The 69265-nt window shown below is 52.8% G+C and overlaps 1 protein-coding gene and 1 long non-coding RNA gene across 4 annotated transcripts; one reads left to right on the forward strand and one right to left on the reverse strand.

Annotated features, from left to right (window-relative positions):
• Positions 1–16801: 16801 nt before the first annotated feature.
• On the reverse strand, positions 16802–19302 carry LOC140660096 (uncharacterized). Its single transcript, XR_012045333.1, has 3 exons — positions 19095–19302; positions 18323–18390; positions 16802–17404 (listed from the first exon to the last, which is right to left on the reverse strand). It is a non-coding gene; the product is annotated as an uncharacterized lncRNA (long non-coding RNA).
• A 67-nt stretch (positions 19303–19369) lies between these two features.
• Positions 19370–33430, forward strand: TBX3 (T-box transcription factor 3). 3 transcript variants are annotated; one of them, XM_072880570.1, is made up of 9 exons: positions 19370–19889; positions 20475–20919; positions 22884–23055; positions 24314–24460; positions 26675–26751; positions 28069–28226; positions 29673–30376; positions 31193–31588; positions 32774–33430. In XM_072880570.1, the coding sequence occupies exons 2-9, from the start codon at positions 20525–20527 to the stop codon at positions 32885–32887; spliced, it is 2163 nt and encodes a 720-aa protein (XP_072736671.1). In that variant the 5' UTR covers positions 19370–19889; positions 20475–20524; the 3' UTR covers positions 32888–33430. The 3 variants fall into 3 exon arrangements, with proteins under 3 accessions (XP_072736671.1, XP_072736669.1, XP_072736670.1); XM_072880568.1 differs by having other exon boundaries at positions 19375–19889; positions 22788–23055; XM_072880569.1 differs by having other exon boundaries at positions 19381–19889; positions 22788–23055; positions 31193–33430.
• The last annotated feature ends 35835 nt before the right edge of the window (positions 33431–69265 follow it).

A 69265-nucleotide genomic window follows, 5' to 3' on the forward strand; every position in this document is an offset into this window, starting at 1 on the left:
GCCAAGCTCTGCTCATTTCCCTAAGCTGAATTTTTGGCTTCTTTCCTTGAAAAACATCTTCTTGGAGAGAGAGAGAGAGAAAGGAGGTCAGCTGTGTCAGAGGATGTTTTGCCTGTCTCCCTTAGGACTCGGTTATGGATTTAACACGAGATTTCCTTAAAGCCCTGGGAAAAAAGCAGGCTTCAAATTGTAGGTCAAAGCTGTGATTCACCCCTTCGTTTCTGCTTTGCTTTGGGAGGGAGGGGAAGTAATTTCGGTCAGTTCTGCCCTGTGCAGGGGCATCTCCACGCCGTGCTGGCTCCGACCGGGACATGGGATGTGGGAAGGAGGTGGGAGCAGGACTCTCCTCTCTGCGCTGCTGTCTCTCATCCCTCTTGCCCTTGGTGAAGAGGGAGATGTTGCCCTCAGAGGCTGGTTTTCATCCCCTGTGCTGTGCCTGGCATTGGAGATAGACTAGAGAGGAGAACATAGGGTGTCTGATATCGTCACTCTTTCCTGCGCAAAGGCATAAAACATGCCTCGGGTCTTCCATTTGCTTGACTATAGGTAAAGCTACAAGACCCCTTACGGCTCATTCTGCTGAAACCTCTTTTAGAAGTGCCATTCAGGAGCTTTCTGCATCAAGGAAGATGTCAGCGTGAGATGATAAATGATGAGGTGCCTGCATTATTGCTAAAGGCCCATTAAAAATGAGACACCTTTGAATTCACAGGGTAATAACAGGCATGGGGTATGGGTTATTGGTCTCTTTTTCAGCAGAGAAATGATAAATGTTCCTGTGGAAAGAAGTGCCACACCCCCTCAAACAAGACACTCTTCCCTCTCCCATCAAAATTCCTAGGTCAAAGGAAAGGATTTGATTTCACTGTTAACACTCAGCCAGGAGAAATATGTGCTAGGTGCGAAAGCCACCTGTTCTCGGTGCAAACCTGGCAGGGGAGATGTGCAAAGAGCGAAGGCTGCAAGGCAATTTGGCTGTCACTCATCTTCTCAGGAGCTTAGGAGTGATGTGTGTGTGTGGATGTGGATGTGCAAGGCACATGCACACCTCTAGGAAAACTATCACTCGTGGTGAAAAGTGCAATCAACTTCTTTCACCGTTTTCTTTCTTTAAAAAAAAAGTCAAGAGTTGCCTCACTGTAAAAAAAAAGGGAACTAAAAAATCTTGGGTCAATATTTTTTTGCCCATCTCCTTGCAAGGGGCTGAGTGTGGCCCTTGGAAATCCCACTGCTGATGACTTTGCTCAATGCTAATCTCCAGGTCTTTTGATCTTTATACATTTAGGGCTTGACCTGAAGTCTGGAGAAATTAATGGGAGCCTTTTTCTCTCTCAGTGGGTATTCACTTAGGGACTGATTAATTGATTTTTAGGTTTGTTGACTGTGCCTATATCATGGACTCAAAGTACACCATGAAAGTTTAATGAAATATTAAAATAGGATATTTGTTGACAAGAGTGACCCTGTGTGTCATGCAAGAAAAACTGCACGTTCGGAAGTGTCTTCTGAATGTCCTTAACTTCCTCCAAATCTGATGTTTCCCAGCCATGTGCTCCATCTTCAGGACTTCTTTGGCTGGACAAACTATCTGATCGTGGCAGGTCTTGAGTAGGCTTAGAAAATGTCTGAGGTTTCTGAGAACATCCTTTTCCATGCCTGGAAATTATGTCTAGGCTGAACACATCCAGACTTCCCAGACATAGTCATTGAATATATGCAGATAGGCTGTGTCTCGGAGAGGTGCAGCAAACCCAGCACTTTGGGATGCCTTGGATGTGCTGTGTGTGCTCTGCAGAAGGGGAGCAGTAGTAGGAAGGAAATCCAGCGTGTTTGGGACCTGACAGGACAGCAGGGCAGAACATGTATGCGTTCCCATCTGGGAAATCCTTGATGGAGAAAAAGTGGATCTCCACCAGGAGGGAACCCCATCCAGGCTTTGGTAAATGGAGGTGAGAAGTGGGTTGTCTTGCTAAGGGCCTCTCACTGAGCAAAGCCTGCTGTCAGCGCTCTCCCCTTCGCAACCTCCTCCTGGTATAAACTCCAGCACCTCCAGTGATCCCAGCGTACAGGAGGGGAAGTGGTTTCTCTGAGAGGCAAGGTCCAGATCATTTAAAGCAATGAGGACGAGACCTTGAACTTGACTTTGAGGTTGATCCGAGATCATCGAACGCAGGTATAATGCACCCTCTGTCTGAAATTCTGGCTGCCAATGGCTGAGTAAGTATCTCCATGGAGAGATGCACTGCGGTGCCTAACCCTGCGTGGTCATGCACCTGGATTGATGCCTCCCTTTAAATGTCACCCCATCAACTCCAGAGTGGCTGAAAAAGAGACAACTCAAAATAGTATTGTATTCCATCTGCTTCCCCCTGCCAATCCCAAAGAGCATCTCTGCCTCTTCCCTGAAAGGCGTTTACTCTACAGAGCAGTCATATGCAAATTGTTGAGCTGAAGTATTCACGCTGCAGATGATAAACCAGCCACATTTCTACTCTGCTGCTCTGCCGGCACTGTTATCCGGGCATTGACTCTTCCCTTGGTTTTGCTCATTGTGCCTAGCCTGCAAAAACGGTATCCAAAGAAATGTAATGGAAAAGCAAAAATCACCCCAAACCTTTTTTTTTTTTTTTTAAGTTTCCAAAGGGTATTCTTGGCCTCATCACTTCCTGCAATGTCTTCATTGGCAGAATCATCCCAGTAAGCCTCAGCCTCCGAAAGGGAATGCAGTAGGGAGAGGCACCCCTGCTCCTTCCAGGCTACACAAGGTTTAACTCCTCTCCCCATCCCCCGTACCCCTGTGTGATATCCTTGTCCGTCTTCTTCACTGGGGTGAGTTTTACCACGGGAGATATTATCTCATGATTACTACGCAGTAATGGTGTGTATCATAGGCGAAATGGTGAGTTATTAATCTTAATTATCCTAGAGAAGGTGCTCTGAAGTTGCACAGGCTATTTTTCTGGCCAGAGACTCTAAACTCAACTATTAAGAGGAAGCAAGCTGTGATATCTCTCTCCAGGCATCTGAAGAAGCCTTAAGAGATTTTCAGAAGTGCCGAACCCTTAGATGTTCCCAAAGATTTTAGAGGAATCTCGAGTGCCTGCCTCTGGCTATAACCCCAGCCCAGGGCTTAGGGCTGTCGCCATGAGCAGAGGGACCTGTTTGCGAATCCGCACGCTTGCCTCATTTGGGTCAGGTTCTCTATACTTTCCTAGCCCCAGGGAGGCAAGAGTCCTCCTGTGAGGCATTCCCAGTCTTTTCTGTTGAAACTGTTTGACTTTGTGTAATTGGGAAATCATCGCTGGAATGAGCCTAAGAATAGGTAAGGGGAGATGAGAAACCTTCTCTGGGTTTTTTGTAAGAACGGGTGACTTTGGCTCCATTGCCTCTTGCAGGAGGAGGACTGCAGCTGGAGATCCCAAGCAGAACGTGGCACCTATCGAGCTTTAGATGAAGATGCTTAGAGCAGCTTAGGACCTGGTGTTTCTTCTGTGTGCATGGTGTCCTACATCCTGTGCATTGCATGTCCGAGTGCTTTGCTGCCCAGGAGCTCTGTCCTGGGAACATGGGCACCTAACGTGGGCACATGGGATCCATCAGGAGACCTCAGTTACACGCTGCCATGTCGTGTGGCTTTTATATTTGGCTCTTTTGAATATAACTTAAGGCACCCATGCCATGCTGGAAGAGAGCATCCAAAGGTCCTGTTAAGTGGTGTGTGCATGAAGTTGGGTGATGAGATGTTGGGCTGCGTTGCTTGCTCACAAGATGTTTTTGGCTAGGGGCTACCGAAGCTCATTCCACCCCTCTCTACAGGGGGACAGGACCCTCAGCAACACCCTCCATGCTCTCAGCCTGAATGGCTGCAGCCAGCCCTTCGTCCAGGAGTGCTGAATGCGGAGCTGAGTGGTCCTGGCTCCACCAGACGCCACACTTGAGAGCTGGCTTTGAGGAGGGCTTTCAGCAGGCACTAGGAGGTGGCAACAGGCCCTTGGGTTGGGAGATGGGGAATGCAGCCTTTGTCCTCTCCACACATGAAGATGGCAGCCGGGTCCGGCCAGATTCCAGAGGCATCTGGACAGCCTCTGTCATCGAGGTGGGATGGTTGGGAGGGGACAGGACATAAGGGGGGTTATCTCCCCTCTGCCTTCTTGGCTGCGAGGGGACAGCTGAGAATTGGAAACGGCGGGAGGCTGTAGGGTGGTGGCCGCAGAGCTTGGGCACCCTGCACAACCAAGGAGGTGCCAAGAAGGGGCTCCACAGGGTCAGCTGTGATATTTGTCTTTCTAGGGCAGGGTGTGGCTGGGGGGAGCATATCAGTTGGGGCGATCTCTCTGTGCTTCATGTCGTGCCATAAGGAAAAGGGGAAAGGGAGTAAGAAGCAGGAGGGGGGAGGCGGGGGAACAGAGAAAAAAACAAGAAAAAAGCAGAGTGAACCTGCTGGCTTCCCCAGACTACGCGGCACCACTGGTCATTTCTGTAGGCTATAGGGGTTGTCAGAGTAAGCTGTAAGGACAGGTGTAAATCTGTCCTGTCATTCCACCCTTCCAGCATCTTCTCACCTGAAGGGCTCCCATTTATTGCAGAGAGCAAGCAAATAAACCCAGCCATCGCTTTGACTAGCAAAGGGCATGAAAAGACACCCCATGCCGCCGCTTAACCTCCGTCCTCTGCCTTTCCCCTCCCATGCAGGGCTTTTACAGCCAGCCTGAAAGTAACCCCCCCCAGCTGTTTGTTAAAGCAAAGCAAATAAGGGCTATTGCAGCTCAGACGAAAATCCACTTGTTTGCAGTCTGATTTTTAACTGTCATTCCCAGCAGAGAGAGGGCAGGGGGAGGGCTGGAGGCCAGCCCCAGCCCAGGGCAAGAGGGGCCATTTGTCTGCCAGGAGGAGAGGGGGGTTTGGCAGCTTCCAGGGCGCTCTGGGGCAGGCGGGGAGGGATGCTACGGGCCTTTCTGAATCAGGGGAACATCTGCGAAACGACCCCAAAATGTGTGTCGGGTGGGGACGTGACCTCTGGATGCGGTTTCCCAGCTTGGCCAGGCAAGGCAGGTCCCTTCGCCCAGCTCCCTCCTCTCCTTCTCCTCTTCCCTTTGCAAATTGCGGTGGTGATTTTTGTCCTCAAACCTGGAGCGACGCTTTTCTCTCCCTCTTTAAGAAGCCATCCCCAGCATCAGTCTCCCCATGGTTTTCATTAAGAAGGGGATGGTGTGTTTCCCATCAAGAACGACTTTAATCTTGACTGAGTTCTGAAAGCTAAAGGTTTGCAGTTTTCTTCGGCCACCTTTGATTATTACTTCTTCTTGTTTTCCAACTCAATATTATAGATCCTCCCTCCCGGCTGAAGTCTTTAATGGCCCGGTCCATCCCCACTCCCCCAAGTACCCGTTCTGTGGATGTAGCAAACTCTAATTAATTATAACTTATCTCATGACTTGTCAGCATCACATGTTTGATCCTGTTTAGAAACCATATTCCCAGGGGACGGAAAGACTCGGGAGTAGGTTGATGCTACTCAACAGTGATTTAATGGACGCATTAATGCCGAGACAGATAACTCTGTAGCCATGTTAAGTAATACATCAAGAATCTTTCCAGAGAGGCAACTTTACAGGTCACTGCAGAACTGCTAACTGATATTAACCCGCTTTGCACTGTGCTCTGCATATGGGTGCTGGGAGTTCACACACTTTCTTTTGTTTGGGTTTTTTTTCGAGCAGCCTCTTCCCATTCCCCCCTGGAAGCGACGGAGATATTAGACGCCTAATGACAATGTTTCACACGCGGGGGTGGGGTGAGGAGGACAACAGGCTTGTTAGCCGGGTTGATTTTAAGCACACCCAATTACTGGCCCGGAGGAGGCCGGGAGCAGAGGCTGCTGCCCGGCCGCGGCGATGCTCCGGGCTGTGCTGGGCTGTCGCCGGCCCCGCGGTGACCGCGGGTGGCTCCGCGCCGCTCGCACGGGAGGTGTGGGAGACGAAGGGCTGCTCCCGGGCACGGACGGGGATGCGTTTTTTGCAGAGCTTTCCCTTCCGAAAAGCCCAGCGGTTTTCGCCTTCCTCCACCCCGGGGAGAGTACCTCTCTGCCCCGGCTCCGGGCGGGATGCCCGGCGCAGCCCCTCGGGGAGCTGCCACCCCCCTTCTGTCAAGCTCCGTCTCGGGATGGGGGGATGACGGGGACTTGTCCCGGTGGCCCTGGAGGCCCGTGAGCTGGCCGGGAGGACGGTAGCAGCGCCGGGGAGCGGCTGCCCCGTCCCCGGCGGGCGGTTCGCGTCCCCGGGGCCCGTTCTTGCTCAGCCCCGGAGGAGGGGTGCGGCGTGCCCGGAGGACGGGGATCGCCCTGTGGCCCCGCCGCTAGCTGCAGCAGCGGGGCGCAGCGGCTTTTACCGGTGGGAAAGGTCCGTTTGTCCGTCCCTCGGGCTCTCCCAACCCCACGCGGGATGGTGGGGTACCTGGCACCGCGACCCTACCAGAGCCATCTCCTCCCTGCCCGCCAGAGCCTCGCTCTCCGCTGCCTCCCGCCCCCGTCCCGCTGGGTTACCGGGGCCTGGGACACGGACCGCCCCCCCGACAGATCTCCCCAGAGACCCCTCACTTCGTCCCCTCATTCGGGGGGACAGCGGGGTCCCCTCCCTACCTGGGAGCACGCAAAGCGGCTCGGGAGGGGGGGGACACCCACACCCAGCTGTGAGCTCCCGTGGGCTGAGGGCTCCCCCTCTCTGCTCCCCTCGCTCCAGCCCGCCCGGGCTCTGCGGTGGCCCCGGGCAGAACCGGGGTCCCCGGCGCGCGGCTGCCGCCCCCGGACCCCCGTGCTCGGGGCACCAGCACGGCGGGGAGCAACATTTGCCTTCAATGCCACAAGATTTCCCCCCGTAAGGACTCCTCTCCCGCGGCTGGAGGGAAGGTGCTGCGGCTCCCTCGCTCCTTCCCATCTCTTTTTCCCTCGCCCCCCTTCCTGCCAGCCGGACCCTTCAGGGCAGACGGCGGAGGGAGGGAAAGTGCCTGGGAATTCACCTTGCCGAGAGCGAAGGGAAACGCTCTTCCACTCCAGCCGGGGTGACACCCTGGCACGGCTCCGCTGGCCTGGGCCCGCGGGGCCCCGCCGCCTGCCCGCCCTGCCCGCCGGCGGGGCGGCCCGGGGAGCCCCGCTCCGGGGAGCCCCGCTCCGGGGAGCGGGGAGGCAGCGGGTGACAAGCCGTGACTTCCTTGAGGCAAGCAGGCCGGGGAGGAGCAGGAGGAGGAGGAGGAGAAACCAACCGGCGGTGCCAGGCGTTCGGCGGGGCGGGCGGGGAGCGGCGGCCGAGGCTGCTCCGCGGGTGGGCAGCGGCGGCCGCCCCGTCCAGCTCGGCGGGGAAAAGTCCCTCCAGACACGGGCCCGGCTCCTGCCCTGCCCTTTGGGGAAAGGCAGAGCCCGAGGGAGCGTGGAGACCCAGCTCTTCAAACACGAGCACGGGCGAAGCCCACGTGTCCGGCTGGGGACCCGCCGCGCTCCGAGGGGCCGCGGGCAGCCCCGGCTCGGGGGGCTCCGCCGCCGGCTCCCAGCTCCTAGAACGGTTTCGCCCACTCGGGAAGGGGGGCCGTGATTTTTTTCTCTCTCCTTCGGACCGGCGCCGGGCCGTTCGCAGGGCGGAGGGAAGGTGGTGTGGTTTGCCCAGGTTGCGAGGGGAGGATTGTGTGCCACTGTTGATTAAACGCTCTCCCCGAAAGATGGTATCCGACATGAGATAATGAGGCTCTGTGACCGGCCCCAGGTTCCCTTTAAGTTTTCCCATGGACTCGAGCTGTCGCCAGTTCACAAAACGACAGTGTAAGACAGCACCACGCTACTCAGATCCAATTTACGGCGCACAAAAGCTGATCCCCAAATCCCCACTAACAAACCGGGACCCGCAGACAATTCCGATAATGTTTAGTTTTTATTCATTTCTCGACTAATTAACTGGAATCCCACCTCCTCTCCCCCCCTCTTGACAGTGCCCAATTAATCCGCAATCAAAGGTCTGGAACCCACTGTAAACTGGTGAACCTTTGCAAAGATTTGTGTGTCTCTATATTGATCTGATTAGGACCGGGATGCTTTTTCCTCGCTATTACTGCGTGCAAAATAAAAATGTCGCGGTTTTTTTTTGTCCCCAAAGCTTTACTTTCCCCCAACTCTAATAGGATTTCTCCAAGGCGCCTTCAAACCTCCCTGGGTGTTCATGAAAAGGCTTGGGGTTTGGTTTTGTTTTTTTTTTTTTTAGCAGGGGCTCCAAAGGGAATCGAGCGAAATAAAGTTATCTGCGAGACAGGAGGGGAGCGTGTGTGCCTGTGATGGGGGGGTTAGACTAAATTGGATTCGCTGTGAAATGTCTCGTCTTGAAAAATAAACAGGAGCGGGGAGGGATAGGAGTGGGATAAAGCTTTTTTGGGGGGTAAACCTTTTGGGGAGAGAGGCTCGGGTGGTGCCAGCGCTGGGGCGGGCTGGGGAGCGCCGCTCCCCGGCGGAGCCATCCCGGCCGGCCGGGGCTGCCGCCCGCCCCGCTCCGCTCCGCCGGGGCTGGGGCTGGGGGAGCTCGTTTCGAATCTTCGGAGGGAGCGAATATAAAAGAGGAATTTATTAGCTTTCAGGCCATCAGAGGAATAAACATTGATTTTATTGACCTAATTATGGGCCAAATGACTCCTTCCATCGATCACGTAAAATACTTCATTTGGAGAAAAACAGGCGCGGGCGCCCGGAGGCGGGGAGGAGAGCTGGTGGATGTGCTGCAAAAGGGAAAGAAAAGCAAAAGCTAGAAAATGTATGGAGGGGATTTAATGCAGTTAACGTGCCCGTCGCGCTGGAGCTGAAGCCCTGTCTCCCAGACGTTACAGTGCGGATGTTTTGCAAACTAAAGCTTTTATGTCGAATTCCAATCCGGCCAGTCAATTTGGCTAAAATAGCATTAAACAAATGGACAGCGGTTTATTTATATTCCCCCCCACACTGTATTTTATAGACAGAGAAGAATTACTTGAAATGTATTTTACAAGCACAAGACAACGCGCCGTTTCAGCCCGAGAGCAGCGATTTCTTGTAATTAGAGTAGGCTCGACACTAATAAAGAAGCAAACAGGCTCCTTTCTCTGCTTGAACCCAGCTACTGTCCCCAGCGCTTTGCTGCGGGGTGGGGTTGTCGTTTCACGGCGGGGAGGGGGCACATGAGGGCACCTGCCCGGGGTCGGGGGCAGAGGGGGGCTCCGGGCCGGCCGGCTCCTTTCCTGCCCTTGCCAGGACGAGCAGGGCTCATGCAACGCGATTTTGGGTTTTGTTTGTTGTTTTGGGGTGTTTTTTTTCCCTTTGCTGGTGGGTGACAGCGAGCTCTGGCTTTGGATTTATTTGCTTGAGGGTTTTTTTTGGGGGGGGAGGTGGTCGCTGTATTTCGGGGGAGGGGGCGGTGCGGGACGAGAGGCGCTTTTGGCAGGGTGTTTGCTCCCTTCTTGTGTCACCTGCAATATTAGATCTCGTAGACATTCACCTAGCCTTAAATGTAAGGGGTGGTTGGACATATTTAGTCTAGGTGTTTGCAAGGCTCGATCTTTCCCTTCGCGGTCCCTAAACTCGGCTTCGCGCTTTCCTTGCCCCGCCGCGTTATTCTTCCCTGATGGCGAGCTTTGCAGCCCCGGGGCTGCCTCCTCCGCTGCTAACTCTGACGGCCAGACTCTCACCGCCTGGATCTGAACTTCCCCGATCCCCTTCGCCCCACCCCCCCCCCGCTTCCCCACCACCCACCCCCGGGACCGGTTACTCCGCGTGACCCGCGGTTCCCCGGCGGAGGAGGCAGGGATGCTCTCCGCCGGGGCACGCATTGTCTCCCAGCCCATAAACGCCTGGCTGTCACTTCTAATAGCTCTTTTATTGCAATTCGTTAAGGCGAGCGGTGCCACTGCTCCAGCCGCTGCCCCCCTCTGGGCGCCCCAGCCCTCCCCCAGGGCAGAGCCGGGGCTGGGGGCACCGGGCCGGGCCGAGGGAGCCGGGCCGCCCAGGTGGGCACGGCTCCGGCAGGTGAGAGCGGGCGGCCGCGGCGCCATCCCGTGGCCGGAGCCCACGGAGCGCTCCGCGGGGCGAGCCGTGTCCTCCGCGGGCCCCGGCGGCGGGGACCCCCGCGCCCTCTCCCCGCCCGCGGTGGGAGCGCGGAGCGCGCCGTCCACCCGGCGTTCGCTCCTTCCCTCCCTCCCTCCTTCCCTCTCTCCCTCCCTCCTTCCCTCTCTCTCATTAAGATAGGGCTTTATGCAGAACATCTGTAAGGGAAGGCAAAAGAAATGACAACACTTTTACACCACTTCCTACTTAACTTTTCTTTTTATGTGGCTACTCTGGATTTTCCGACGCTTTGTACTGCTCGAATCTTGTTTGGATGTTTGTACATGTAATACTCTGCCCACTTCAGCTCTTGGGACGGGCTTGGCTTGTATTTTCTTCCCCCCCCCCCACTCCCCCCCCCTCACCGGCCTGCAGACAGAGTCTTTCTCAATATGCTCTGCTCACTTTGCCGTCGGGGGAAGAGCAGCAGGATTTGTGCTGCCTCTGTAGCCTGCGCCAGGGCAGGGGCAAACGGCTACACAAGTGGCGGGCATTAATCACGCCTTGTCTTTGCAGAAGGTGAGCTCCATGCACGGTGCACCCACTTATTCGCTTTTAAAATCCCCCCTTCTCCTTCCAGCCCGTCGCCTTCCTGTCTCCACTGAGCAGCATTTTTCCCTGACCTGGGATCCGGACAATTGTCCTAATGGTATTTAAAGAAAACACGGATTAAACATTCATTAATGCTTTTCTCCCCTATTTAGACGGTAACCTCAGAAGCCAGCGTGCCCTGTGCACGAAGCGTGTGTCAAGCCTCACTCTAACGAGGAAAAAGCTATTTGGGGGGGTGGAGGGGTGGCTCCCAGGGACCCCGAAGTGATTTGGGCACCTGGGTGCACTTGAGGAACCGGAAACCACTTTCCCGGCTGAATTTAAGCTCCCAAACCCCCCAAGAACTGGTACCAAAGTGGGAAGACAGTGCCCGTGCTCGCTGGGAGCGCGTCCCCCTTCTTATCCAGAGGCTCAGGAGCGATGCCCCGGCTCCCCGAGTGTTTTGTCCTACCCCATCTCCCGTCTAACTGGAACCATTTCTTCCGCCGCCGCTTTTCCGAGACCTCCTGTGAGCGTTTTAGCCTCCCTTTAAGTCCCTGCCGTTCAAGCAGCGGCTGCAGCAACAGGTGAGCGGGGAGTTGTCGGGGGCAGGAGGTGGCGGCCGGTGGCCCCGGGGGGGGCTGCAGGCACCGAGCCGCCCGGGCGCGCATCGACCGCGGGGAAGGATGCTCCGCGCCGCCGAGCCCGGCGCCGGGGCGGCCGTGCGGGGCAGGGGCGAGCCCGGCGGCTCTCCAGCAAAACCTGATGCTAGGAAAAAAAACCCAAAACACCCCAATCTTCTCCTCTAATCCCAGCTACAGGAGGGGGGAAGCATCCGCTCCGGGAAGCGGAGCGAGAGCTGCACAAATGTTGTTTACACCTGCGAGGCGAAGCCGGCTGTATTCTGCTCCGCTCGGGTTTAATTGGAAATCTTTTCCGTCTGCCCCAACTCCCGGATCATCTGGGTTTAATAAATTTTCACAACACCCCTGCTGCTCCAGAGAAACGCTGTGGCAGAAGTCGGCTCTGCCCGTGTTTCTGAATCCCAGCAGAAGAGTAATTACCGTATGAGCAAGAGTGGCCTGGGACTTGTTTTTGGTCCAGGGGAAAGGGTGGGTGGACGGGGAGAGAGAAACCTGGCCATGAAGTGGGGGCTGTAAAGCTTATATATGTGTATACACACGTATACATATGTATAGAAAAGCAAGGAGCAAGTGCAAGATCGAAAGCAGAGCCTGTCTTTTCTGCAGTCACGTGTGCCATTAAAAGCAAATAATTCAAAGTAGTTTTAAACTATAAAAACATGGGATCTTTCCCTTTCTGTTACTTTTTTTTTTTTTTTTGGGGGGGGGGAATATACAGATCCCGTCTCCCCTTCTCAGATGACCTCGAAGGACCGGTTTTTTCACTTTCCCATGTGTGCGCGTTTGCGCTTTCCGGAAATCAATCTAAAGTTTGTTCAAAATAGTAAACTAAAATAAAACAGCGCTGCAAACCCTCCCACGCCCTAAAGACAGAGAGGAGCCCCCCCTCCCCTTTTTTTTTCTGTCTCCTTTTTTTTTTTTTTTTTTTTTTTTTTTTAATTTCCATCTTGTTGTGCTCCCCACGGAAATTATCTCCGGAGGGTTTTTGCTGGATCGCGTGTGGATGTGTGAGCGTGTAGAGGAAGGAGCTTTCTGGTGAAGCGCAGCGGGCTGCCGGCGGGCCGGGGGCTGTCGGCGGGGCTGCCCGGAGCCCCCGGGGGGGGGGGGGGTGTCTGGGCTGCCGGCTCCCCCCCCCGGCTCCGCCACCGGCTGCCCCCGGACAGCTCAGCCCCCGCGGGGAGTTGTCCCCTTGCAGCAGGGAGAGTTGGAAAGCGGTGGGGAAGGAGGAGAAGACTTTCTCCCTCCAACAAGAGCTTCTGGAGTGCCGCTCGGACGCAGCCCGCAGCCCCCTCCCCTGCACGTCGGGTGTCAGCTTTAGGCTAGCCGAAGCGGCCAAGTTCTTCAGCGAAACTTGCCGCTACCCAAAAGTTTCCGAGGGCTGAGCTGGCACGTTTCGGCTGCCTTTTGCAGCCCCGCTATGAAGGCAGGGTGGCTGAAGCCCTTCCCTCGCCCTGCGCAGGCAGATGCCAGGGGTCAAACGTACAGAGGGGCTGCAGGGGAAGACAAACCCCCTTCCCAGCCGCCCCCAAACCTCCTAACTGGGGCACTGAAAAAAAGAAAGCTCTTCCCTCCTTCCCCAGAAAATCGGTGGGGTTTTTAAACTTTCTTTGCGCTGGTGATAGTTTAGGCTCCGTTCCACGCGAGGGGGAAGGAGTGAAATGCAATTACTGGGGACACGATCACGCCGTGGGTCCCCCACCGCTGCGACCCGGAGCTCCTCCGCTGCCCAAATGCGTCGGGATCATCCACCCGTAGCAGTGGTTTTAAGTGCTGCAGCCCATGGCGAGAGGAGCTGCCGGGGAGGGAGCGGGGCCGGGCGCGGGGTCCCGGGGTCCCGCCGCCCCGCGGGGACACGGCTCTGCCCCGGCCCGGGCGCTCGGGGTCGGGGTGAAGGGCTCGGGGCTGGTAACAAACGTCGCGTACAGGCAGGAGTTGTCCCCTGCCTCCTCTTCCCTTTCATGTCTCTCCTGCCTTGGGGTGTGCGTGTGGGGGATATAGCTCTTTTTAATTGAAACCTAGTAAGGAAAATAGTAATGGATACCAGGCTCCGATGGAGAATACGTGTCCGCGGCTACATGACGAGTGTTAGTTCAGCAGCCTTTAAGAAGCTAATTCTTCTTCTCTGTCATTTCTCTATTGACAGCAGCCCCTATTAGATTTACCATGGCCTTTTGCAACAGCTGGTGTCCCCCCCCCTCCCCCGGGCCGAGGTATCAATCGATGGCCGGGTGACTTGGTGGCATCTTGAAGAAAGCGGGAGCAAAGCGTATGTCGGCGTCGGGGCCAGAGGCTCCCGGATCCCCTCCTTGATGCGGCCCGGCGTCTCCCGTGTGCCCGGTGGTGCTCAGCACCGCCCGGGCTCCAGCACCGCTCCGCAGCCCCGGGGGATGCTGCCCCCGGGGCGGGGGGCGCGGAGGAGACCCCGGGGGGGGATGGAGCTGGGAAAGGCTCCGGCTCGGGGTTGTTAAAGAGCACGGCTGATGGTCAAAGCAGATAAAATCGGTTTCTTTGCCGGGTGCTCTCGAGTGCCTTGTTCTACTGGGTCTGCAGGGAGGCGGGGGGGCAATGCCGCATCTGGAGAGCTGGAGGGCTGCTGCGGGAGGAAGCGTCCCTTCTCGGTACTCTTGTTGTGTTGTGTGTGTGTTTAAATAATTGAATAAACGTATCCACTCCTTCCCTCTTTCTCCCTCGCACGCAGACACACACACAAAGACAGCATTGAAAAGATAGATCTGTTTGACTATAGGAAACGACAATTAGTGCTACTTCCTGAGCGGCAAGCTGTATGTATATGCCTGGCTATTTAAAAAAAAAACAAAACCAAACACCCTTATCCAAATAGTGAACTCTATTTGCAATTTCTGTTCGGCCAACGGTGGTGGAAGCAGAAGGATGGGTGTAGAGAGGGCGAGGGATGAAGCAGGGCTTTCATTTTGCCTCTGCCAGCAACACACTGGTGAGAAGAACAAGACCAGGGGGGTGGAAAGGGCCACCGGGGCTACGTGTGCAGCGGGTGATGCTTCGTGGCAAGGAGAAACCGAGTGGTGCAAAAATGGCTCGAAAAGGGTAAAAGGGATGCGAGCTGGGAAGGGACGAGGACTGGCCCCAGACCTTGCTGTGCCCCGAAGTGCCCTGGTCGGGGAGGCTGGGCCCGGACGGGAGGCAGAGGGGAGATCTGCAGGAGGTGTCTCTGGGTGCTCCTTTATTTTCTTTTCCCGTTGGTGGCAAAGTGGAGGCGACTGGAGAGCGTTGGAGCCGGCCAGGGACGGGGACAAGGTGAACACAGGTCTTGTGGGGAGGGGAGGAAGCAGGGCAGGGCCGGCGATCTGAGCGCGAGTGATGTTTGTGAGGGGAGTGAAAAATCATAATCCTGGAGCCCTGATATTTGGGCTCCCGCCAGAGCAGGCACCTGGCAGGAGTCAGGTCAGGCAGGGGGGCTCAGGAGAAGCGAGAAGCCAGGGGGGCAGCTAACTGCCAGCACTGCGGTGACCCTGGGCTGGGGGGACGGTGCTCCCTGACCCCACAGTGGCTTTGCCACGGTCAGTGCTGCGCTGCTCCCACTGGGCTGGGCTGTGCCAGGGACACGAGCAGCCTTTCCCAGAGGGTCGCATCCTAGAGAGGTCTGGACCTCTCCAGCTGCTGCCTTCATCTCTTTTTTCCCCAGTGCTCCAACAAGGCATGTGTAATGCTGTCTCTGGGCTCCCCCTGGCCCTGCAAAGCCCTGAGCTTGGCTGCGCTGGGAAGGGGACCTGACCCCCCTGCTCCCCACCTTCACTTCTGTTTGGAGAGATGGGAACAGCCCCTTTGGTTGCGGCAGGACATGGTGGGGCCTAGCCTGCTCAGAGAGAGACATGGGTTTTTTTCTTCTCGCTATTTCTAATGCCTTGCTGTGCTTTTTTGGACCCAGGCAGATTATTTTGCAAAGTTTTCGGGCCAGGCTTTCCGTGAAGTTCAACTGGCAATTGGAGGAAGGGCTCTGCCAAAGGGAAAGGCAAAGAGCTGCTGTAGTGATCCCCCCTCTCCCTGTAGCAGTTTATATAGTCCAAGAATATAGACTTGCTCCCTAAGGGACCCGCTTCATTACACTTGTGGCCTGCAGTTCGACTTTGGGATGGAGCTGTGTCAACACGGCCCCCATTTACTGACACCTTTTGCTGGGCTGGGGAAGGGCCTGCACAGGGCAGGGAAGAGTTTCCCTCGGAAGAAGCGTGTAATCGCTGCTCGCCAGACACCCCCCGTGCTCCAGCCAGTATTTACTGCAAACCTGCCAAAGTAAACCAGCCCGCTGCGTTTTATTTCGGATAAACACAGCGCGGCCACGATGGGGTGTTGCCTTCCAAAGGGCTGGAGACTGAGCGGAGGCTGCGGCGCCGGGGGAAAGGGAGGGAGGAGAGGGATGAATCCTGCAGGGTGCGGGGCGGCTGGCAGGCAGGATGGGCCTGGGCCCCTGGGGACGCTTGGGACCAGCAGCACGATAAGGAAATGCATAGATAGGATGCAAAACCCCACTTACGTTGTGCACGTTGGCCCTGCTCACCATGCACCAGGGCTTGTCCTCTCCTGCAGAGCACCCGCGAGCACCCAGCACACACGGGAGGTGCAAGGGATGCCTCAGGTTTTGCTGTCAGAGCAGGGATTTGCGGTGTACCCCAGGGCACAAATCCCTCCCGGTCGCGCACACCCACACAACATTTCCACGTACACACACAGAGGCCGTGTAGCACGCACGCAGCCCCTCCACGCACGCACACACGCCTCGGAGCTGCTCCCGCAGGCCTGGGAGAAGACGTGTGGGCCCGAAAACTGGGCTGCCTTTATTTTCCTCTTGCCTCCTTCCTCCAGCTGGCTCTTCAGGCCACCGGGAGAGAGCCAGAGCCTCTCTCCTCCCACACCTCCAACACACACGCACGGGGCAGGCTCGCTGCACACCCCGAGCTCTCGTGCAAATGCTAAAAGTTGCTTAGGAGGGTGAAATCTGAGCAAGCGGGGTTCTCCCAGCCGCTCAACCACCAAAGGCCCAGGGTCTGGCCAGCTCCGCTTTTCCTCTGGCCTGGATTGAACCAGGGAAAAGCCGGCGAGGTGCTGGCGATGGCGGCATCAGGGAGCGGAGGAGAGCTGGGGAAGTAGGAACCGCTCCCCCCGCCCCGGCCTTTAGCTCTTTGCGCTCCGAGATTAGAGAGCCCCGGCCTGGCCGCTCTCCGGGGAGACAGCGGAGACCTTTCATGCCTCTTTGAAGAGCCAAGATAGTGTCGGCCTTGGTGCAGCCCAGCCTGCAGACGGGCCGGGAGGCGCGGGGGCAGCCGGCTATCTCGGCGTGCTATCACCCTGCCTCCCCCCGCAACCAGCCCCATTCCCACCTCCACCCCGCTCCCGGCCCTTCGCCATCGACCGCTCTGATCTCCTCTTCTTTTTTCTTTTTTTTTTCCTTACCCCCCCTACCACCCCTTCGCTTTGCCATTCATTTCTGCGGGCCTCCTTATTTATTTATTTCTGCGCCTCACTTATTTATTTATTTCTGGCAAAGAGGCGGCTAACAAGTAGCTGGAAGCACTGGCCAATATTTAACTAAGATGGCTGGCCATCAGGTCCCTTTTGTTTGCTTGCAAATTAATCATCCAGCGCGCAGTCGGCGCCAGGGTAGATTTATCACACACAGAAGGGGGAATGAGGCGGCCGAAGGGAGACAAAGACTGTTCGCACCTTCCCGCTTTTGATCTTAGATTAGTGCAGCCTCCCTTCATAATACGAGTCTCCAGGGGGCTTCGTCGGGGAGGTCACTCGGAACTGGCGGAAGTTTGCACGCCATTAGCCAGACGCTGAAATTGGAAATCATAAGCGGCAAACATTTTATTTTCCTCCGTGGGCCGCTGCGCGGGTGGGTGCCGAGCGCGGTGCAAGGTGCGAGGCAGGCGCGGAGGGCGGCAGCGACTTCAGCCTCTGCCGCGGCGCCGAGGGCGCGCACCGGCGGGGCGGGCGCGGGGGTCGGGGCGCGGCGGGGCTGGGAGCGGCTGCGCTTGTCCTGCGGGAGCCCGCGGGCACCTCCTGGTCCCCGGGAGAGAGCGGCGGCCCGGTAGGGGCAAATTGCGGCAAACTTCTTCAAGCCGCCGGGCGTTTCTTGTGGGCTCTGTTAAAGGGCAGGCATAGGGTTTGGGGGTTCCCACCGCGGCAGCGGCTGGAGGCAGGAGCCCGAGAACGGGTTCCGAGCAGAGGTTGAAAAGACTCGCTTCTTTCGTTGGTAACTAGCTGCACAGCCCAGCCGAGCGCTGTGCGGGTAGCCAAGCTCCTAGCTTCGTGAAACACATCAGACTCCCCCCCCCCCGCGCGTCTTCCCCCCCCATCCTCTTTGAACCCATTACTCCCGCTTCCTTTCCTCCCTCCTCCTCTTTTCTCCATCCACCCCCACCCCCGACCAAAGGGGAGATATTTTGGTGAATGCAAAGCGATCCTAGACGCTGGTTACTACAGGGACTTCACCAAGCTGGCGCCAAGCGCTCTTAACCATGTGCGTCAAAAATGCAATGTTAGAAGAGCTAATCACTTTAGAGGTTCCGCTCCCATCTGCGCGCAGCCAGCGCCGAACCCCCGCGCTCCCCCGCTCCGCTCCCGGAGGATTATCTTCCCCTCTTTAAAACAGGATTGGGGAGTGTCGGGAGATCCCCCAGGGCCCCCCCCCCCGCCCCGGTGGGGGATGATTCGGCACCTCCCAGCGCTGGGATATCCCGCCTGACACACGCGTGGGCGCCCCGTGCCCTGCATGCCCACGGCTCCCACGACAGGCACACAGACGAAGCCCCGTCTTGCTGCCCTGCACTGTCACTCCCCGAGGAACATGTCTCCCCAGAAAACTTCCCAGGCGGATCCTGCCCGGCTCTTCCCTCTCCGTGGGGCCGGCGCAGGCCCACGCGTGATGCCTCCCCCGGGTGGTAGCTGGCTCCATGCGAGCCCGGGCACGGGGGCACCCGGGGATGGCCCCCCCCCCGCCCCGGCTCTGCCCCGGCCCAGGCGCAGGGAAAGCCGCACTTCCCGTCTCCTCCCCGCGCACCTCATGGAAGAGGAGGGGTGTGGGAGCGTAACCCTCTCGGCGCCGGTGCCAGCCGAGTGGCCTTAATCCTCAGCGCCAAAGAAAGAAAGAAAAAAGAATGATAAATGAAAAAAATCCCGTTTTCCACCCGCGCCCCCCCACCCTCCCGGCGCGGTTCGCAGCCGCCGGGCCCGGGGCTGAGCCCAGCGGCGGCCCCTGCCCGCCTGGCCGCAGCCCGCAGCCGCCCACGACAACAATAATAACGGCGGCCGCGGCCGCTGGGGCAGCCGGAGCCGAGCCCCGAGCCGGGGGCAGACCCGCGGGGCCACCCCCGGGCCGGCTCCCACCCCCCCGGGGCTCGCCCCCACATTTGCGGGGGGGAGGAAAGCGCCCGGCCCCCGGCCTGGAGGTCCTGTCTCGTTTAAAGAAAGCAACTTTCCCGGGGCGGGGGGGGGGTACGGGGGGGACACACCAACCGCGGCGGCCGTGGGGACCGGCGGCAGCCGCGACGCGGCGGGGATGGGCGTGCGGCGCGGCGGGCCCCGCGGCCGCCCGAGGTGGGTCCGGAGCCCCGGGGCGGGGGGGCGGCGCCCGGGGTCCCCCCCGCTGCGGGCCGGGAAGCGGCTGCCGGGGCAGAGCTCGCAGTGGCCGGCCCGGCTGGGGTGCGGTGCGGCGGGGGGGGCACCCGGACCCGGACCCCCCACCACCACCACGCGTGGAGCCTCCCCCGCTCCCGGCGCGCCCTCGCCGCCGCTCCAGCGCTGCCGGCAGCCGCCGCCTTGGAAGCTCCTACCGGGGCAGGCAGGCGGAGGAGCGCGCCCTGGAAATGCCCGGCCTGCCATCTCGCCGGGGCCGCGGGAGGCCGGGGCCGGGGCCGGGGGGCGAGGCGGCCCCGAGCACCCCCCCTAGAGGCGGGTGCTGCCGGCCGCCCTCCCCGGCGCTGCCTGCTCCCTCCCCTCTGATCATGTTGACATATTCACACGGCCCGGAGTACTAGTGATGCTTTGCTGCAGCGTTACAGTTTCCGACACCTTCTTTTTATAACTCGGCTCTGTCCCCCTTCCACTCGACCTGTCAAAACCACGCCTATGGAGCCACACAATTGGTCCGAAAGCGTCAAAGAGCCAATCAAGGAGGCTCCAGCTCCCTTGTAACCCACAACACATCCATACAATCTGGTGCACGCAGAGCACAGACTCACAGGGAATTCTCAGAGCTGAGAGGCTCCTTCTCCCTCTCTCTCTCTCTCTCTTTTCCTCTCTTTCTCCCCCCCCCTTTTCTCTTCCTTTCTCTTTCCCTCTCCCTTTCTCCCTCTCTCCTTTGCTGGAGCGCTGCTGGAGAGGAGACGAGAGTGTAATTCTTCCAGATTTTTTTTTTTTTTTCCAAGCAGAGTGAAAGAGAAAGAGAGGGGGAAAAAAATAAAAAAGACAAGGAAGAGGGTGAAAGAAAGAAGAGATCCTGATGGAAATCAGGGCACCCTGACCAGCTCCTGCTTGGAGAGGGGGGAAGGCGAGGCGGAAACGAGATTTCCCTACAAGTTTTTGCTGCTGAAGGTTGCTCAGGAGCCTTCCTCGGTCGGCGAGGGGGGGTGGGTTTGTTTGCTTCTTTCTGCTTTCCCTCCCTTCCCAGCCTCTGCTCTGCAGCCTGACCGTACGGAGGAAAGGTGGAGGGGTGGGGGGGAGGGGAGGGGGAGAGCCAGCCACCCAAAAAGAAAACCCAGCTTCGAGCCGTCACCCTCCGCCACGAAAGAAGAGAAGGGGGATTGAGACCAAGAGAAAAAAGAAGAAGAAGAAAAAAAAGGATCTCGGCTTGTCCAGCCCTTCTGCGGCAACAGGAGCAGACAGCGAACCCGGTGGATTTTTTTTTTTTTTCCCCTTCTTCGGCGCTTCTTTTCCAGCGCAAGGACTTCCACTCAGGAAAAAAAAAAAAAAAGCAAAAACCTGCAGAGACCGAACACAAAAAAAGCAAGACTAATAATGAACAATCTTGTTAATCCGCTGTCCCGAGGGCTGGGGATGTGCCCCGGCTCGGGAAGTTGTAGGCTGTAGAAGTTCTGCCTCTCCCCCATGTACTGTGCTGTCTAGAGCTTGTTTCCCCCCACCCTGTTTTTTGGTGCTTTATTGCTGTTTTATTGTTATTATCTTAATTTTTCTTCTTCATGATGTGCTGTTAGAAACCACTCCGGGACTACTCCAGCAGTAGGAAGACCGAGGAGTGGAGTGGATGAATATACCGATGAGAGATCCAGTAATCCCTGGGACAAGCATGGCTTATCATCCTTTTTTACCTCACCGGGCACCGGACTTTGCCATGAGCGCTGTGTTGGGACACCAGCCTCCCTTCTTCCCGGCTCTGGCTTTGCCTCCCAATGGGGCGGCCGCCCTCTCCCTTCCCGGGGCTCTGGCTAAACCCATCATGGATCAGTTAGTGGGGGCTGCAGAGACTGGTATCCCCTTTTCTTCCCTGGGTCACCAGGCAGCAGCCCATTTGAGGCCTTTAAAAACTCTGGAGCCAGAAGAAGAGGTGGAAGATGACCCGAAAGTGCATCTGGAAGCCAAAGAGCTTTGGGAACAATTCCATAAAAGAGGCACGGAGATGGTGATTACCAAATCGGGAAGGTAGGTCTGGGTCGGGGGTTCGTGCCTTTCTTTCTCCCCCCCTCTCCCCCACCCCTCAGTCTCTGCACCCCACCTGGCTGCTCCAGAGCAAGGCTCTTTTGCCGACAAATTCCTCCATAAAGCTCCTTTCACCTGGAATTATGGAAAGTTTTAGGCAGCTGAAGATCCGAGCCCATCTCGGGCACCACGCTGCAGGGAAAGGCTCGACCACTGAACCACGAACCGGCCCTGCTCAGCGTGTGCGTGTGCAGGGGGCGAGAGGGTCCCTTCATGGTTCAGTTGCTTAATACTTTCTGGAGAAGACTGGTAGCAGAAAGAAAATAATTTAGGGCTGGAAAAGGAGCTGGCCTGATTTCAGCCTTGCTACACGTAGTTTTTCTTCCTTAAAGAAAGAGAAAGGGGAATAAAGGAAAAATTCCTCGGAAGCGGCGTATCGCTGCTGGTGAGGCAGGAGCTGCAGGAGGGCAGATAGGCTCGGTTTATCAGTTGCTGCGCTTGTGCCTGTCTCTCTGCTGGGATCTAGGCGTGCATTTGTGCTGACTAATTATATCTGGAAATGCACAAAAAGCTGACAAAAATACCCAGCGGTCCTGCAACCGCTGCTGTATGGCGGGGAAGGTTTTGCAGCTCCGTGCTGCCTGTCCCTGTATTTATGTAACCTTCACGTGGGAATGAATGAACATACACGGCGGGTCCACGCTCGGCATTTCTGCTTTTTATAGGTTTACCCATCTGAAATCCCTCTCTGTATTCGCTGCCCATTGACATCTGTGCTCTTTTCCAACTCTACCTATCGCTGTGATGACGTGTAGGGAGAGAACCCCCTTCGCACCCGCGTGTTTTTCTAAGGGACTCTCTTTGAAACCTCCCAAACAAGTGGCATGTAATTTGCCGGGAGAATTACTCGAGGAAGCCACTCCTGAAAAGTCTTCTTAGATGGCCTTCGGCTGCCTGGCTGGAGCTTCACCTACTTGCAGAGCGCCCGTTGCAGGCTACAGGCTCAGGAAAAAAAAAATAAAAAAGCAAAACCCTAAAAGCAGCAAGGAGGAAAAAAAAAATAATCCCCTCGCCCGTTTTACTGCTTTCCCCAAGTTTTCTCTGTTAATTGTGGTCAAAAAGTTTTTGCGCGAAAGCCTCGGCGAGCATTAAGCGCTCTTACACGCTGCACAGTCATGTGTTTCCTTTTAAGTTGAGATTGCTGAATGCCAACCGCTCGATATAATAAACAGCAAATTTGTGGTATCCTGTTGCAGTTTCGAGCTGGACTTAGGAGCGGAGGGGAGCGGGGCTTGCGGAGAGCCCTCTGCACGAGTGGGCTGTCACGGGAGGCTCTGGGAGAGCCGGGGCAGCACCCTGCCCTCGCTGCCGGGGTGGCTTTTTCCCCTCCTCTGCGAAGTGAAAAACTCCCCTCTCCGCTCTTCAGCGGTGGACTGGCTGATACTAACGCAGAATATTTATTTTATGGGGGTGCGATCCGTTCTCATGTCTTTGTTTAGGAGGCGAAAAGGAAATAAGGAGAGATCTGAGAGCCTCGAGTGAGGCTTTGCTGTTTAGGAATGGCAGAGGGTAGGCGCCTGCTGATTTCTAGGGAACACGCACCTCTCCCCTCCGCCTCCCATCCCAGGGACCATTTTCTCCTGAAACTTTTAAGCGTTTGAGAAACCTTTTCGCTGGGGGTGGGGGGAAGCCCTTTTGCTGGTAGGACACGCACGACTTTTCTGCTTCTGAGAGCTGAAGCGATTGCTTGGTGGACGCGCTACCGAGATTCAGGAGCTTATTTAAACGCTGTAATTAATTTAATTTTATTTTCGTCTTGTCTTTTCTTTACCCCCCCTCTCCTCCCCCCCCCCGCCTCTTTCTGCCCATAGGAGAATGTTTCCTCCATTTAAAGTGAGATGCACTGGACTGGATAAAAAGGCCAAGTACATTTTATTGATGGATATTGTGGCGGCTGATGATTGTAGGTACAAATTCCATAATTCCCGGTGGATGGTAGCCGGCAAAGCTGACCCTGAAATGCCAAAGAGAATGTACATCCACCCGGACAGCCCGGCCACCGGCGAACAATGGATGTCCAAAGTCGTCACCTTTCACAAGCTGAAGCTCACTAACAACATCTCTGACAAGCACGGATTTGTGAGTGCCTCTTACACCTTCCTCTGCCCCCCTTTCCCCCCCTCGCTGCCTGTCCAGAGCGGTGGGTCCCGGCGGGGGGGGGTCGGCCCGGGAGCGCAGCGGCTGCTCGGCCGGAGCCGTGCCCGCAGCCCCGGCTGGCAGCTCCCGCGGCGGGAGAAGTGCGGGGAAAAGGGGGAGTAAATCCCCCCCTGCATGCCCACGGGGGACGTGCATCTGTCCGGTTTATACTATTCCTTGTTTTTTTCTGTTGCTGAGGTCAGGATTAAACACCCGGGTTTATTCCGTAACCTCCCCGTGCCATTCAGCATTAACTTTAGAGAGATATTTCCAGCATAGCGCAACTCGATATTTCTCGGAGCTGCCTTGACTTTATATATCTCTCTATATTTTTTTTTTAATGAAGTCGATCACACTTTTTAAGCGTAGGAAAATAGTATGCATATGTGTATAAAGGGCTTAAAGGCCTAAGTACGCAAACATTTAAATATATATTAATCTGGATAATGTAAAGCAAGCCGGAGTGAAAATAAACAGGGTCCAAAATCGGAGGTCAAGTTGCCCATTCATGTCTCTCCACTCCTTTACATTTACTGGGTGTGCAGAGATAAAAACTTACCCTCAGAGTGAAATCAAACAAACCTGCTGATAAGTGCTCTGCCGATCCTTGCCATTTCTTTCTATTCCTGGGAAAGCCTCCGCCTCGGAGCCGGCGGTTGCTGGTGGTGGCCGCGGTCGGGGGATCTCTAATGTGCCGAAGATTGCATTTGCTGGCTGTGATTTGATTAGGCGATACATTTTTGCCTTTCGCAGAAGGCCTTAAGTGGATTGGGGCAAGCAATTAGACCTAGCCAAGGCTCTCGTGGTGGTGTTACGATTGTAGCTGCTGCTGCTCCTTTACTTGATTTTATTTTTTTTTTTCACGTTGAAGTCAAAAGACATTGCGGCCGGAGCCCAAACAGCTTCTCCCCCTCTCCTAGGAGAGCTCTGCTGGGATTTTGCCCCCCCCCCGAGAGGTCCAGCGGAGAGCCTAACCCCGGCGAGCTGGAGCTGTCAGTGCTTTTTGTTGGATGCTGCGAGGAGTGTGCGTGTGTTTGGAGTGTGCTCGGCGGGGAGGAGGAGTGAGGGGAGGAAGGAGAGGGAAGGCAAATTAGGAGGAGAAAGTGCCGATGGCTGGGGAAGTGCGAGGCGGGGGTGCTGCTCCAGCTGACCGTCTTCTTTCCCCCCCCGCCCTCTCCGCTGCCGGCCGCTGCCCCCCCAGACCATTTTAAACTCCATGCACAAGTACCAGCCCCGGTTCCACATCGTCCGAGCAAACGATATTCTCAAGCTTCCCTATAGCACGTTCAGGACCTACGTTTTCCCGGAGACTGAATTCATCGCAGTGACCGCATACCAGAATGATAAGGTAAGGAGATTAAGAAAGGATTTGTTTTACGTGTTTTGGCTTTTAAGAGAGCTTTTACTCTGCATTGTTCCCTTAAAAATCACGAAGCCCATCCCGCTCCTCTCTCTCTCCCCCCCTCGTCTTTCCCCCCAAACCTCCTTGATCCAACTTCGGGAAGGCGCCGGGGGAGGGGGTCGGGCACTCTCCTAATACCGACCTCGGGGAAGGCAATTAAAAGGGAGGTCTGGGGGGGGCTGATTAGGGGTTTTTTCGCTCCCCGGTATGGGGAAAGCGGTAGGATGGGGTGGGGATCGCTGCTTTCAGTGTGGATTTAATCTAAGGCGCATCAGAAAAAAAAAAAAAAAAAAAAAGAATCGGCTCCGTGTGTCGAAAGACAGAGGGGGGAGAGCAGCGGGGCTGGAGATTTTGTAATTCTTCCTGGCCTTTGTGCTGTTTTAGCTCCTTTAACAGCAATTGGCAATAAGGCTGGAGCGCACGTCTGGTTCCTATTATTATTATATTATGATTTTTTTTTTTTGCATCCTGCAGTGTTTTATTATTTTTTGTGGTGCAGAAATATGCTCTGATCAGAGAGGGGTATCTCGCTTGAATTTAGCTGGAAGGTCTGAAAGAGCCAGTGTGAGAAAGTTTTGCAGCGCTGCAGACGCTGCCTTTGGATTTCTGCTGGTTTATTGTCGCTTGCGACGAAGGTGGTATATTTGGGAGAGTGGCAAATGGCGAATTTACGATAATTAAGTCAAGTGGAAGGAAGCGAAGGAGCCAAAAGAGGGGCTTTGATTTTTTTTCTGTCTCTAACTTATAACTTTGCGTGCGTGTGCGTGAAGCGCAGAGGGTCTGGCTGGGCAGCGCCCGCTCGCTGCAGCTTCCCCCTGCCTCCCTCGGCCCCCTCGCATCCTTCACGATTAAAAATTAAGGGCTGTAGAGAGGGGGGCTGCACCCTTCTGCCCTCGGTTTCCAAAAAGCCACTTCGCCCTCGGGGCTCGGGCGCTTTTCCTCTCTCGCTGCGGCCGGGCGCTTGCAAGGAAACGGAAAGAAAACGTGTGTACAGAGAGTAGACTTTGCTTTGGGGCTTATCAGCAGGGCTGTTCGCCCCGGTCTATCAGCTGGGGCCGGCTTGGTTGAAGGGCAGAAAGGAGCATATTTGTCTGATTGCCATGAAATCGCCCGGGAAGCGGCGTGCGGGAGCGGCGGGGAGCCCTCGGCTCCGGCGCTGCGGGAGCCGCCTCGCCGGCAGGTCAGAAGGCACGGCCGGGATCACCTGGATTAAAAGTCCTGCTGGTTTTTAGCAGTGGGTTTTCCTGCTCTGTCCTCGTCCCGCCTGTGCGGCGGGGGGCGGAGGGGGGGTAGCTCGGGAGCCGGGGCCGGTCCTGCCCCGCACTCGGCCGCAGGCAGGGGTTTGCTCTTCGGGGTCCTGCTCTCCTCTCACATTGGAGGGTTGCGGCGCTTCCAGCCCGGTCCAGGACCGGGACCGGGAGCGGGGCGGCGGGCAGGCGGCATCCCCGGCCCTGCCAACCGCATCCCGTTATAACGAGGGGAGCCCCCGGCCGGGCTTTGAACCGCCTCCGCGCATCGTACGCCGAGGCAGGGGGGGTTGCGGGGTGCTCTGCACACCCCCCCATCCCTCCAAACGGAGGAAGAAACGGGCATTCCCAGCGATAACCCCGATCCCGAGGAAACCCCCAAGCATTCACCAAAGAACTTAAACTTACACCCCCCCAAAAAAACCCAGCCTGCTCCTGGCACCCCCAGTGCCCCAACACACACGCACACGCGGAGCATAATGCGATTATATAAAGTATTTTATTATAGCAAGGGGGTGGGTATGATTCCTTTGCGGTTTAATTATGGCATTTAAAGAGTTTTAAGCGCAGGCATAACTTGCATGGATCGCATTGCACGGCTAAATTAATTCCGATGCGGTGGCAGCAACACGGGGCTCTTTCATTGCCACCACAGCCCGGGTCACCGGCCAGCCCGGCCGGGGGATTGGGTGCGAGCTGCCTCCAAACCGGCTCGGGAAAACGCGGAGATTCACCCCAAAACCAAGGACCTTTGCCCCCTGCCCTGTCCCGCTCCTGCCGAGGTCCTGCTGGTGCTGGGGGAACTGGGGAGAGGGGTTTTTGCTGTTGTTTTTTAATACAAAATCTCCTCATTTCTGCCCCAACCGCTTGCCTGTTTTGTTGTGGTTTTTTTTTTTTTTCCTCCATCCTATAGATCACTCAATTAAAAATTGACAACAACCCCTTTGCCAAAGGTTTTCGGGACACCGGGAATGGAAGGAGGGAAAAAAGGTGAGTCTGGATAGATTATATATAGGCGCCTCACTTGGTTTTCGTGTGTAAAGCTCCGAACACGAGCAGAGGTCAAAATCACCTCGCCTCGCCTCCAAACCACACTTCCCCCCGCCAAAATTCATAAGGATCTTGTCGTTAATAACGCCAAACTGATTGCCTGGGAATTCTTTCCTGCTTTCCACGTTTATTTTTTTACATCGCAGGGGATGGCTGGCCAAAGGGATGTCGGTGCATTAAGCAAATATCACTGGAGAAAGAAGTTTCCCTTAAAATTTTGAGAGGAATATGACACTATAGTTTGTATTTGGACTGGGAAAGAGGGAGAAGTGAGAGCAGAGCTGATCACTGGCTGGATCTCCTCTGACATTTTCCCGGGGACTGTATCGAAAAGACTAAAGTGTGGAGGAGAAACATATAAATAAACTGTTTTGACAGAGATGTCTCGTGAATATGGGAGTAATTAATGATAGAAGATTCTTTATTTTTTCCAAAAGCAGCAGGACACAGTTTGTGCCCCAGGTAGACAGACGGACAGAACTTGTTATAATGGGACTCAAGATTTTTATTTTTAATATTGCAGAAAATAGAGAAAGGGGTGATTTTTTTTTCATTTGATGGGGGATTTGTCTTTGTTTTGTTTTGTTACAGCATGTTATATCCAAGACAGGATGTTTTAGCCATTTGCACTTGGGTTTAGATAGTGAATAAATCTGTCTGTTCCTCTTTTTTTAACAAAAAAAGGGGGTGGAGGGGATGTACTGTAAAACAAGAGGCCTGTCTCCCTGCCCAGCACACACACACACGCGCGCCAGCTCCTCTTGTCCGTCAGTGTGAAAATAAAGCCAACGCTGGAGCCACAGGACGGAAATGATTTCTAATTTCTCTCTAAATATAAATAGATTTTTACTCCGGGTTAATTGTTGGTGAAAAGATTACATAAAGTGCCTAACAAAATAACCACTTCCTAGCAATCTTAGCAACCATTAAGATGGCTCATATCTCTGGAACATCCTCGCCTTTTAAAAGCTAATCTCCAGGGAATGCTTCCCTCTCCCCTCCGCCCCTTGTCGTTAATATCTGCCCTTGCTGAGGAGCTGCTCGCCTCTTCCAAGAAATCTCCTCTCATTAGCAGCCAAGTCCTGCCTGAGAGAAACGCCTTCCCCCCTCGAGGGGACCTTGGCCCTTGACTCCCCTGCCCCCGTCATCCCCAAATAGGATCTCAAGAAGGGGCTGGGATGGGGAGTCCCGGGGGGTCCCGGGGGGTGCCGGGGGGGTGCCGGGGTCCGCTCGCCCAGCGGGTGCGTGTGCCCGTAGGAAGCAGCTGACCCTGCAGTCCATGCGGGTGTACGACGAGAGGCAGAAGAAGGAGAACCCCACCTCGGACGAGTCGTCCAACGAGCAGACGGCCTTCAAGTGCTTCGCCCAGTCCTCCTGCCCCGCCGTGCCCGCCGTCGGCACCTCCAGCCTCAAAGGTGAGAGCTGCGGCCCTCGGGTCCCCCCGCCGCCCCCGGGGAGAGCCTGGGCGCCCGCTCTGCGGGCGAGGGATCCCGGTCTTGCCGCTGCCCGCTGGCACCGGCAGTTCTTCCTTCTTTCCTTCCTTCTTTCCTTCCTTTACCTTGCTTTCTTTCTCTTTTCTCTGTGTTCTCTCTTTGCTCGCTTCTCTCCTCTCTCTTTCCTCTCGCTTCTTTCTTTTATCTTTTCTTTTTCCCTCCCTCTCTGTCCTTCGTGCTCTTTTTATCTTTTTCTTTGTCTCCCCCTTCCCTCCTTCCCTTCTTTTCCTTTTCTCTCACTCTCCTTGCTTTCTTTCTTTTGCTTTCTTCTCCTTTCCCTCTCCCCTGCTTTCTCTCTCTCTTTCTCCCTCTCTGCCCTTCTCGCTGTTTCCCTCTCACTTTCTTTCTCTCCTTCTCCCTCTCCCCCCGGCCTCCCTCTCCTCCCGCTGCACGTTCATTCCTCCCCTCCTTGGTTCAGAAAGGAGCCAGCTCCGAGTCAAGGGAGCAAAGACAGACCACGGGGCAAAAGTTCAAAACTGGAGTCACTCCATTAATATTCCTCTCTGAATCTGTTATTAGAGGAAGGATCTTTCCCCTGGATACAGTCCCGAACTTTGTTATAGAAAAGTCACCCTCGATTTCTCCCCGTGCGGGGCTGGGAGCTGTCTGCAGCTCTCTCACATGTATTAATCCATCCAGGGGCGGGGGGTGCAGGGGGAGGAGGAAACAACCTCTTTTTTGTTGTTGCTTTACTCGTTTGTTTAAAGTCCTGCCGAGCTGAGGGGAGGGGAGGGGAGCTGGGAGGGGACCCGAAAAGCAAACCAGAGCTTCGCACCTGGGGCGCTGAAATTAGGAGATGAAGTGCAGAGGAATCCAGCGAAGCCGTGCATGCGTTTGGGGAGGAGGAGGGGGGGTCCAGGGGGTGATGGAGGCGGGTGTGTGTGTCTGCGTGTATGTGTCTGTGTTCAAAGTTTGCCCGTTGAAAGGGCTGAAAACTTTGGAAAATTTCTCAGGAGACGCGTCCCCAGGGCCTTCCAACCCCACCGGGAGGACGCTGCTGTCCCCGCCGCTCCGCTGCCTCGGCCGCGGCCGGGGGGGGGTCGCCGGGGGCTCGCCGGTGCCCCGGGCAGCCCCGGCGGAGCAGAGCCGCTGGCCCCGGCCCCCCCCGGCTGGGGGTCGCTCCTCCGGGCCGCCGCTTTGCTCCGCAGCCAGTTTTGCTGTGCTGGGTAAAACTCGGGTCGGCTTGGATGGGGCGGGCGGTGGGAGGCGGGGATGTATTTATTTATATAATAATAATAAAAAAAAGGGAAGTATTTACATTTAAATCTCTGGCCGGCCAGGAAGCCTCTCTGCCCCCTCTCCCAGCCCGACGGGGGTTTAGGGACGTGCAGTGCCAGATCCCAGCCCCGGGCTCCCTTTGTCTTGCAGATCTCTGCCCCAGCGAGGGAGACAGCGATGCAGACAGCAAAGATGATCCCTTGCTAGAAGCCAACGAGTCGGGCAAAATCAGCACGACGACCGCCCCCACCCCAGCGCCGGCCAGCTCCGCCGCGGCCGTGGGAGACGACCCCCGGGAGAAGGGGAGCAGCCCCTCCAAAAGCCACTTCTTTCCCGGGGACTCGGCGGGGAGCCGGAGCCGAGAGAGGACGGAGAAAGCCCCTCCGGACTCCCGGCACAGCCCGGCTGCTATCTCTTCCAGCACCCGGGGGGGAAGCCTGAGCGGCGAGGAACTGAAAAGCCCCCTCAGGGATGGCCCCAAAGTAGATGAGAACCGGCTGCTGGGTAAAGAGCCCTTCGCCCCCCTCACGGTCCAGACCGACAGCACGGCCCACCTGAGCCAGGGACACTTGCAGAACCTCGGCTTCCCCCCTGCCCTGGCCGGCCAGCAGTTCTTCAACCCGCTGGGGAACGGGCACCCGCTGCTGCTGCACCCCGGGCAGTTCGCCATGGGGGGGGCTTTCTCCGGCATGGCCGCGGGTATGGGTCCCCTGCTCGCCACCGTCTCCGGGGCATCCGCTGGTGTCTCGGGACTGGACAACACGGTCATGGCCACGGCGGCGGCCCAGGGACTCTCGGGAGCATCGGCGGCTGCTTTGCCTTTCCATCTGCAGCAGCACGTCCTGGCTTCTCAGGTACCGCATCCCCCCCGCGCTGCCCCTCCGGGGCAGGGGGGCTCCGTCCCGGGGGAAGGGGGGGAGCAGCGGGGCACCCCCTTTAGCTTCCCCGCTGAGGGTTCCCCCCCCCCGGCTCTCTCGGGGCAGGCGCCGGGTTTGGGGGAAAGTCGGAGGTGGGAAAGACCCAGGACGGGGGGGGGATTGGGGGTGGCCCGGCTTGAACTCCCGGAGTCCTTCCCCCCACCCCGCTGTCCTCTAGCTCCTGTGCTCCCTGGGACACTGTCCCGGGGCCAGGCCTCTGCCCCCCGCCCGGGGGCCTCGGCGGCTCCCCCGGGGCAGCCCCAGCTCGCAGCTCGGCGGTGCGGGGCGCGCCGCAGCCTGGGGAGCGGAGCCGCCGCCGGGGGCGGGGGGGGGAAGCCTGGGGCTGCCCTGCGGGGTGGCGGCCGTACCTGCGGGGACAGAGCGGTTGTCCCAGCGAAAGAAAAGCTCCCCGAGGAGGAGGGGAGTGGGGGAGAGACACCACGGCCCTTATCTCATCTCGCCCCCGTTGGGCCACGACCCCCCCCGCGGGAGGGGGGCCGGCGGGGTGGGGACCGTGCAGGACAGAGCCTCGGCAGGGGCTGCCTCGGGGGGGTGCGGGTGGTTTTGGCCTCGGCGCTGGGAGGACGGGTCTTCGCCCCCTCCTGTGGGCAGCAGCAGCTCGGCCGCTGTCAGCTCTCCCACTGGCGTGTGCGTGGGGGGGTGCTGGCGTGGGGGTGCCGTGGAGCATCGCCGGGGGGGGGGGGGATGCGCAGGGCGGTAACCCTTTCCTTTCTCTCTCCTCCCCTGCCGCAGGGCCTGGCCATGTCTCCCTTCGGAAGCCTCTTCCCCTACCCCTACACCTACATGGCGGCGGCGGCCGCCGCCTCCAGCGCCGCCTCCAGCTCGGTGCACCGGCACCCCTTCCTCAACGCCGTGCGGCCGCGGCTCCGCTACAGCCCCTACCCGCTGCCCGTCCCCCTGCCCGACGGCAGCAGCCTCCTCACCACCGCCCTGCCCGGCCTGGCCGCCGGCTCCGGCGAGGGCAAAGCGGGGGGGCTGACCACCAGCCCCGGTTCCGTGCCCCTGGACTCCGCCTCGGACCTCACCAGCCGCTCGTCCACCCTCTCCTCCGGCTCCGTCTCCCTCTCCCCCAAACTGGGCGCAGACAAGGAGGCGGCCACCAGCGAACTGCAAAACATCCAGCGCCTGGTCAGTGGGCTCGACCCCAAGCAGGACAGATCCCGCAGCGGCTCCCCGTAACCCCCTGGCCTCCGGGAGCTCATTTCAAATCAGTCTCGCAGTGCACTTTGTTTGAAAGAAACCACATCCTCCACCCGCGAGTTGTTTTTTTTTTAACCCCCCTCTTTCATTTTGGGTTTTCTTCCCCTTTCTACTTTTTAAAATATAAAATCCCCCGGCGTTGTGCGCGCGTTTATCAGCAAGAAGGTATCTGGCGAAGCAGGGGGGTGAGGGTAGGGAGAGGGTCGGGGATGGGGGAGCGGAGCCGAGGTGGGAGAGCTGGGTCGGAGGCTGCTCGCAGGGAGCAGGCTGGCCCGGCCGGGTCACCGGCGGGCTTGTGGCATCCTCCTTTCTTTCTTTTTTTTTTTTTTTAACTGTGTAAAAGAAAAAAAAAAAAAAAAAACAGAAAAAAAGGAAAAAACACCTAAAAGCAAAAATAAAACAAAAAAAATCAAACAAGCTCATGAATAAAAATCAAGTAAGAGAAGTGATTTTTTCTTTCCGAAAGAAAAGTGTGTAAGTAACTCGCATATTGGTTCTTCAACAGTTGTTTCCTGGGTGGGTTGTTAACGACAACCCCCTTAGTCAATATTAAGGGAAGCTGTGTGTTTAAAATATTCTTGTGATGTCTGAGAGCCAGTCGGTGGCTTTTTTTGCATGTTCCATAGTAGTCTGCTTTTTTTGGGGGGGTTATTTTTTTATTTCGGTGGGGTTTTGTTGTTTATTTTTAATGCTCGTTTCAAATCCCAGGGAAAAAAAAATTATTATTATTAATAATAATAAAAACAAAAATAAGACCCTCGTCCCTCTACCTTAAACATCCTCCCTGTAGCAACAACAATAAGAAGTGTAGTTGGAAAGAAAAAAAAAAAAGTGAATTTATTTTATCTAAAAACCTCTGTAGCTTGACTGTAGGTTTATCACAGCTTTCCCTCTTTAATTGTATATGCAATAACAAGGTTTAAACATACTGAGAAGAAGAAAAGAGCGGACACTATTATTAAAACAAAGTATTTATGTAATTATTTGATAACTCTTGTAAATACGTGGAATATGAATACTCAAAATTAAACTTTAATTTATTGACATTGTACATATCTCTGTAAATACGACTGCAGCTGTCTTTTTTTTTTTTCCTTCTGTTTTTGTTTTTAGTCGTTTTCATTTCAAGTTCGTAATTCCTTCAAACATACACCCCGACCCAGAGGAGAAATACCCCCGTTTCTGAGGGCTCACTGTTTAAATCGGAGTTCACCCCAGAAAACCTGACCTCGTCCTTTCGTAAAGGAGCCGAATGCAAAAGGCAAAGCAGAAACAAACACAATTAATCAAAGACCTGTAAAAAAAAAATAAATAAAAGAGAGAAAAAGCAATGTGCCATGATAGCTTCTAACCCTCGATTTCTTCAGTGTTCCAAGTGCTACTTTCCGTATAAAATGTCAACAACAACAACATTATATACGTTAATACACGACAACAGGCTTCTCCAGTGGCTTGAGAGAAAAAAAAAGATGAAGATTCTAGGATTTTCTTTACTTTTGTATTATTTTTTCCCCATTTCCTTGGTGTGTCAAAAAAACCAACCCCACGACGGAGTTTTACTACTGTGCTTATTGTTGTCTTTGTTTGAGTGAGTGCATATTTTCTTGGCTTGAAAGTCAGGTGCTCAGAGCTGGTTCAAAGGAAAAAAAAATATGAAGGTATATTTTGTGTTATATAAATGTTGCGAAGTTCTTGATTTTTTTTTTCTGTAATTTTTTTTTTTCCCTTTTAAAAGTCACTGAAGTTTCAATAAATTTTTATTGAAATGTCTTGGGCGTACTGTGAAATGCCTTCACCCCAGCCCTCCCGAAAGTGCCTGGGAGGATGGAGGGGTTGAAAGATATATATCCCTCCTCTGCCTTTCTCCTCCGCCCCCCCATCCCCTTCCCAATATTAAGATATTTCTCCTGGAAGGAGCTAGTATGAACCAGTCGGGATGGTGTGGTTTGAATTGTTGGGGGGGAAGTACGAGTTTTAAGCAAGCTGTTTAATGTACCTTTTCCGTCTTCAGCCCTCTCGCTTTTAAAGTCGATCCAGAGGCTACCAAGTCACCTCTTTTAATGGAAGAATATTAAGTGGCGTTTGAAAAGTTAATGAGAAAGGCTCAGCTAGGCTTTTATCTGTCATAAATTAATAAAGCAAAAGTGAAGAATTAGAGAATAGATCGGTTAAATTTTAATGCAGAGCCCTCCTCCAAAGTTTCCAGGTAAAGTACTGGTGTTGCTGGGCTCGTTTTCCCTCCCGTCCGGGCAGAGGAATTGGCTTTTCCAGTTAGTTATCACCTGGAAATACATGGTTGAGGTTTTTTTTTCCCCCCTCCCTTGGAATCGCCCCTTTTCGCCCTTGGGCTGATGATATGTTGAGATTAAGCTAGAAAATGGCTGAAACGGGAACAGGCATCCAGGCTGGACCAGTGGCCTGGGAGGTCACTGAGAAGAGAACTGAGGAGAGCTGGCAGCCCCTGCCTGTACCTTTGCCAGTCCATGAGCACATCCTTTAGCAGAACATATATATTTCTCCTTGTTAAAGAGATTTTTTTTTCCCCTCTCCCTTCAACAGTTAGTGGCCCGTATATTGGAAAGTGATTCATCCTCCGCCAGTAATAAATATTATAAGGATGTACTTCCAGCCTGTATCCTGTTTCATACCCTGCCTGCCCCTCGGCTGGTGGCCCCCGGCTCCTGCGCCGGCGAGATAAAGAGAGGGCCAGTGGGTGAAAGGGGCGAGAAAGCTTTTTCCCCCCCATTTTTTACCAAGTTCCCGGCGGGACGCTGCCGCGCACATCAAACCCTGCTCAAGTCCCCTTCGTGGGGGGACGGGACCCTGCCCGTGTCAGCTTGGGGGGGTGTGTGTATTTTTTAAATCCGCGGTGCTTGCAGCGGGGAAAAGTTTGGGCTGAGTGGGATTTTTTCCTCTGGCCCAAGGTGATGGCTGCTGGAAATGTCACTTTAGCTGATGCTCCTCTGCGCGGGCCTGGGTGAGGTGGGCCTTCTAGGGACAGAGCTGTCGTCGGGTCTGGCAAAAGAAATGAAAAAAAAACCCACCCCAAGAACCGGGCAGCGTCTGCAGCAGCCACCCTTCGGGCTGCAGCCCCACAAGCCGGTTTCCACCCGGATGCTCCGCGCGGGTGGGAGCTGGGGCTGCTCCGGGGGGGGTTACCCGGCCCCGGGGGGAGCAGAGCGGCGGGGCCGGCCGCTGGCAGCCCCTCCGGGCTGTAAACCCATCCTTCGCTACGCCGGGCAACTTTCTCCTCTGCTCCGAGCTCTGGCCTTGGAGGCAGCGCAGAGGCACCTTCCCGTGTGTCACAGACCCCCCCAGCCACCTCACTCTCATTTATTTGGCTTCAGGAATGATGGGGGAAACCTCTAATTTTTTTTTCCCCTCCCCAGCTGCTGGTCCCCCGAATCTCTCTTACAGAGGGAGAGAGGTTATGGTCTGTCTGAGAGGGAGGTTTTTGTAGTTGGTGAAGAAATTCGCTGCTGATGCTTAGAGGAAAGCAAACACCCCCCGAACCCCCCCGCCCGCCCGCCTCTCTTTCCTGCCGGCCCGGGGGCCGGTAGCCGCTCCGCAGGCCGGGCGGGCACCGGCAGCCCCGGGGCGCCGCGAAACCGGAGGTCAGGGTTTATTTATTTAATTTTTTTTAAGGCTGAGGGTGCAGCCTGATTGATTTACCCCCACACACACTTCCATGGGCCTAATGCTGACCTCCCCCTCTCCATGCCCTTGCAAGAAATCCGTGTACCGCAGGTGTAACTCTGACTTGCAAATGGCTTTATCTCTTGTGTATCTTATTTGTATATAGTAACGTTAATGAGTAACTCTTGTGGCGCTTGTGGATGGAGGTAAACAGCGAGCAATCTCTCTGGATTATCCTGTCTATTACTCACCTGGCGCCTGTCTTGATATCCTCAATGGTTTTATGGCTGATGCAGGCGACCCGGCGCTGGGGAGGGGGGGGTCCGGCGGCGGGGGGGTCCGGCGGGGCGCCGGCGCCACCTCTCGGGCAGCCCGAGCAGTGCGGAGCGGCCCCCGAGGGGACCCACGGCCAGTGGGGAGGGGGACACGGTACCCACCGGGAGGGTGGCTCCGGGGGAGGTGGGGTGGGGAGGGGGGGGAGGCGAGCCAGCGTGCTCCCCCACCCCCCCACCCCGGACCCACAGCGCGGCGGAGCTCGCCGCTGGCTTCGCTGGGAGCGGAGCTGGGCTTTACCCGCAGGAGTTTTAGCCCCTGAGTCCAAGTCTCTGGGAAAGCGGGGCTGAGCCCGCACCGCCGGCCCGGGGCGGGGGGGGGGGCACCGGAGCCGCAGGGGCCCGGGGAGGACACACCGACACCGACACCCCCGCGGGGCCCGGCGGTGCGGCCGCCCGCCGCCGCGGTCCTGCCGGCTCGCTCGGCCCACGCTCCGCTATTAGTTAATTATTGATTGATTACAAGTGAAAATTTATGACCCTCTCTCCCCCCCGTCCCCCCCCAGCCTCCCGGCCCCCTCGCACGCACACACGCTCCTGCCCTCTGCAAACACTCCGAGGGAGGCGGGAGGCGTGTTGTTGTTTTTGGCCTTGACAGCTTCCAGGAATATGAAATATTTAAGCCCTTCGGTCGATCTCCCGTACCCTGGCCGCCCCCTTTTTATTTCTCTCTACCCCCCTCCTTTCATGTCCCGGCTCGGGGGCTCCCGCGGCGGCCGGGCCCCCTCCCCGCACACAGCCGGCGTGCGGGCTCGGAGCACGCCAGGCCTCGCAGATCAAAGGGACCTCTCCGGCCTCCGCACAAGGGAAAAGGGAAAAAAAAAAAAAAAAAAAAAGGTTGATTTCTTTCACGATTGTTCGTAAAAGTCTTGGAAGCAGGGATCATCCCGCCTCCTCCCTCCCCCCGGGCTGCAGGATTGCACCGGGAAACGATTTTTGGGAAGGCAGAGAGAGGGTTTGGGAGAAGAGAAGGGGGGAAAAAAAAGGGAAAAAAAGAAAAAAGAGAGGAGTTGCTTGAAATTTAGCAGCCGTGTGTGTCTGCAGGAGCGCACACCCCCGTCCCGGGTGGGAGCCCGAGCCGCGGGGTCTGCGCGCCCCGGGTGGGCAGCGGGGCCCGGGCCGCGCTCGGACGTGCGCCCCAAAAATGCCCCCGCAAGAGCGGGGCCAAGGCGAACCCCAAGCGTCTTGGTGTGCCCGGGGGGGTGGGGGGGGCAGGCAGGGCGCACCCCTCTTTCTGCAGCTGGGGCTTTACTCCTGCTGCCGGGAAGCCCGGTCCGAGGGTCTGGTCACGGGAGCGCGCTGCTCCACGCGCGGACACGCACTGCCCTGGCCAGGGCTGAGAGACGGACGGACGGAGGGACGGACAGACGGATCGGCTGTTTGTTGTCTCGGGAGGGTAAATAGTCTGATGTGCCGATTGCCTTGAGGCGCTGGTGCTTGACACGGCGGAGGCGAGCAGCCGTGGCACCCTGCGGAGCCCGCCCCGCTCCTCTCCGACCGCCGGTCCCTGTCACCCCGGCCCCGGGAGCCGCGCCCGGGGCGGGCCGGGGCGGGGTGGGCAGCCGGCCGGGCGGATCCGTGCTGGAGGCGCCGGGACGGCGGGGTTGGGGTGAGCTCGGCGGGGGGGGGGGGGGACGGCGCAGGAAAAGCCTCCCTCCTTCGGCACCTACAGCCGCGCCTTGCAAAGAAACCCCCAGTCCCCAGGGACACGGTGGCACCCCCGAGCCCTCACCCCCTTACAGACCGTACACACACCGGGAGAGCAAACGGCCCCGCGCAGGGACATTCCAGCCCGCGTAGCTGGAGGCTGGCATCGCCTTAGCGCCCTGACCCGCCGACCTCTCCCGCAGCCGGCCCCGCCGCGCAGCCATCCCCCGAGCGCTGCTCGGCCGGCCCTTTGCACCTGAAGCCTTTTGACTGCGGGCGGAGAGGAAAAGCCAGCGGCTCCCGGGGAGCCAGCTCTGGAAGATGATGCACGGGGTTGGTTTGGGGTTTTTGTTATTTATTTCTTTTTTTTCTTTTTTTATTTCCCAGCCAGCCCCAAACTTCCCACGTGCTTCTCCCAAAACCCCGCATTGTTAGCGAACAATTAAGGCGTGTAAAAACACGGCGAGGCGAAACCCTTAGCTTGAAGTGGCCGTTCAAGGCGCTATTGTAAGTCCCGGCTCCGGCTCCTCGCCCCGACGCGGAGGGCTGCAGCGGGTCCCCCCCGCCCGGGCCGGGCCGGCTGCGGGGCTCTGCGGGCAGCGGCCGGGGCACCGGGGCTCTGCGGGGCTCGGGACCTGCGCCCTCCTCGTCTGCCGCCGCTCCTCCGTGGGCGCTCGGACCGCAGCCGCTCCGCAGGCACCACCTTTGGGCTTTCCCTTTTCTAACCCACCTCTTTTTCTTTTTTTACATTATTTTAAAAATGATCTGATTTTTCTGGAGAAAATATTTTTTTTTTCTTTTAAACGGTCTCAGCCGAAACAGAGTTCGATCTCTAGGGCAGGTAACCGCCGCCCCGGTTCCAGCTGAATCTCACGTTGGTCTCACTAAACTTAGCTTCCCCTCACTCCCCCAAATAAAGCCCTTCCTAGAGAAGAACGCTTTTCAACATGGCAATAAAAAAAACCAAACCAAAACAAACCCTGATGGCAAGCGGGCTGGGCTGTGCGGAGCCCGAGCCGACCCCACGGACACCCCGACCCCCTCCCCTCCCGGGGCAGCCCCCCTCTGCCTCCGGCTTCTTTCCTTTCCGAAATCCTTTCAAGCTTTATTTCCTCGCAAGCCTCCAAAGCGCCACTGACAAAATAAGGAAATTAGCCCGATAGAAAAAGCCAGTGGTGCTTTTTCCCCCCGACCTGCTCCTTGCGGTGAAGGTACGAGCGGAGCGGCTCCGGGGAAGGGGGGACCGGCCGTGGCGGGGGGGGTCCGGGTTGGGGCATCCCACCGACTGGACTGAAGGATCGGTGAAATAAAGAGCCTTTCTTGGGGCAGGAGGAGGGAGCTGGAAGGGTTTGCTCCAAGCTTTTGTGCAAAACGTGGAGTCACGTTGCCGGTCGCTCTGCAGGGAAGGGGCTCCCCGCCGCAGCCCCCCGCGATCGCGCTGCCCGATCACGCTCCTGGGGAAATTTGTCACCGCGATCTTCTGGCAGGATTATTTCCCTTCTGCCGTGAAACTTTTCCTAGGCGCTCTCGCATTTATTTTTCACAGCTTTCTTGAAAATTACTTTTTTTCTAGCTTTCCCTTGCTGTCCATTCGTGGCCTTCCCCGTGGATTTTTGAGGGGTGCTTTTTAACTCCTCCGCTCTCTTGCGTCCTATTTCAGCCGGTTTCCATTTATCCCGACTCCGAGCTAAAAAACAAACCGAAAAAAACCCCCCCAAACCTTAAATACAAATATCAGACAGGTCAGGAGGCTCCCCCGCTCCGCTCGCTGCAGCGGGTGGGGGTAGGGGCTACCCCTAGGAAAAGTGAAAAGCTTGTTTTAATGGGCGGTCATTGCTAAGTCTCACCTTAGGGCCAAAACGACTCGCGACCCATTGCCCTCCTTACGATGTATTTATTTGTCTCAGTGGCACCAGCCGTCAGTCATTAGTGGGGGGGTTAACCCGAGAGCCGCACCACGGTGGTGGTGGTGGTCTTGTGCCTCTTTGGTTTGTTTTAAATATGATTTCTCAACAGGAACCTGTCCAGAAGCAGAGGAATAACCTGTCCCGGGAGGGTTCTCTGCTGAAACACGGGGGGAACAGGCGCGGGAGCGCAGCAAGCCACGACCCCTCCGAGAAGGCAGCTCCTTCGGTCTGAGAAAGAGGGGCTCTGGTTTGCACCCCGAAGGCTTTGCTCCCGGGAAAAGCGGCGGCTTGGGCCAGCAGAGACTTTATTTAATGAACCTGGCGATGTTATCCAATATTCTTCACAATTACGGAGGGGAGGAAGAAGAAGCCCAACGGCAACCGCAGCCGCCCGAGCAGCCGGGCGAGCTGCCGCCGTGCCCGGCACGGAGCGGCCGGGGGGAGCGGCGGGCGCAGCCGGGCGGCAGCTCCCGCCACACGCACTCCCACGGCTGTGTTTACACGCACGCATTGCTGCGATTGCAGACATACCATGTGCATAGCTCCAGAGCCTCTCCGTAGCTGTATATTACTTTATTTAGATATAGCTCTCTCCGTATATAATACGTATACAGCGCTAAGCAGCTTTATGTATTTCAAACGTTTGTCTAGTTCGAATACATACAGCTCTGTGTCGTAATATAAAGATAACGCGAAGAGATGAGGCTCCGCGCGTTCTTTTCGCTTCGCACAAGACGTGTGCGGTGTGGACACCGGGCACGGGGTGTCCCGTTCCCCGCAGCCCGCACGCAAACCCCCCCGGCCCCCGCTTTTCCAGGCTCCGTCCCGCCCGGCCGGGCACAGCGATACCCGCAGGCTGGGACCGGGAGGCTCTGACCGGGGGATTCGGGATCTGTGTCTCGGTCAGCTTTGCATTATCTTCGCTATCGTGTGTTCTGGGTAAATTCAGCTCTGCACACACCAGCTCGCCGAGCAGCCCCGGGCTCTCTCGCCGCCCCGGGGCAGCTTTGGGGGGGTCCCTGCCCGTCGCCCCTCGAGGAGCGGGGAGCATGCGGGAGCCTCCCCGCTCGGCTGCCGGCCCGGAGCCCCGGTGCTTGTGTTCACACCCCTTTTACAACCGGCTCTCTGGTTTGTTCCCTCTGCCAAATATTTAGCCGGGGGCGGGGTGGGGAAGAGAGATAAAACATCAATTTCATCCTCCTTTTCTCCCCAACCCGGCATCCCGCGGCTCCAAATTTCTGCTGTCAGGAGGATGGACCGACGGTGATGGGAGTGCTTCCCTTGTCCCCGGCTTGTCCCTCAGCGCAGCCCCGGCTGACTCCGGGCAGCGGGCAGAGCAACGCAGGGAGGGAGAGCTCCATCCTCGCCCCGCGTCTGAAATCGCGAAATAATGAAATTAGGGAATCATGCAGTCATGGCGGCAGGCAGGACCTGGATGCCCCCTGCCAGCAGCCCGCATGTTTCGGAGGAGGAGAGGAGGGTGCCTTGCTGCTGGGGGTGTCCCCGCGGCCGGGGTCGCTGGAGCCGGGGCCGCTCCCGGGGCCGTTCGGAGCCGGGGCCGGGGCCGGGGCCGGGGCCGGGGCCGGGTGTGGCGGCTAAGCCGCTCCTGGAGTGCCACCTGGTGGGAGCAGCCCGGCAGCACGGGCAGGGCTCGGCTCCAGGGGTCCCCCGCAGCCGGCCGGCCCCCTCGGGAAGCGTCTCCCCAAGGCTGGCGGGGAGAGCGAGGCAGCGGCGGGGGGTGTGGGGTGCGCAGGGGATCCCCAACTGCCTGGGCATGAGAAACTCTGAGGATGCGAGTAGCAGCATTAAAAAGGAAAAGATACGAATGGAAAGTGTTTCTCCTTCGGAGTTTGAGAAAGAGCCGCCGCTTCTGGAAATCCTGGGTGCTCACCCTCCTTCTGTTCACTTATAATCATGGGGGGGCTGAGAGCGTGTGTGCAAGAAGGCCAGCAACACCGACTTGACGGCTCCTGGTGATTTCAGTGAACTCCGAATGAGAACCCCGGTGCTGGGCATTCATAGGGAAGTGGCATTAGGCCTGGCATTTTTTGTAGACAACCTCCCAGGGTTTTACAGGTGTGTGTGTAGCTGCGCTCTGAGAGCAGGCGGGCTCTTAAAATGAACCATTTGCACCCGTGGGCTGGTGTGCATGGCACAAGGCCTCCCTTGCTTTGTCTCCTTGGGTTTCTGTTGCCCTCCCTCACATATCCACATGCACGCATACTGAGCTATTTTGCTTCTGTGTTTTCGTCTTTTCTCATATGCTAGCCTCACCGCTCGCTCACTCATATACATTTACAAATGCACGCAAGTACAAAAGTAATCTTTTAACACGTTGTTTCATAGTTTTATTCCTACTCTTCCAACTTGTCTTACACTTTTTGCTCTCTTACACACGCACACGCAGCTATTCTTCATAAGCAGCTTGTCTTATTATAACCTTATTTCTGTTTCCTGCCTCCTCCCTCATTACAAAACTATTCTGCACCAGAAACTGCCATTTCACATGAAACACTTCGCTCCGGGCCAGAGATCAACTTGCTTTGGTGGAACTGGGGGGCACTAAAATGTGAGAACAAGGATGTAAAAGCAGGAAGACATGCATCAAACTTCAGGCTAAACAATGGGAATGATATTGATTGCCTTTTAATGTGCAGTGGTCACACAATGGGGAAGAAAGCCTTCCCAGGGAAAAGAAAAAGACACTCGCCCTGCTTAAGAAACTGGTAGCAGACACATATGTTTCAGTGAAACTTCTGGACCAGCGCAGAGGGGACTGTATCCCGGGGCTCCTGTAGGGAAGTGGCTTTCCAGGTCTAGTGGAGCTTCCAAATAAAGTGCTGCCCTACTTTCCGACCGTCTCTGATGAGTGATGAGAAATGCCTATTGTCCCTGCCCAGGCTGGTGCACGCTCTCATTAAGGCCCCTGAATTGTGTGTGTGCATGTCGGCGTCAGAGCTGTTTGGCAGGGAGGAACGGCAGGGTTTCTGCGGAAGGTAATTCCTGGGTTCCAGCGGCCTGAAAGGTTTCTGAAGGAGTTAAACCCTTGGGGTCTCAATGCTTCCAGGAGTGGCGGGTAGGGGAAACAGGATGATGGTCGCACAACTGCATCGCAAATGTTTAGTGAAGCTGTGTGAGCAGAGCTCTGGGGGGATTCACAGCTACCAGGGCAGCAATTTCACTGGGAGTAGAAGGATTAATTTGAGATGTATCAAAGTAACCCTGCTTCGCTCCTTGGGTGTCGGGTTCCGATCCGCATTGACAGGGGTTAGGTAATCTGGAAAACAGCCATCCTGCCTTTCCTTAATGAGTTATCTCAAGGCCAAATCACTTCATTTTCAGTGAGGATGGTGTAACGCGCAAGAAAAAGTGTCAGGAAACATGAAGGCACAGCTGCTCTTTCCACTTGGGTAGCTGCGATTGGTTTGAATAATGGATATTCTGTTCAGCTCCTTCGAGGGGAACTTTGCGTCTCCAGCTCCTCACTAAAAGGAGACACGCTGATTTATCATTTATTTATTGGATTATAACCTTGTTTTACGGGTAATCAATTGCTGCTTTTCCGGCTTCCTCTTAAATCACATCACCCTGGTGCAATCAGGGGGGTGAGACCACTCCAAGTGCACAGAGGTTTCCCTTCGAAAAGTATTCCCATCAGATTTTTAGGTGTTAAAGTGAGCAACTGATGGAAGAAATAACAGCCAGGGTCTGATTTGGCCATGTACTCCGGGGTTGGGTGAGCACTCTCTTGCCCCTGCCCTGAGGACACGGTGATGGAGGGTGATGTTTTCTAACCTGCTTTCATGGCTTGGGGACCTCGGTGCTTTCCCCAGCTCTCCTCTGAGCACCGTGCACATCGGGCTCACCCCGCTCTCTTGCGTTGAAATGAGCTGTGACAGAAACGACACCCATTTTGGGGCTAAACCCTATTTCTCACAGAAAAATAGAGAGGGGGACATTCTGTAAGCTCAGACAGCAAGAGCTTTGAAGGCTGCCCTTTGTTCCTAGCACATCACTTGAACACCCCCTCAAATGCCTCCCCACCCTTGAGCGTGACCCAACATGTCTCCGGTCATGGGCTCGCACAAAGCTTCGCCTCAGGGCCCCGCAGAGCAGCGCTGGCGTCTCTGCGAGGCCTCTTGCTGCCTGCTCGGCATGGTGCTACCCCTTGTGCTGCAGACCTCAGGCTTTGCGCTGGTGCAAGCCATTATCCAGCAGCAGCAAAGGGAACCAGCTGTGATCGATAGAGTTAAAACTAAGGTGTGAACTTGCTGCAGGGAGGAAGAGGGACCTGAGTCTTTATAAGCTTGGCTCAGGCCAAGGAAGGGTCTTTTCTAGAAGACTGCAGCATTAAAGGAGTTGTGAGGTGGGAGAGGCTGTCTAGAGGATCTGCTGTGGCTGCAATGGGGAGCTCTGGATTCACTCTGGAGGTAGGAGGCTGTGTGGGAAGCAATGGGGATTTGGTGTAGGTATGGTGCTGGAAAAGGCTGCTGTGTGGTTTCTTTACTACTCTTGAGAGCTGTGAAGTGGGTGTTTTGCTGGAGGGAGTCCTGCTGTGTTGGATGTGCCTTCCCTGTGGCTCAGAGGGCTCCAGGGACTTGGCTGGTTTCTACTTCTGTGGAGACTGAGCAGAGACACAAGCAACATGATTTACATGGAACTGAAGTGTGGAGGAGAAAGCTGCTCTGTGCAAATCTGCAGTCTGTGTGTATGAAAAGCTCAGGGGGTGGTGGGGGCTGGCAGAGGCTCCTTATGGTGCTGCTTCTCCTCTCTGGGCTGCTGGATTGCCTGGGTCCTTCAGCTGATGCTGGGTCTGCTGGCCTTCACCTCATGTCTGCAAGTGCCAGCCAGGCAAAGTGTTAAAGAATGGAAGGGGGTCCAAGTTTTTCCCTGGTGCCTGTGCAGATATCTAGCTGGTTCCCTTCCCTGCTGAGCTTCTTCCAGGTTTATCCTTGCTTGTCTGTGGGACTCAAACTAGAGCTAAGCAAGCCCAACCTGGTTTTTGGTCCCCAGGTGCCAGGGTGTCTTTGCAGAGAGCTTGTAGCCAATCTGCTTTGCACCTGAAAGTGGATGTGAAATGATTTGAGTTATACATGGGGTCCTGTGGTATCGGTCTCTTGTGCTCTTTGATTTTTGGAGTTCCTTGGCTGGAGAACAAAGGAGGTGGCCTGGATTTGGGAAGGATGTTGAAACTCAGGGGTGAGTGTGGCAAAGATTCTGCTCTAGAATCAGGAGTATAGCTGGAAGGGAAGGAACTTGATAAACGAGTGACATGCTGCCTCTAGCTGCCCTGGCAGCCTTTTGTCATCCTGCATTCAACTGCCAGCCTGGCTGGTCCGTTCAACACCTGCTTTCTTATGTGAGAAGTCCCCAAACTACCTGTGGTGTTTCTTATTTTGAAGGACCTCAGTCAGGTAAAGCATCAATGTGTAATGTTCCATTCTTGGCAAAGCACATCCCAGTAAAACTGGGACATCCACCTGCTGATAACAATTGCCACTTGGGGCTGTGGGTGCTCTGGGACAAGTGCTGTCAGTAACCAGCATACAGGAATACGGTAGTAGTTGTGATAGGAACTTCTGGGCATTTCCCAACACTATGGTCTTGTATGGTCTGAAATGGAGTAGAAATCAATATTGCTTTAAAGAAACTATTCCCAGGGAACTGATATTTTGGCTTTAAAGCAACCTTTTGCCCCCTCTAGAGATTTAATGTAGCAAAATGAAAAAGGCCTGGAAGGGTGTGGAGGGAAAGACTGGATGGAGCCATCTTATTTTCTGGTGCCTGTTCTTGTTAATCCTAGCTGTTGTCCCATTGTAGCTTGCAGCTTTGGCTGAATATCCTTGTGTGCCTCTCTATAGGTAGGTTTTCCTGTGCCCAGCTTGGCCAGCCAGCTACACTTTCTATGATGGGAGGTTTAACTGCAAAATGGGTTGGGAACTGAGTCAGTGACTTGTGCTGTGCCTGAGTAGATACTTGAATCGAGGTCTCCAAAGCTGAACTGAAACTTGGGCTGCTCGGTTTGGATTCTCACTACGTTGGTTGTTGATGTGCTTGATGGCCTCAGTTTCCCCCCTTCTCATTGTAGTGTGCTCAATGTCCTGCAAAACTGAGCTGGACAGTCAGCTCCATGTCCTGGCTCTGCAGAACATGGGGAAATAACCATGAGACCTTCTGCTAGAGTTACTAAATGAGCCTATGCATGAGTAAGACCTGTTTATGTTGGTTTTACTGAAAATAAGCCTTATTCTTGCTATAGTTCTGAAATCTACCTTTTGCTGAAGATACCATGGCTTCAAGTTGGGTTTAGCTGCAGTTTCTGGTTAAGAACCTGTTTGCCCTGGGACCTGTGCTGTGATGGAAGGAGATTACCTCCTGAGGGGAGGGTTCGGAGTGTCCATGATCCTCTATGCTCATTGACTCTAGAGGCTTCTGGGACAGTGGGGCTCCTCAACTGTAGGTACAAGTGGAAGTGATCTGAAGTTTGTGGGGGGAATTTGAGGATGTAATAAGACTTGTGGGGAGGGCTTTCCTCTTCCAGCACTACAGAGAATCAGTGGTGTAGACATGAAAAATGCCAGTATTTTTGATCAAAGGATTAGGCAGTTTAAAAACATGAGAGAGTGCACTAAAGAATGGATTCCATAACTTTGGCTAAGCTTTTTTGCTCAGCTCCCTTAATACTAAAGTTTCCTGGGTGTGGGTGTCTTTCCTCCCACCAGTGAAGCCTCATGTTGCACAGGCTGCTGGTTGTGTTAGGAGTCATGGACTTGCAAAAATCTCCTTTCCCGTTGGCAGCATGGCTGCATCTGACTGTTACAGCTTTTGCACATACGTGAGCCTTAAGCTGCAAGTGGGCTTGAATCACAAACAGAAGGGCAGAGGCTTTATCTGGGGGCCTCCCTGCATGTCTTGAGGGTGATCAGCCTTTAATGGGTCCAAGATGAACAGAAATGTTGTATATGTGGGATACGCTGTATTGCCTTGGCTGTCTATGTCCAACAGAGCTCCAAGACAGGGCATGTCTTGTCCTTCAGGCTCTCTGTGATAGACTGCTCTTGTCTTTGGTGAGGAGAAGGTGATGGAGATAGTACTGACTGAGGAATGTGAAGCTTATTTTGGCTGGATGACCCAGTTCAGGCAGGCCAGACCAAACCTCTCCTGACATTTGGGGTTAGGAGGAGGTCTGCCCAAAACCAGGGAGAACTGATTTGGAAGCTGATCCCAGCTTTATGCAGTTAACCTGTTGTCTGGTGCTGGAAAGGGGTGTGTAAAATCAACCTGATCCAGAGTATGGACACTTCAAAGGTCAGGAGTATGAGCATGGTGGGTAGGTACATGGATGATGCTTGCTGTAGCTCTTGCAATCACTCACATTAGCTACTGAGACACAAGGCAGGAAAAGCAGGGCTCCAATAGCCACGTGTAGCTCTTGGTGTTATACCTGCAATAGTCTCATGTTTAAGATCTGCATTACTTCCCATTGGGAAGGCATTGCCAAGAAGTGCTTTTGACTTCTATCTTGCCCAAAAGCAGCTCTCTGACAGGAACCCTGCTGCTAGTGTACCTGCCTGTGTGAGGACAGGAGGTGCAGTCCTGGGAAGAGTGGGTCTCGGCATGTCTACTGGCAGGAAAACTGCCAGGCTGTCAGAGCACCCCGAGTGCCAGGCTCACTTGACAAGTCCTTGGCCTTGCTGCTTTCCCACTGCTGTGAGGGAACATAACTGATGGGAGCATTTGATCATTTCTGGCTGTGTTCTAATCTGACCTTCTGTGTTATGGGTTGTTCAGCTTCATCCAGCTGCTCCTGTTTAACCCTGATCAAGATCTTGCAGAGGTCCATCCTGACTTGATATCAAGACTGTAGGAGATAGCCTCACTTCTCTGACTAGTTCTAGTGGTTAATAATCCCTCTGAAGGGTCTTATTTGCCACTGCAATCTTCAAAGCTGTAGATATTGCTGCTTGCGCCTTTTGTCACTGGCCTGCAGAATGCGCTCATCTTTGCTGCAAGGCAATACCAGGTACTTGATCACTGAGGAAATAAATGTTTCTTTTTCCAGGAAAACTACTGTACTGGATTAATTCTTAATTTGCTAGAAAATGAGATGTTGTACGTAGGAGTGAACAACACAACCTTCTAGGCTGTGTTAAGTTCCCAGTAGTCTATGTCTACGTAAATGTTGGTGAAGACTAGAAGCATAATAGTATCTGCTGTCTTCATGTTAGGAGCCCATTTTCCTTCCAGAAGTGCATGAGGCAGGAACAACGCACCTGCCCCCAAGCCATTGTATACATGCTGGCCTCCTGATGACTTATGGATGACCTATCAGTCCCAGATGGAGAGGAGGGAGGTCACTATGGACATGTCTTACAGCTGAAGGCTGAAGAGCCAGTTGCTGGGTTTACAATGGGTAAATAGACTCAAGACCTCTGCCTTGGCCCTGAGGGAACAGAGCAATGGGAGGGGGTGAAGACCACAGCTCTGACTATTCTTGGGCTCAGAAATCAATCTCCTCTGCTCTGTAAGAGGTTGTGCCCAGAGAGGTGGTGTTGCTTCCCTGGTGAGCCCAGCAGCCCTCTGCAAATAACTCTATTCCAGTGTCTGCTGACATCTCTTTCTGCACATGAAGGGAAGAGCTGGCCTGAGTCCCTCTTTGCATAGCTGCAACCTGTGTGCAGGAGTAGGGCTGCCCTCATCCTCCTGGTTCATGCCATGTTAGTGACTGGATCTGTTGGGCTCTTGGGGTGAGGGTTTGCAGACATCAGTACTTTGCTCCACTGCTGTGTGGAGGGAAAACAGTTAGCATTCCACCGATCTGATACTGGTGTAGCCTCATCTCGACTGAGGAATGCTTTTTCTAGTCTTGGGTGGGATTTGTAGGAATCTTTTGTTCCATTTAGAGCACTTTAGGCAGAAGGGAGCTTATTTTTGATGTAGGACTTAGTGCACAGAAATGGCTATATACACATTATGTGAAATGCAATTTGGAGAAGGTCTGCTTTAACAAAAGAATGGATGTAGAGGCATAGGTGCTTAAGTCCTCAACTTTGCAGGAGAAAAACCCCTTGGAATTAGCAGTCCTGATCCTTCTGACCTGGCTGTGAGTTGCCAGGCTTGGTGGCCCAGATGGCTTTCTCACAATTAATCAGCCTGCTGCCTTGGTGAAAGCATCTTTTTAGATTAAGAAACCTTATATGCTTTGTACATAAAGATAGTAAACAGAGAAGAAAAGGAAGCATGTGCTGCTTGTGGTTTGTCGGAGGAAGGGCTTGGTGCTGGTGAGGCAGCTGGGGAGCTGCTGCCGGAGGTGATGGCTGTGCTGGAGATCCCAGTTTGTGCTCAGATGCAGAAGGATGCCCATCAGGCTCTCATAGAGCCATGTTTGCATAAACCCCAGGTGAACGTGCTTGTGTTTTAAGGAACTATATTAAAATATGCCACTAGATGGCCCCAGGAAGAAGCCGGTTCAGGCTGCGGGGCCCGCGGGAGCGAGGGGAGGGCAGCCTCCAGCAGACACCTGGCTGGCCCCGCCGCCGGCTCCGCAGCTCCTGCTCTGGGGAAGGGCTGGGGTGAGCACAGTCCAACTGCAACACCACTGGTGGGAAAGAACAAGGCGAGCACTTAGGGTTCCCACACAGCCTTATCTTTCACAGCACCTTCTGTTGGGTCTTGCGCCATGGCAGGGTGCTCTGGGGTGCAGGGGAGCACGCAGGTGTGGTGCCTCCTCCTTGGGATGGCGTGAGCTGCCTGTTCTACTGTTGTGCCCTATAGGAATGGCATGAGCTGCCTGTTCTAGTGTCGTACCCTATCTCAGCACCCATCGGTGAAACGGGTGGCAGCCCAGCAGACTTGGCACATGCGGGTGGCTCTATAGCCTGTGTGGAGGTTGCGTATCTGAGTGCCGTGGTCCTAATCAGGTTGGAGAATTAGCCAGATTTCTTGGAGTCCTGGGTAGCCCCCAAACAGCACCCTCCATCTAAAACCAAACTAGCGTTGATGCCTGAAGTTGCATGTTATGGTCAATGAGACGTGCAGCCTTGTGATGAGTAAAGCCCTGGTGCCTGCTGCCCTGAATGGTGGGACCTGGGCTCAGGGCTGCTGTTCAGGAGACTGTCTTCTAGCTGGGATGCTGAAGCAAGGTGCCTTTCCTTTCTACCACTGTATAAGGGAACCTTAAAGGCTGACTTTGCAAGGGGACACTAAGTGTCTTGTTATAGTTGCTACTTCAATTAGAAGTAGGATCCCAGCTAGGTATTTAGGTCTTGATATAACTCCAGGTCATCTGGAAGGAAAGGTGGTAGCTGTGCTCATTTCTAAGGGAGCAAATGGCCTTATCCCAGGGTTAGGAGGGGAGTGTAGAGCCTGCAGTGTGCTTACGGCCCATACTTCAAACCTGAGCCTCTGGGAACCAGGAGGGATGTAAAGCTGTGGATGGTTACAGCTGAGCAGTGTTTCTGTCTGGGGTGCTGATGAGCTCCTGTGGAGGCTTTAATGAATGGAGCTCCACTGATAGATGAGATAGGAAAAATCGCTAACCTGGGGAAGTGTAAAACAGTGACTGGGCCATGCCGTAGTGTGAGTCTGGCCTCGTGGTTCTCCAGGAGGAGCTGGCTGCTGCATAAGTCAGTTAAGGGGGGAAACACAGGCAAGGAAGGAGCTGTCTGGAGCTGCCACAAAGTCAGCTTTCTGGGATGTGCTGGCACAAAAGTCTGCACTAAAATGAGCTTTTGGAGTGCCGCGGGCAGGTGCGAGTGCTACTAGGGAAGGCTGCAGGGCAGGCTCCCCTCGGGGCTGCCGAGGCTTCTTCCCTGCCTCGCACCTTGCCGCCAGCCGGGGAAGTACCTGCTCTCCTGCAGACAGGGAAGCTGTGTCCCTCTTCCCTCTGAAACGGACTTCTTGTGCAGCCCGAGGCGAGCGGCGCTGCTCTTCCAAGCCAAGTTTCACTCCCAAGGCAAACTGGAATGGGTCCAAGGGTTTGTCTGGTTTCCTTTCTAGGTTTCCTCCCCTGTTTAGTGGGATTAATAACACCTAAGGGTGTCAGAGATAATTACGCATCAGGTTTCAAGTGCTCTGAAAAAACCCTGTGCAATCTATGGTTTGAATCTACAAGATGCTGCTGCCTCCTGTCTCCCAGAATAGTGACCCATGTTGAAGAACTGAGGTCCCTTGAATGACTTTGTTCTTTGAAGGACACAAGCTGGGGCCCTCAAAAGGTCCTGATCTGTCTGCCGTGCCTGCTGATGCCAGTAGGAATTGATGGTGCACAGTGGGGGGTAACTATGCTCTTAGCAGTTTGATTTAGGAGTTGGTCCTTTGACCCTCATCCCTTTAGAAAGGATGAGGGCTCCTCTCCAAGACCCCTTGCTCAAAAGAGCAATCCAACCTTCAGGTGGAAACCTTGGGACAAGCTGCTGTTTTGTATGTGGCCATCAGCTGTCAGTGGGAAAATCCCAGGACAGAGCTCAGATCTTTCAGGTGAGAAATGCAGCTTTCATCCTATGAAATCCATCCCTGTGCTTGAACTGGCATGACTGAGCTTACTCAGTTTGGCATATTTTATCCAGATTTTAGTCACAGGACAAATATCCCTTTTCTGGTCTTGAAAACAACCAGTGTGAGCTAAAATAACACCTGCTAGGAAGAGGGCCTGGGTAACCATAGATAAATCCAGTTAAGTATGGCTCAGAAAGGGACTGACAAGCCTGAGATGTCTCTGTAGCCAGGAGCTTTTCCCCTGGAAAGCTTCATCTTGCCCCTGCCCATCCCCAAATATTAATTCAGAGCCTTTATTTTCCTCCCAGCACTGTTTCTAGAGAACATCCTGAAAAATAGCTGCTCACTGAATGAATTTCCTCTGTGATGGATAAACTGAAACCTGTTATTGAGCCCTTCTGGGCTGGGGATTCAGCAAAGCTGCAATGCGTTGGATTTTGCTGCTTTTATGTCAGGGAGGTTTAGTTCCAGCTGAACCATAGCAAGTACCTGCTGAGTCAATCTGTCTTGCTGCTGTGTTTGATGGGAAGTGAAATGCACTGCCTGACACCTGCTGAAGACCTCGGCCAGGATTTTTTTACCTGTGGGAGGTGGAATTTCTGGAAGGTGAAATGCAGAAGAGAGCAGGAATGATTCCTGAGCGTTTGGAGTCGAGCTGAACCTGTTCTGTGGGGTGCAGGTCCTGCTGCAGCGCTTGAACGTTTGCTCAGAACACTAGTTTTGTGGGATTAGGCAAGTGAACCTACCAACACATCGCTGCAAGGATTTTACTCCCAGACTTCGTTAGTCTGGTTGCTGCTGAGTTTATTAGGTGGCAGCGGTGGTAGCTTTGGATCTCTTGTGATCTAGGCGCTATGGGGGATGAGTGCTATGAATTCACCCAGCTAATTGCATGGTGCATCTTGAGGCTTTTGCTCTCCTGAATTTCAGGCCTTTTAGCAATGTGGGGGATTGAGGAGTGTGTTGTGGTGTGCATGATGGATGCAGGAGGGGGAAGTGGGTATTCAGTGGGGCCTTTGGGATGGAGAATAGGGTGGATGTCTGCCTGGAGGAAACTGGGGTGGTGTTGCCTCAAATGGCTCCTTTTGGCCTTATATTCTGTGTCATTCCCACCCTATGGTACCAGCATGATGGTAACTGTCTGGTGTCCAAGTCTCTACTGCCATATTCATGGGAGCCCTTGGAAATCTCACTGCAAGGTGGGGAGGAAACTCTTGGGAAGACAGAAAAAAATAAAATGACCTCTAAATACTGACAGGGCTGAAGCAAAGAACCCTGCTGCATGGGTGTTTGTGCATGGTGCTGGGGTTTCTGGTTCGGCTCATTTGGGTGGGAAGGTCTGGGGCTGGAGAGGAACAGGCTATGCTGTGCCTGGGCTGGAAGAAAGAATGCCAAACTCTGCTGACAGTGCTGCCGGTGCCGCGGTTTCCTAAGCAGAGCTGTTCCCAGGCAGGGGTAGCATTGGCTCTGCTGCTTCTGGAGGAGCTTTGGAAGAAAGCTGGTTGCTTTCCATCCCCTGTTTGACTGGGGGTAGTTTTGCCTGGGGAGGGATCCCAACTGATGGGTCCCACTCATCTCTTTGCAGATTGCTCGGAGTGGGATGCAACCTCCTTGTAATGGCACATATCCCTGTGCTCCCAAACTGCAGCCTGGGGTCAGGGTAGGGGAGGAGTGGGTCTTGCTTGTCCCTTCTCTCCTGAAATGGGTGTAGAAGGCTGGTCCACGAGCTGGTAGTAAATCAGTATGCACGAGGAAGGCAATTTTCTGCAAGTGAAACCTGCCCTAACCAAGCCCTGGGGGAGGGAGGAGAACTGCAAGTGTCAAGGTGAGACGGAAGAGCAACAGAACGAGATTTAATTTCCTTCCCAATAATTTTCTCAAGCTGTATAAACTTTCCTTATTTAAAATAAATACTCCCTGAAAACACATTCTGTGTCAGTGGCCCTGTGAAAACACCCCCAGTCACAACCTGTGCCTGTCCTTTGCTTGCAGCCTCAGCCAAAACCCAGCAGTTTTACATTTTGCTCTATTAACTTGAGCTGTAAATTTCCTTGTGCAAAGTCTCCCAGGCTGTGGAATGAATTTAAGTAAACAGGGCGTACAATAATAGACTTGTGTTAGGGCAGGTTTTTCAAGTGGCCTGTAACTCTTAGAGTAAGTTCTTCTAAATCTCTCCCTGTTATGGTGGAGAGTGTGAGCCTGTCCAGAAGGTGGAGGAATTCATAGAAAAGACCTGGCTGGTCACCATCTCTGGGATCCTATCTGTGGTCCAGAGAAGAGCATCCAGTGTTTGATAAGTAAAGAATTCAGGTGAGACAATCTCTTGCCTGGCATTTCATCATGTTTTTTGGTTCAAAACCTCCAAGTAATTAGTTTTTTCTCAGTGACAGCATCTGTGTGAGATGCTTACAAGGACTTTGAGTTTTCCCCCTTGTCCTACAACATGCTGAATGCAGACTCTAAAATCAGTTTAGAGAAGAGGCTTCAAGCTTAACCTCTAAAGAAGGCACCCAAAATTGCTTGTTGCTTTGGAGATTATAGGTTTAGTTCCTTCTCAGAATTATTCTCTGGAGAGAAAAGACAGGAGGAGTTTCTCCTGTAAGAGTGTGGTGGAAAACAATATTCTGTTTTGGGTTTGTGGGCATCATTACACTGAGACTCCTGAAATTCTGCCTGCTCTGTGTACAGAGGTGCTGTATGTGTTTCTGCTTCATATTGCCAAGGAATCTGAAGGGGTTCTGGGGATGTTATGAGGTGTTCATGTTTCCTGCTGGGCCAGGACAGAATCTCTACTGCGAATACAACCTACTTATCTCAGATCATTGTCCAATCTTCAGCTAAAAGCAGGTTCAAGATGAACACTATCTAGAAGGTTGCGAGTGAAGAAAGACTGATCCCACTTTGCAAGCTAGGCAGTTTTCCTCCCTGATGCTTCTGCAGTAGGTTATTGCTATTTTTCCCATGAACTTGCAGTTAAAATGCACATCTGGTTGGTGTCTTTGAGTCATCTTGTAAAGGGTACTTGATCATTAGATAGAGGAAAGGAACTTCTGGCTTATAGACAGCCCTTTCCTGAAAAAAGAAGGTTGTAAGCAATAACTTGGCATAAAGGCCCACAAATAGGGGTTTCTTTAGACTCCCCTGGGTTTGGCTATGTTGTCTGGTTATCTAACCTTTCACCAGCTGCCTCTTGTAAAACTGCAGGCAAAGTGGTTCTGACTTCTGCTAAGCTGTGGAGAAAAAAGCAAGAAAACAGCTTTAAGGCCCTTATCCAGAACTCTGTAAAACCAGTGGAAAACCTCCGAGTCCAGGGGATATTGGATCACTTCCAAAGCGTGGAGAGCACTGGAGAAAGGTTGAGCCCAGCTTGTGTTAGATCTAGAAGCCAAGGGAAATTCTGTGCTCCTGGGAGTGGAAAGAAGTCTCGGCAAAGTCTGGGTCTTAGTGCTGGAGCAAGTGATTGACCCAAAATGTTAGAAGTCGGGATTTAGGGGATAGGAGGAGGATAAAGCCTTGTGTACCGGGGTACTTGAGCAGCTCATGAACTGGACGTTTCCTCTTGGTCTTTTGATATATCCTCTGTTAGATGAAAGGAGAGGACTGCTTCATGACTCCTGCTGCTGGCTTGGCTTCTGCTACAATATATCTATTGCTTCTCTTTGAAAAAAAGTGTGTGGACCCAAAACTCCCACTTTCCTCCCTGTAGAGTGATACTGTGACAAGGCTTAACTCAGGTGTTTTTGTAGCAGCTAGCCCCAAAAGATGTTGAGGGAAGTTCTTGTGGGACTGAGTGGATCCTGGACCTGCAGTGTAGCTGGCAGCATAAGAACAAATTTGCCCAGCTGAATGCAAAGGCTTTTAGATAAAACAAAGTGTTTGCTTTGGCATTCAGAAGCATGGAGATGCCACAGATGGAGAAATGCCAGTTGGCTGATCACCAGCCGTTGGTTCATAATGTAAAAGTGTAGTGTGAGCCCCATTTTTTTTCCCTTCTTGACAAACTTTACAACTGGCTTTTTTTGAGAGGAGGAGGGAATTCTCATGGTTTTAAGCAAATCAGAACTGACTCAGCCTAAGCCCAAGGGTAGAATGGCGAAAGGCTTGATGGATTAAGTGTCCTGGAACAACTGGCTACACAGCTCTTTCTTGTTTTCTGGCTGTGAGGATCGTCCTTTTGATCAGATTCTTTTCCCTACTGCTTTCCAGGTTGCAAATCCAGATTAGTCACAGAAGGGTGGCAAACAATTAATGGAGTAGGAGGTTAAGCCCTGGGAGTGTGAGCAGTGGCCTCTGGGGAGTGAATACACCCTGGTGGCCAGGTGGAGAAGTGAGGACATCTTGAGGCCACCTGACCACGAATTTGCTCTTTGGAAGGGTTGAGAGCCTGAGACTCCTACAACAATCCATATTTCTGTAATCTGCTCATATGTGCATCTCTAGCTGTCCCTATTAGTTATGACCTGCTTGACTGTCTGATGTCCAAGGTCCTGAGTCTTGCTGTAAGACTCAGACTTGTGTCCTGTAGCCAGGGGAGGAAGATGTAATTTGGCCATTTACCACCTCTCCTGTATATTTGACCTTCATTGCTTCCTGCCTGTGCTGCCTAGGTCATCATTACCCTCAGGATCCACTGGCTAACTGGTCTTTGAGAGCATTAGTCAACCACTGCTCAACTCCTCTTGGGTACTGATGATCCCTACTGCAAGCTGACTTTCTTGCTTCTCAGGTCATACAAAGGTCCAGGAAACTGGAGTGTTTTTATAGGCCTCTGAAACTGGAGGAAAACACTGCTGAGTGACTTGTCAGGTCTTGCGTGACCATGTCCTCATGTCATGGCAACCTCAGTGGGTTGCCAACCCCAACATGAGAAGGCAAAGGCTTAAAATGCAAGGGACAAAGTATCCTGATTCCCAGTCAGCTGTGCTGAGGGATGAGCAGTGGTTTGCACAGGAATGCCACAACTCTTTCCTTGTCTTTGGTTGAGAGCCCTTACCAGCTGCCATACTTGCATGTCAGACTGACAGGCTTGTTTTGAAGGCCAGTTAGGCTTATACTTCCCTAAATAGCTTCTGCTGTGGCTTCACATGCAACTGCTACTACAAAATGATCCATGTCCAAAGGTGAGGTCCTTGCAGAGGATGAGATGATCATGAAATGTGGTTGTCTATCGCATGTCCACGTCTGCTGAAAATGTTATTTTAAGGCAGTACTTTAAAGCAGTAAACTTGCAACATAATCTGGTTGGGTGGGGTCCTGAACCTGTGTAGCACACTGCTGGAGCTAGCAAGTGATGCTGTGTGAATTTGCAGGTTTGTTTGCAATGAGCTGATTTGCCTGATTAAGGTGGCTTATGAGCACAGCTGCTGCTTGGTGCATGGCTTTTGACATCAGTAGTGTTATACCAAGGGTGAAATTTGCCTTGCCTATATTGTTGCCAGTTGCAAGAATTTATCATCCACCTGTGCTCTGATTTACGTGTGTGTAAATCCCAAGTAACTCCATTAACATCAATAAAGCTGCTTGAATAGATCTCTATCTGAATTGCGTGCTGAAGACTTCTCATGTTGCTGCTAGCTATGCAGGTGCAGGGATGTGGTTGGGTTCAGCTGGGAAACATGATGCCATCCAAGTGTGTGTCTAGCATGCAAACAAGAAGAAAATGCTGAGCTGAAACCACAATGCTCATTTAAAGGGATGCTATCAAGCTTTCAAGAGAAGATTTCTCTTTGCCATCTTAAAATATTTGAACAGGCAGGAATTTCTGAAGTGTTTCCCTGGTCACTTGGAGGGGAAGAAAATGTCCTGCTCCTTTGTGGTGGAAGAGATAGTGGACAGAAGATGGGTTGGTCCCAAATCAGTTTTGATGACAAACCTGGGGAGGAAAATGGGATGGGTTTCTACTCCTCATTTACCTCCTCCATCTTCACTGTTCCTATACCTTAAACAACTGTATGCAAGGACAAAGAACAGTAGCTTGCTTTTTAGCAAGTGTTTATTTTGTGGGCTTTTTTCCACAGATTGTGGAAACTAGAAACACAGAGAGCAACATTAAGGACATGGGGTGGAGCAGTGCCACCTTGCAGTGCTGTATGTATTTTGGGGGACAGAGGAGTCAGTTGTCCTGTTGCAGCAACAGAAATGACAAGTCACCTGGAAAAAACTGTCACAGGGAAATGAGATAGCTTAGCCCTTGGATAAGCTCTCCTCTGAGCTGGTGGCTATCAACCTAAAGCATTTGGGGCTGATAGCTCTTCTGAACCACTTGTGATGTTACTAGAGACTCTCATAGATAAGTTATCTATACAAGTTCTGAACCTCACTAACCTCTTTGTAGCAGTGAGCTCCTGGTAGGGAGATTTTGGGATTTTTTTGTGTTGCTTGGCAACTTCATGAATTAAGGTGCAAACCAGTATCAGTTGGGATTGGTTTTGGGAGTGTGGAATGCAGCTTTATTGGCTCTGGTGGAACTTCTCCTGAGTAGCAGAAACAGAGGGATTGGAAATATAGCATTCAAGGTGGCTCATTTTTGGAAGCATGTGTTCATGTTTTGGGGACTCCATCACTTAGCTGACATTTGATATGTGCAGGGCAGAAAAGACCATTGGCAAGCTTGTTATGGGTTGTTTTTTAGGACATGAAGACAGTTGTCTCCTTGGAGTGAAAGGTGGCATCTCCTTTAAGGACAAGAGTTGTAGCGTCCTACTGTTTTCCATTGCTGGCCAGATGGAGGGATGTTTGCTGCGTGCTCTCAGCTGGTGACAGTCTGGGGCGGAGGAAGGGGATGTCAGGTTCAGACTCTGGGGACATTTGGCATCTGTGTTGCTGTGAAGCTGTAGATACTCGTGCATGTCTCTGCTGTGTCTGTGCATAGCCACTGTGTCCTACAGGTCTCCCCTTTGGCCAACTTCTCATTATATTCAGACATCTGAAAATGGTCAGTGGTGGGGTGGATAACCTGGCACCATTTTTTACCACTGTTTTGTCTTGATGGTAACATGTCCCTCTGAGCTGGAAGCAAAACAAGACAAAAGATAAAACCCAGCACCTTAACCCCAAACCAAACCATGGCCCTCCCCATACCCTTCATCCCATAGAAAACTAATACTGTCTTTGGCATGAGCAAAGTGTGCTTTAAGGTTGTAACCTTCAGAGTTGGTGGTTCTTTAATCTGAAGTAGTGTTGGAAAAGTCAGTTTGGATCTGATACTTGTCTACTTTCCAGGGCCCCTGAAGCAACTAGTGCAGTAGTTGCAGTTCAGGTGTCTCATGTGCCTATTTTTCATGAACAGGTTTCCCACCTGGTCTGTGTCTCCCATGGCAGACCATAGCTGTAGGTCTCCATTGGGTATTCTGGCTGTTTTTCCCACAGGCTAATGCAAACTACCCCAGGAGATGGGAAGTGGGCAGGAGTCTGTCATACAGAGGGAAACGGAGGCCTGGCTAGAAGCTTGTCTGCATCTACATTTGGAATGGCTGTTTGGTAATAATGCCTTTTGTCTTGATATTTTTTTGTTTGGGGAGAATGTGTTGCAGACAGCTTTCTTTGGGGATAGAGAGTGGAGTGGCTCTTGTAGAAATGCCACCTGTAAGGTGATGTGAAGAAGGGGACCCTTAAAACGAAGAATTCCTTTCCAGCCTTAGTACTCTCGTAGGTGTACGCAGGCTTTCTAAAAATAGCCTCCTTACGCTGACTGAAAATGGGATGCCCCAGGCATTTGACTCTGTGCAGCTCCCCTCCTTCTTTCCCTGCTTTTGAAGTTGAATGCTTATGGATGTTTTTTAGCTTATCGTAAACCCATCACAACTGGCAATATGCCACTGTTCCAGGGTTGAGGGTTTTCTTTCTCAGCCTCCACCCATGCATGTACCTCTCAGGAAAAGATCACGTGAAATCCTCTGCCTGCCTTAGAGAAGATTGTCACTTTTCCATGCCTTAAAGATCATGCTTAGCATTTATTTCACTGAGAAAATTTCCCACTTTCTTAAGGACCTCAGATACTGGCTATGCCCTTGATCTTGGCAGCTCCTTCCTTGTGACAGACTAGTCCTTGTGACCTTTAGTCTCTCCACTGAACCCTTAGGCTTGTCCTAAGGGGCTGGATTGGCTTGTGAAGAGGATGGTATTTCTAGGAGCCCTTCTGTTTTAAGTGTTTCTCTCCCAGAGATCACAGGGAGAAGAAAACTTGCTGTTGATAACTGCTGAGATTTAAGGAGTTGTTGCACTATCAGCAGCAGCAACAGCTGCTGAAGGTGTCCCATACTGACCTTGCTGTCTGTGGGGCTGTGCTGTGGGGCACATTAGGGGACAGATCTGGCTGGGGAATAACCTGGTAGAAGGAAAGGACATTTAGAAAATGTGGTTTGGTCCATAGCATGTCCCTACAGGTGTGAGGCTGGTGCAGAAGCTGCGAGGCGCTATGAGGTGGGCAGTGATCCAGCTGATGTTGCCACCAAGACAATGTAGATAGAATAACTGGGTGACTTCAACAGATCTGTGCTGAAATGTCTGGGTTGGATGCCCATGTGAGCACTGAAAGACTAACCACAGACAGCTGGAGGCTGGGAAAACACAGTGGGAAAGATGTGTGGGCCCCATTATACCTGCCAGGTGTGGGCTATGGTCCTAGCTAGAGTCAGGATGCTTTTCTGACCTTGGGTCTGAGTGCTACAGCTGGGCTTAGGGGGGCTGCTTTATAAGCTATATTTCAAGGAGTTGAGGGAACTGGTTTCTGCACAGGTGGGTGCTTCCAAGTGGATTATAGTTGAGGCCTGCAGAGGTGTGCAGCCTCCCAGACACTGCTGTGTATGGCTCCATGGGTGAAAGCTGGGTGCAGAAGCTGAGACATGTGGACTGACCACAGCTGGAATGATCTGTTGAAAATGATTATGCTCTCCTTACTGCTTATTCACAAATCATTAGCTGGTGCCCAAGGTGCTGGTCAGCAGGTCTGAGTCAATCCTCATTTGTGTGATGAGCAGACAGAGAAAAGCACCCCAGGTGGGCAGCATGAGCATTGTGTTGTGCCTTCTGAAGCAAATTTTGCTGAACTGGTTGTGTGGATGATGGTCTGCTTCTCCACCAAGCACCTTGCACCCTAGCACAGATTGACTGTCATAGCTGCTGGATAAGAAGAGGTCCCTTTCCTGGAGAGGGGAATGGGATTTCCCCATAATTGACACTCTGGTCCCAGTGTGCAGGCTTGAGGCTGCCAGTCTCTGCACACAAAGGCATACAAGGGATCTCCTATGAACCCCCACCACACTTTCTAGCCCGTTTCTATCATGGGAGCCTTTGAGGAGGAGGAGACATGGGCAAGAGAGGAGTGGAGATGGATGCAAGGTGGGTTTGTGTGCTTGTTTATTGGGGAAAGGTGCTTTGTCTCCTTGAATCCAGTCGAACGCTCTTGGATTTAAGAGCTGGGTTAATTCAAATGTCTTTGGCTTCAATTTCCACTTGGTGAAAAGGGAAAAGTAGTGGAGCAAGAAAGCTATTCATTTTAGGAAGGAATCTGTAAGGTTTCTTCAAAAATCTCCTAGAGAAAGGAATAGAGTAGAACACGTGGGGAAAGAGTTAAGGCAGAGCTAGTGTGCAGGGTATGACCTTGTTGGAGGGACAGTGTTCCATGCAGGTGTCTCACGGGGAAAGGGGCATCCCTGCAGTGTCACAACAAAGCAGCCCTGCTCCATCCTACAGATAGATGTGAGAGAAGCTCAACAAGAGGCTACGTGCAGGTGGAGAGGGACCCAAATCTAGCAGAGTTTCAATGCTTTGTGACTGTCCATGTTGCTTCAGGTGTGTGTCATGGATTGCAGCTGGCTTGGATAGCTGTGCCAGACCCCGTTACTGAGTCCAGTGCCCCGTGTAGCTGTAGATATGGGTGATGTCCGTGGTGTGAGACTCCTTTGCTGTTCAGGGGAGTGGTGACGACTGGCTTTCCAGGGGTGTCATCAATGTCAGTTCTTAACGAGACAGTATAATTCACAAATCTGCTTTGAAACAGTTTGTCTTTCTAAGAGCATTGCTCCCTAGGTCAGGCTCACAGATAACATCAGTGTCTAGCGTTAAGGGAAGAATGTATTTTGGTAGATGGTGTGTTGCAAACAAGACAGATAAATAATAGCAATCCATGTAGACAGAGGTAATTAAGGTGACAGCCACACTGACAAATAGCTAAGTAAATGGATAGGGCGATTTACTAATGAAATGAGTATAAACAGATATATGGACATGCAAGATGGGGAAAATGACAGAAATATGAAGTTGGCATATTCCCAAAAGGTGCTCTCAGGGCTGCTGTGCAATGATTTAGTCAAACAAGGCTTCGTGTCCTAAATCATGAGGTTGTTACAGACTGCAAAGATTTTTTTCCCCATGGCTAGACACAGGATTGATCCATAACTGGGGTAAGTGTAAATTCCTGCCTCTCCAAGCAGAAAGAAGCCAAACCGGCCAGCTAATCCCAGTACTGTGCCAGTGACTATAGGCCAAAGAGCAAGTACCTTCAAGGCAAGGAGGAGTAATTTGAGGAAAAGTCTAGGAAATGCATCTCCTGTACTTAGTCATGGTGCAAGGGGAGTTTGGGAGTGTTAGAAGTGGGATGAAGTCAAAGTAAGAGGAGGCAGGGCTAGGATGTCCTAGTTATGGCTAGGATGTCCTAATGGCCACGTAGTTATGCTCCCTGCAAGTCCCAAAATGATGTTGAAGTGGAAGGATAGTCCTAAAGGTGGTGTAAACACCTACTTAAGGCTGAGAATGACATGTATCAGCCTCTCCAGACCCCAAGTAAGGGAAGCTTAAGCTGCTTTGCTTCTGGGACCAGTGCAAGAACGGTTTAAGCTCACTTAGACAAATACGAGTTTCAGATCTTTGGTATACACAGCTTGGCTGATAATTAGCTTGCCTGTCTTGTTTTTTCTCCCCTGTTTTATATGCTGAGAAATATCTGAGTTTTGTGGCAATATTGGTCACCTTTGGAGCAGAATCTGAATGCCCAGCTCATGATCCTGCTAGTCATCAACAAAATGCCTGTCAAAGATAAATATTAACATTTTAGTTGGTGTATATTTGTCTTGTTCAAGCTATCTGATGCTATATGAAGAGTTACCCCTACCTTTGCAGCCTCTTGTATGCCCTACGTATATGGCCAGCTGATTGTACCTAGAGCAGTCTTGCACATGCAGCTGTCTTTGGGGGGGGAAAAAACAGGGAAAAAAAAAAAATCAGAGTTGTGCAGCTTTATAAGTGGAGCTTGAGCTGATTTCTATGACTTAATGGAACAGGCACACAGTACTGTCTGCTAAGTGGTACTTAAACTTCATGTGCTCAGGGTGGGGAAAAATGATCCTTTAATATTAAAATTAGGTGATGCTTCTTTTCCAGAAATAGCGTATGGTGCATGTTTGGAGGGTACACATTAGTCTTCATTAAATTGGTGTCCTGGAAATTGGGGTGAACAGAGGTGCAGAGGGGAGGTACTGGGAGTGGGAGGAGATGGGGCAGCATGTAACTCCGGCTCAGTAGCACGTGTACACTGCTCCTTTGTGCAGCTCAGAACATTAAGTGGTGCCTGTTGGGACTTGAACTTGAGTTTTATGAAGGGGTAAGATGGAGGAGGCAGGAGAAGTAGGCAAGGTAACTTCCCCAGAGGCAGCATTTCTGCTTAGAGGCTTCTTTGTTTTGGTGTGCTCTTCCCTCCTTGAGATTAATTAATTTGCAATGGCGGGGAAGCTTTTGAAGGCTGTGTAATGCCACAAGCCACATGTCACTTTGTGTCCTGCAGGAAAGGCAGATAAAACAAATAGCATGGCAAATTGCTCTGAAGATGGAGACCTGCCTCCCAGCCTGTGTGGTTATTTGCATTTCCAGAGAGGGGGAAAAAGAGCAGGTGTAAAGCATCCTCCCCTTGATGCAGAGCTTTCAGACAATTGCTCCCCTGTGGAGCTGGGCTGTGTTGTGCAGTGTAGGCAGGCTTGTTCTGGGTCCATAGTGCTAGGACTCCTTTCCCAGCTGTGTCTGAGTCAAGCCCTGGTCATGATGTCTCGGCTATCCCATGCTCTTGCCTGGCATGTGAGCAGTGAGTACTAAATACTACTGCTTGCAATGAGTGAAGAATAAAGCAAGGGTGGTGTCTTGCACCTTCCTCTGACAAGTTTGTGATTGCTTTGATTACAGGCTTCTTGCAGTGAGAAGAAATTGGGTACAATGGTTTCCTCAGGTCGGGAGCTCCTCTGGCTTCCACTCAAGCCACTGCTCTGCAGGGTGCGGTCCCTCCTCTTGGGTGTCTCTGCTCAGGTTGCATCCCCCATCTCAGGTGTTGTACAAATTGACAAAAGCTTAGAAACACTTGTCTTCACCAATTCAGAATTTTTTTCTCCATTAGTTTTGCTCCATTGATTCTCATCTAGACCAAATCTAGGTGTCCAACAGGCCAGACAGGCTAGGTTCAAGGGACCACATAAGGTCATGGTTCATGGTTTCTTAAGGACTTTCCAGTATAGCTTTCAGACCAAAGAGTTGACAAAGCCCAGTTCTGGATGCCTTAAACACTCCTCCCACATACTATCTGTTTGTTGTGATTTTGCTTGCTTAAGATAGTATAAAGCTTTTCCTGTTTCATGGTTCAAACATGGAAACAAGTGGATGCTATTGTTAGACTCTAGAAGACAAATAATGTCACACATTCGAGTGGCAGGTAAACTAACGCTGCAATAGGATTTTTCAGCCCACAGCTTGTCGCCAACATTGAAAGATTGGCTAGAACAGTCAAAAACTCACTTTTCCTACAGTGGCTGGATGTCCTCCGGGCCACACTGCACTATTGTATAATAGTGCAAGAGGGTTTGCTTCCTCTTGGTGCCTTTTCCAAATTCCTGTTAATCCTGGGGCACAGCGTAAAGTAAATGATTGGAGGTATGTCTGTGTGCCACAAGTAAGGCAAGGCTTGCTAACTGTCTAAGCATGGAATTTAGGAGTCTAATCCTTATGTAAGATACAATGCAATAAACCACTCCAATTACAAAACAGACTGGCGTGCACATGCTTCTTTCTGCACTTAGCCAAAGTCTGCCTGCTGAGTTGGCACGGGCTGCTTTATTCCAGAGTAGTGGTGGTAGCAGCAGTGAACCCGTGGTTCTCATTCAAATGGACCGTAAAGCAAGTGTTAAGAAATCCAGGATGGAAATTTTATCTTCAGTGGCTCATTGTGCCCCTGAGATGGGTCTGATGCAAACAGCCTGTCCTGGCCTCTTGGTTGTCTTGTATCTTTCTCATGCTATTGAAGAGCGGAGTTTTTTGTGCCAGGCATAGTAAAAGCATGACCTGTGCCCCAAATCCTGGTGCTTTCAGGTCAGAGCATAGTAAATGTTTGCAGAGTTTTGATGCCCAAATAGATTAATGCTGGGTATTAAACGCCTGTCAGCTGTGCTTTGCAGTGAGAATGAAGTTGCCTATCCCTCTTTCCTCTTACACAACCTTATTTAGGTGTAACATGTTCTTGTGAAAAGAAGAAATTTCTCCCAGTATAAGACCTTTCTGTAGAGATCAAGTTATGTAGTATAGCATTTCACCTCTATATTATATGGATAATACTTTCTGATACTTTAGAATATTTATAATTAGCTCTGTTAGCTGAACTAGGTGTGTTTCATGGCAGTATATTTTACCTCTCTATTTTGGGGCAAGTTCCTCTCTAGAGAGCTCACAACTCTAGTTGATGGTGCAGAACTTGCCTGTTGTGGCAGACTCTTGTCCCTAAGAGGCATTGCAGGGCCACAAATGATAAACCCTCCTCTTCATTCATGGGTTTTCCCATCATGTGGAAAGAGGAGGAAGGGCCGAGATGCAGAGCTGGTGGGAAACGTGGCTGAGGGTGGTGCAGAGGCCATGGGTTGCTGTCTATAGTTGAGCTGCTGTGTAACGGCCAACTAACTGGTAAATGTGGGAGCAAATGGGTTGCCATGATGATTCCTGCCAAAATATCCTTGACCTGTCCCAGGCACTGCTAGCAGGCTGCTGGCTTTGTGGCACGGGCTTGTTTTGAGTCGTCAGTGGCACAGCCACATCAGCCTGTTGGCTGCAGGTGCTGGGAGGCTTCAGCAATGCTACTCTAACACCAGGATCAGAGGAGAAAAGGGATCAGGAGTGCAAATGACTGAACAAGTCAGCAGCAAATTCAGCATCTCCTTGCGTTTTCCTTAGAGCTAAAGCAATTAGCTCAGATGTGGAGCCTTGGATGAGCTTAAATTCTCTTTAGGGCTGTTAAGGTATATTGAAGGCTTTGTGCAAAACCAGGGCTCAGGCGACGTGGCAGACTTTCTCCAGGCTGGTGTGAAATCTTCCATGCATGGACTGTGTTTCAGCTTGAAGGGAGCACTTTCTCAGTGTGCTGGGTTAAAATATCATAGTGGTGTTGGCACTGGAGCTCACCTGTGAGGTGTGGGTGTTCCCCATCAGTGACAGCTTGATACCGTTTTATTGTCTGAAATAGGGATGGGTAACTGTTGTGGAGTTGACAAGGCTTAGCAAAAATCAATAGTTATATATTTCTTTTAGCAGAACCACCTATGAACCTCTCTTTAAGGCTGGTTTCATTTCAAAATGCAGAAAACACAACACTACTTAGCATGCTCCACTGGCTTTGAAATGCCTTCTGTGTTGGGCAGCATGCTATGATGTGAGCTGATGTGGCTTTGCAGTGCTCCCTGCTGCTGCTGTGTGCTCTGGGGGAAGGAAAGGAGCTCAGCTGGTCATGTTCCACTTATCTCCAGCTGTTGAAATATCCTCTTCTAGGTGATGAAGAAACATATTAAGACTTCAGGCCTCACTCTTCGCCAGGTATATTGTGTCCATTTATCTTCCATAAAATGCTTTTGAGTTTAACCTCTCAGTTCATCTTCGTAATGCCCATCACTCCTTGCAAAACAACATGTAATTACAGATTTGGTAGTAGATGATGGAAAACAGGAGTGCTCTGCACTGAAGTGACTTCTAGATGCATGTACCTTTAGTGCTGGGGCTTACTACTCCTGTTTTGCAAATAAGTCATTAATCATAAAATAAAAGCTTTGCACATAGGTAGTACTCACCTGGAAACTCTTCTGGACTCCAGCCTCACTTACGTGGTGCTCTTGGTTCTTTTGGTATTTGCTGGCACTAAAATCTGCCTGGCAAGTACACAAGAATTGGTAAAACTGGCTTTAAGAAAATATGGACCCAGGTGATAGCTTCAGCCTGTTTAGTTATGTACTGGGGTAAAATGCAAAGGAGAAATATCTGTACTGTGACTGAACTGGTTGTACTGTTATTGCTTTGAAGATATCCGCAAGATCTAGCGAGGGAGTTGGGATAGGATCTGTTGTCTAGGAACTCCGTACATGGTTTGAAGAGTTCAGCAGATGGTACAGCTTATGACAAGATTCTGAATGTGAAGATCCCTACAGTGTTAGCAGGTGCTTAAGCTTTAAACTGCATGGCCATGGAGAAGCTCGTAACATTGAACTCCTGCCCTGCTGGTCTAGAAACCTCCAGTCACATTTGAGGTGGCAACAGCGCTAACTCTCAGTAAATGTGCCACCTTATGTTAGGTAGTGGCCTCATTCATGGGAGGAGGTAAAGCTCCTTCAGCCTGCTGACCTCTGCCAATGTGTTGGTGGGAAGCAGGGATCCTCACTTTGCCTTAGTTTCCTCATACGTGGAGCACTTGCAGCTCAGTTAGAGGAATCAGGAGATATAATTAGTGTTTATGAAACACTCGGGGATTGTGTAAAAAATCACAAAAAAAGGAGCTGTGCCAGAGTGCTGACAACATCTGAAGGCTGCCTGTGTTGGACTTTGTCATAAGGAAATATGCGTGGGTGCCAGAACTTAAGCAACTCTTAAACGCATCCTTCTGGCTCAGCAGTGCCATCCGGGAATCCTGTGGGAATGCTCAGTCCTCGAAGCTTAAACATAATGTTCCTGCTGGTTATCATCCAAAGCTTTCTGAAGGGGGAGACCACCTTGCTGCTGCTTGTCTGGAAGAGGGATAATGGATTCTCAGGGAAGCAAAAATATTGGAGGATTGCAAAAGTGGTTTAAATTCACAGGCCTCTTTTCGCTTTCTTCTCAATTTTCTGCTCTTTGCTTTCCCTCCTCTTCTGCACTGTAGTGTGTTGGGGTGGTGAGGGTTTAAACCCTCTGCTGAAATACACTTGAGTGGCTTGCTTTCAGCATGGAGATAGTATTGTTCTCCTTTTAGATGGCATCTCCAGTTATCTAGAAGGAGGGCCGTATCTTCCTCCAAAGTGTTTAAAGTCTAAACAGTAAAAGCTATTACTGCCTTCATTTAAAAGCTGAGATTGAAAGACTACTTGGGGATACCAACAAAATATCAGAGCTAATTCCTGCCCATTAAGATGAGACCTTGGATTCAGCATCCTCATGGTGCAATGGGGTGTCTGATGCCCCACTGCTGAGCTGTGCACAGTGCACCCAGTGTGGGATGAGGCACGTCCCAGGCTCGTTGCAGAAGGGTGCTTTCCAGACTCATTACTAACTGAGCCTCCTGGATCTGAATATCATTTTTCACCTTGACTTTCCATGAGAACCAAACAGTGCATTTTGCAGCTGATAGGCTTTATCTTTAGGGAGGACTTTCCCTCTGAGGTGGGGGCCTGTATTGCAGGACCACTTTTGCCATTGGGAAGGTGCTTTGCCAGGAGTGGGTGACGGTATGTTAGCATCCTCAGGGGAAATACAGCCAGCATGGATATGTGCTGCTTGTTTCTTGTGCTTGAACTGTCCAGAATTTCATCTCTTTTCACTATTCCTGTGGTCAGTGCTTCTTGCCATGATCTGATACTCAGTTGTCTGCTTCACATATTAGTTGGTTGTTTATCAGTGACTCCTTTCCTCCACCCAGTTGTCTGTTCAGGGTGACTTTCAGATGTATATTGACTGTCGTCCAGGTAAGCATGACATATCCCTGCCTTTTAGAAGCATTTATGGGATCAAAACATATCCTTTTCAGCCCTAGCATGCTCTTGCGCAAATACCGGCAGGTCAACAGCAGAGTGTCTTTCAAAAAACCAGATTTCCCAAATGAGAGACGAGAGGTCTCTGCTCCTGAAAGTTGGATTTTTAGGGACTTGTCAAAGGCCATAGGGTATGTTGGGAAGGAAAGGGCTGGCGCTTGCAAATTCCTCTGGTCTTTGAGCTCGTTCATATGATTTAAACGTAAGAATATGGTTTGGTTTAACTAGAAGAGGGAGATTTATGGCTTTTGTAGGAGATAGGCTAAGCAGACAGATCTGAAAACCCTTTTGAATTTCAAACAAACAAATGCCAAACATAGCATGTTTTATTGTCTTTTAATTGAATGGTGTCCTATGTCTCCATAGACTGCAGGTGAATGCTTGGAATACTCAGTCTGTTTCAAAGCTTTGGGTTATACTGATCATGGGGGTAAATCATAAGAGACTTGCAATGAAACAAATTCATTCCTTCTGTATGTTTTGTTATATTCCTTAAGAATGAGGAAGCTCTCCCTTCCTGGAATTTCAAATGCCTTTAGATGTTTGATCAGATCCCATGCGAGACCAAGTGGTATGTTTTGGCTCTGCATTAGGCTTTTTTGCTTTTCTTGAAGTTATTAGAGAAGCACAAAGTCCTGGCAAGAAGTGGATTTCTTTACATACTGCTTATTGCTGAAACTCAAGTCTGGGTTTCCACTTTCAGTGGAAACAAAACTGATGTCCATTTTCAACAAAAATAGAAGTTGAACTAAAGCAGTTCTTCCTGCTCTTCTGTATGTGGGAAGGAAGGGAGGGAATTGAGAGGGAAAGTGAGGCCTGACAGCATTTCTAATCAAATCCATGGTCTGATTTTAATCTAAATTAGTGAAAACATCTTCAAAGAGGCTGAGGCCAGATGTAGATGCTCCAGGAAATTCAGAGCCCTCTTCTTTCCGAAAGCTGGAACTTCTGTAAGCACGAATCTGACGAATTGTGCTGGGCATGTAATGGCAAAGCAGGTTGGCAGCAGGAACTATTGGTAGACAGGGCTTAAATGGACTTGAGCAATCTTCACCCATAGCTGGACGACATTGTTAAATACCAGAGCCTTGAGCGACAGCCAAAGTCTGTTCTTGACACTGCACAGGGAAAGCAGCAAAGTTTGAGTAGACCAAGGAATGCTTATTCTTTTATATGAGAGGATTTGCTGTTAAAGGGGTGTTGGCTTAGCATTTGTTGCCTTTATTTTCTCTGGAAGTTCATTGATTTTAGTAGGAATGAAGGACAGATCAAGCTGGGTAACTCCCTGCCAAACCCTGTAAAGCTCTGTCACTGCAGCTCCACGCTGGCAGTTAGGTATTTCTCTCATAAAAGGAACTGGATTTGGGTCTCCCATGCACTGGATGAATATTTTAGCCACTAGCTATGATACAGAAATGGTTCCAGTAGCTGCAGTGTGTGGAAGGCCTAGCTAGCCAGTATATGGTGGGATTTTGGGCCAGGTCCTCTGGAGCACATTTGTGTTCCTCTGAAGTAGCTGGCTCTTGTATGGCTCTGGGCTGCCCATGCAGAAGCTGTTCTGCTTGTGAAAACACTCCT

The sequence above is a fragment of the Ciconia boyciana genome, chromosome 15 (genome assembly GCF_034638445.1).
Source record: "Ciconia boyciana chromosome 15, ASM3463844v1, whole genome shotgun sequence".
In the NCBI taxonomy this organism is placed as follows: Eukaryota; Metazoa; Chordata; class Aves; order Ciconiiformes; family Ciconiidae; genus Ciconia; species Ciconia boyciana.

What these genes read in the sequence shown, in the direction of transcription:
- TBX3 (XM_072880568.1), top strand. Translation starts at nt 20,525, where the DNA reads ATGAATATACCGATGAGAGATCCAGTAATCCCTGGGACAAGCATGGCT. An exon ending in CCGCATACCAGAATGATAAG is followed by an intron (nt 24,461 to 26,674) that starts GTAAGGAGATTA and finishes TCCATCCTATAG; the next exon opens with ATCACTCAATTAAAAATTGA. An exon ending in AATGGAAGGAGGGAAAAAAG is followed by an intron (nt 26,752 to 28,068) that starts GTGAGTCTGGAT and finishes GTGTGCCCGTAG; the next exon opens with GAAGCAGCTGACCCTGCAGT.